Here is a 65,461-nt window from a genome sequence, read left to right on the forward strand (position 1 = left end):
GCTTTTGTGTTTTTAATTTAAATAGTGTAAAATAACCCGGTAACGTATGTTCTTTAAAAAAAAAACAAATTAAAATATATTTCAAGAGATAATTTCTTTCCTTTGAAACACTCGCCAGTTAATAGCAAGAAAGCGGGAGTGAACGTGAGACAGAAACCCCAGTTATGTGTCTTTGTTTATTGTTTTAAAGTCAGCACTTTATTTAACGATGGTTAGATTTGAAACACTGGTTTAACATTATTATTTTAACCTCTGGAATTAAAAAAAACCCCAGCAGAATTAAAGAAGTCTGGTCGATTTATAAATAAATAGATACGACCCTCGTTTTTGCTTTGGTTTTATTTTTGCGCGTTAAATAAAATCGCCTCAAGTAATTTTATTAACCCGCTTAAACCCAGCGAATTTTTATCCTTAATTAATTTCCCTTAATTGTCTACTTTTAAAGCATTATTTTATCGTAAAACGTTAACAAAAAATAAAAAGGGAGTTTCAGCCGTAAGGCACTTGCACGCATACAGGCCTTGGATTTTAAAAAATATATGTTTTAGCTGATTAAATAGCTCCCCTTATCAGAAAAAAATATACCGCGAACGACAATGTAACGGCTCTAAAATTATTTGAACATAATACGTATCAGGTTGGTTTCCAGTTACAGATTTTATTTTTTTTCGTCCCTGGTGTGAAAACGCTTTTGTTTATAATCAGTACAAACCGCGACTACATCAATTAAAACCAAGGGGATTCAAAACGAATAATTTTCTTGTATAGTTTAATGTGTGGCGATAGCTAGGAATGAACGAAGATTTTTTTTACATTAACAAAACCCCACTTTTGTTTTAAATTGGAGAAATTATAAACTTGCTGCTCCGAGTCGCACGTTCCGGAGATTTCCCTTTTTCCGTTGAAGGATGTTTGAGTCTGTTTTGTTTTACACACAAAAAAAAGCGAAGCTTTCATTTAAATTATAAATACGGATTTTTAATTTGATTCTATGTGTTTCTTGCTCAACCGGCTGCTTCCGACGGGCGGAGATCTAAAATCGCAAAACACTACATTTAATGTTCATTCAAATTGAAGCTTAAAAGTAATCCTTTCATTCCTTTTAATGTATTATTTTTTTTTAAATGTGCGGTCCGAGGAGTTGATTTAAAACCCGTTCGAGGTTGGGTTTTAAACCCGTTTGAAGAATTATCAGCGGGCCTCGATTCCTGTGACTACAAAATACAAACGCTTACAAAGTTGTAATTTTCTTGTTTTTTTTAGAAAAAGAGAAAGGCCTTACCGTTGAACTTTTTCCTACTGTTTTTGAGTTTTTTGTATATCTTTTCAAGGTCAAGATTTTAGTTAGACTTTGAAATCGACTTTGGCTCCGGCGTGTGTGTTTGTGTGTGTGTGTGTGCCTGAGTGTTTTAATGGCGCCAGTTCCTGGTTTCATTCGGCTGCCTGGGAATTGTTTGCTAAGATGCGGATCAGAGCGAATGTTGGCGCCCAGAAACAAGATGCAGGTACTTCCCTGAAACTTTAAACCGAAAATTTAAAACAAAAATAACCGGGATTTTATATATATATATATATATATATATTTTGTACGCTCACGTCTTGAGAATCAGAATACATTTAGCAAAAAAAGTATTGCCTCCAATGTTTGTTTATTTCTCGAATAGTGTTTTATAATCAAACGTAGAAATTAATCCCTATTTCCTGGCATGAGTTTATCATTTGCAAAAAAAAAACCAACCCAGCCACAATCGCGGGTGAGTTATTTTCTGTTTTTGGATTAAAACAGCCAGTTTGGCGTTTGAGTCTGAATTATGTAAGGATATATCTCATGGAATGGACCAACTTGTAACATTAAAATTAAACAAGAAACAGCGATTCGATGGCATCCAGTGGCGTTTATTTTTTTCCCCTTTTGTGAGAGTGTTCCACTGTCAAGTTTCTCCGTTTTCTTTGAGTGCCAGTATAATCTTTATTTAAATCTCTCTTTTAAAACATCACTCTGAGTTTGTGCCTCTTTCTCTGTGTGTGTGTGTGTGTGTGTGTGTTTTTGTTCTGTTTTAATTTCCGGCGGGAATTACTCGAACTCAGTTCGAGGGAGGTCACCGCCGGCTAATTTCAAATATTGAAAATTGAGCTGCAGCTGATGGAATGGTTTGCAGGAGAAAAATATATGGGGGGGGGGGGAGAGGGAGAGATTAAAACCTGCAGAGTTACACGGAGGGCGTCATTTTAAATTATGCTCAACGAACAAAAACTGGAAAGAAAGCGTTTCATTTGCACGAGCGAATTTTTTTTAAAAATAGAGTTTAAAGTAAGATTTTTTTTTTAACAGACTGGTATTGCGTCGCACGAACCGAAACCGCCTTTAAATATTATTAAAACGTTGAATTATATACAGAGCTGGCCATTTAAGTGGGTCTGGTTAAATTAAGGGTTTCGGATTTTTTTAAAACTTGACTCTTCAGGTTAACAAAACTTAAAGATCATTCTTTTTTTGGGGGGGGGGGCGGTGTTTGTGCGTGTGTGTCTGAGCGATGGTTTGAAAATGTAATATTCCTTAGTTTAGTCACCTCTTGCACGCATCACGTCACTTGCAAATCTTCGTGCAAATAGAAAGCGGGGTCCCCAATGCCTGGGCAATGGCAACACGTGTGAGCAAAGTTTAGTGACCGCTCTGTGGGACCTGTCCGTTATTTATTTCATTTGTTTTAGCGACTCGTAAATATTACTGCTATAGCCATGAAAACTGGATACTGTAGTGTACCTACATTAGGAGATTTAATGGGTGCATAAAAAGGGAATTATCTGCGGCTGTCGAGTATTTCTGTGTGTGTGTGTGTGTGTTTCTGGAAATCACAGATAATTTAACCGTCCACCCCAGTTATATATCTGTATACCTCTCACTATCTACCCCAGTTATATACCTGTACACCTCTCACTATCTGCCCCAGTTATATATCTGTACAATCTGCCCCAGTTATATATCTGTACACCTCTCACTATCTGCCCCAGTTATATATCTGTACACCTCTCACTATCTACCCCAGTTATATATCTGTACACCTCTCACTATCTACCCCAGTTATATATCTGTACACCTCTCACGATCTGTCCCAGTTATATATCTGTACACCTCTCACGATCTGCCCCAGTTATATATCTGTACACCTCTCACTATCTGCCCCAGTTATATATCTGTACACCTCTCACGATCTGCCCCAGTTATATATCTGTACACCTCTCACTATCTGCCCCAGTTATATATCTGTACACCTCTCACTATCTGCCCCAGTTATATATCTGTACACCACTCACTATCTCCACCAGTTATATATCTGTACACCTCTCACTATCTACCCCAGTTATATATCTGCACACCTCTCACTATCTGCCCCAGTTATATATCTGTACACCTCTCACTATCTACCCCAGTTATATATCTGCACACCTCTCACTATCTCCCCCAGTTATATATCTGTACACCTCTCACTATCTGCTCCAGTTATATATCTGTACACCTCTCACTATCTGCCCCAGTTATATATCTGTACACCTCTCACTATCTGCCCCAGTTATATATCTGTACACCTCTCACTATCTCCCCCAGTTATATATCTGTACACCTCTCACTATCTGCCCCAGTTATATATCTGTACACCTCTCACTATCTGCCCCAGTTATATATCTGTACACCTCTCACTATCGACCCCAGTTATATATCTGTACACCTCTCACTATCTGCCCCAGTTATATATCTGTACACCTCTCACTATCTACCCCAGTTATATATCTGCACACCTCTCACTATCTCCCCCAGTTATATATCTGCACACCTCTCACTATCTGCCCCAGTTATATATCTGTACACCTCTCATTATCTGCCCCAGTTATATATCTGTACACCTCTCACTATCTGCCCCAGTTATATATCTGTACACCTCTCACTATCTGCCCCAGTTATATATCTGTACACCTCTCACTATCTACCCCAGTTATATACCTGTACACCTCTCACTATCTGTCCCAGTTATATATCTGTACAACTCTCACTATCTACCCCAGTTATATATCTGTACACCTCTCACTATCTACCCCAGTTATATATCTGTACACCTCTCACTATCTGCCCCAGTTATATATCTGTGCACCTCTCACTATCTGCCCCAGTTATATATCTGTACACCTCTCACTATCTGCCCCAGTTATATATCTGTACACCTCTCACTATCTACCCCAGTTATATATCTGTACACCTCTCACTATCTACCCCAGTTATATATCTGTACACCTCTCACTATCTGTCCCAGTTATGTATCTGTACACCTCTCACTATCTGTCCCAGTTATATATCTGTACACCTCTCACTATCTACCCCAGTTATATATCTGTACACCTCTCACTATCTGCCCCAGTTATATATCTGTACACCTCTCACTATCTACCCCAGTTATATATCTGTACACCTCCCACTATCTGCCCCAGTTATATATCTGTACACCTCTCTCTATCTACCCCAGTTATATATCTGTACACCTCCCACTATCTACCCCAGTTATATATCTGTACACCTCTCACCATCTGCCACAGTTATATATCTGTACACCTCTCACTATCTGCCCCAGTTATATATCTGTACACCTCTCACTATCTACCCCAGTTATATATCTGTACACCTCCCACTATCTGCCCCAGTTATATATCTGTACACCTCTCTCTATCTACCCCAGTTATATATCTGTACACCTCTCACGATCTACCCCAGTTATATATCTGTACACCTCTCACTATCTGCCCCAGTTATATATCTGTACACCTCTCTCTATCTACCCCAGTTATATATCTGTACACCTCTCACGATCTACCCCAGTTATATATCTCTACACCTCTCACTATCTGCTCCAGTTATATATCTGTACACCTCTCACTATCTACCCCAGTTATATATCTGTACACCTCTCACTATCTACCCCAGTTATATATCTGTACACCTCCCACTATCTGCCCCAGTTATATATCTGTACACCTCTCACTATCTACCCCAGTTATATATCTGTACACCTCTCACTATCTGCCCCAGTTATATATCTGTACACCTCTCACTATCTGCCCCAGTTATATATCTGTTCACCTCTCACTATCTACCCCAGTTATATATCTGTATATCTCTCACTATCTACCCCAGTTATATATCTGTACACCTCTCACTATCTACCCCAGTTATATATCTGTACACCTCTCACTATCTACCCCAGTTATATATCTGTACACCTCTCACTATCTACCCCAGTTATATATCTGTACACCTCCCACTATCTGCCCCAGTTATATATCTGTACACCTCTCACTATCCACCCCAGTTATATATCTGTACACCTCTCACTATCTACCCCAGTTATATATCTGTACACCTCTCACTATCTACCCCAGTTATATATCTGTACACCTCTCACTATCTGCCCCAGTTATGTATCTGTACACCTCTCACTATCTGTCCCAGTTATATATCTGTACACCTCTCACTATCTACCCCAGTTATATATCTGTACACCTCTCACTATCTGTCCCAGTTACATATCTGTACACCTCTCACTATCTACCCCAGTTATATATCTGTACACCTCTCACTATCTACCCCTGTTATATATCTGTACACCTCTCACTATCTACCCCAGTTATATATCTGTACACCTCTCACTATCTACCCCAGTTATATATCTGTACACCTCTCACTATCTGTCCCAGTTATATATCTGTACACCTCTCACTATCTACCCCAGTTATATATCTGTACACCTCTCACTATCTACCCCAGTTATATATCTGTACACCTCTCACTATCTGCCCCAGTTATATATCTGTACACCTCTCACTATCTGCCCCAGTTATATATCTGTATACCTCTCACTATCTGTCCCAGTTATATACCTGTACACCTCTCACTATCTGTCCCAGTTATATATCTGTACACCTCTCACTATCTACCCCAGTTATATATCTGTACACCTCTCACTATCTGTCCCAGTTATATATCTGTACACCTCTCACTATCTGTCCCAGTTATATATCTGTACACCTCTCACTATCTACCCCAGTTATATATCTGTACACCTCTCACTATCTCCCCCAGTTATATATCTGTACACCTCTCACTATCTACCCCAGTTATATATCTGTACACCTCTCACTATCTGTCCCAGTTATATACCTGTACACCTCTCAATATCTGTCCCAGTTATATATCTGTACACCTCTCACTATATGTCCCAGTTATATATCTGTACACCTCTCACTATCTGCCCCAGTTATATATCTGTTCACCTCTCACTATCTGCCCCAGTTATATATCTGTACACCTCTCACTATCTGCCCCAGTTATATATCTGTACACCTCTCACTATCTGTCCCAGTTATATATCTGTACACCTCTCACTATCTACCCCAGTTATATATCTGTACACCTCTCACTATCTGCCCCAGTTATATATCTGTACACCTCTCACCATCTGTCCCAGTTATATATCTGTACACCTCTCACTATCTGTCCCAGTTATATACCTGTACACCTCTCACTATCTGTCCCAGTTATATATCTGTACACCTCTCACTATCTGTCCCAGTTATATATCTGTACACCTCTCACTATCTACCCCAGTTATATATCTGTACACCTCTCACTATCTGCCCCAGTTATATATCTGTACACCTCTCACCATCTGTCCCAGTTATATATCTGTACACCTCTCACTATCGGTCCCAGTTATATACCTGTACACCTCTCACTATCTGTCCCAGTTATATATCTGTACACCTCTCACTATCTGTCCCAGTTATATATCTGTACACCTCTCACTATCTACCCCAGTTATATATCTGTACACCTCTCACTATCTGCCCCAGTTATATATCTGTTCACCTCTCACTATCTGCCCCAGTTATATATCTGTTCACCTCTCACTATCTGCCCCAGTTATATATCTGTACACCTCTCACCATCTGTCCCAGTTATATATCTGTACACCTCTCACTATCTGCCCCAGTTATATATCTGTACACCTCTCACTATCTGCCCCAGTTATATATCTGTACACCTCTCACTATCTGTCCCAGTTATATATCTGTACACCTCTCACTATCTACCCCAGTTATATATCTGTACACCTCTCACTATCTGTCCCAGTTATATATCTGTACACCTCTCACAATCTACCCCAGTTATATATCTGTACACCTCTCACTATCTGTTCCAGTTATATACCTGTACACCTCACACTATCTGTCCCAGTTATATATCTGTACACCTCTCACAATCTACCCCAGTTATATATCTGTACACCTCTCACTATCTACCCCAGTTATATATCTGTACACCTCTCACTATCTACCCCAGTTATATATCTGTACACCTCTCACTATCTGCCCCAGTTATATATCTGTACACCTCTCACTATCTACCCCAGTTATATATCTGTATACCTCTCACTATCTGCCCCAGTTATATATCTGTACACCTCTCACTATCTGTCCCAGTTATATATCTGTACACCTCTCACTATCTACCCCAGTTATATATCTGTTCACCTCTCACTATCTACCCCAGTTATATATCTGTACACCTCTCACTATCTGTCCCAGTTATATATCTGTACACCTCTCACTATCTGTCCCAGTTATATATCTGTACACCTCTCACTATCTACCCCAGTTATATATCTGTACACCTCTCACTATCTACCCCAGTTATATATCTGTACACCTCTCACTATCTACCCCAGTTATATATCTGTACACCTCTCACTATCTGCCCCAGTTATATATCTGTACACCTCTCACTATCTACCCCAGTTATATATCTGTACACCTCTCTCTATCTGCTCCAGTTATATATCTGTACACTTCTCACTTTCTGCCCCAGTTATATATCTGTACACCTCTCTCCATCTGCTCCAGTTATATATCTGTACACCTCTCACAATCTACCCCAGTTATATAGCTGTACACCTCTCTCCATCTGCCCCAGTTATATATCTGTACACCTCTCACTATCTGCTCCAGTTATATATCTGTACACCTCTCACTATCTGCCCCAGTTATATATCTGTACACCTCTCACTATCTACCCCAGTTATATATCTGTACACCTCTCACTATCTACCCCAGTTATATATCTGTACACCTCTCACTATCTGCCCCAGTTATATATCTGTACACCTCTCACTATCTGCCCCAGTTATATATCTGTACACCTCTCACTATCTGCTCCAGTTATATATCTGTACACCTCTCACTATCTGCCCCAGTTATATATCTGTACACCTCTCACTATCTACCCCAGTTATATATCTGTACACCTCTCACTATCTGTCCCAGTTTTTATCTGTACACCTCTCACTATCTGCCCCAGTTATATATCTGTGCACCTCTCACTATCTACCCCAGTTATATATCTGTACACCTCTCACTATCTGCCCCAGTTATATATCTGAACAATTCTCCCTCTATCTGCCTCAGTTATAGATCAGTATGCATCTCTGTATATCTTCCCCGGTTTTATATCTGTACACCTCTTTCTGTATCTGCCCCAGTTGTATATCTGTACATCTCTCTCTATCTGCCCCAGTTATGTATCTGTACACCTCTCCCTCTATCTACTCCAATTATGTGTCTGTAAACCGTGCTCTCTATCTGCCCCAGTTATGTATTTGCACACCTCTCTCTCAATCTGCCCCAGTTATATGTGTCTAAACCTATCTCTCTGTCTGCCCCAGTTATATGTCTGTAAACCTATCTCTCTGTCTGCCCCAGTTATATATCTATAGATCTCTCTCTCTCTACATCTGCCCCAGTTATATATCTGCACATCTATCTATTTGTTCCAGTTTTCCGTCTGTAGCTATGAGGCCCCGCGATACATTTATGCATCTAGCTACCTATGTATCACAGAATCTATAGAAAGTACAACACAGAAGGAGGCCTGTCTTAGTGCTAGGTAGTTCATCTGGAGCATTCCACACTAATCCCATTTTCCCGCCGTTTTTGGTTTCCTTTAATATCCGGTTGCATTTCAGCACCTGTTGTATCCCAGCTGGAAATTTGCACCCCCGTCTGACCTTCGGTCTCGATTTTTTAAAAAGTGCATCGTCCTGTCTATCTATCTCAGGTGCATATCAGTATTCCCATGTAGCCATCTATCCCAGTTATATAACAGGCATCGGGAAACTGCCTCCCAACCTGATCGGGGTTATATGAGGCACCGTTCCCACACCACCGTGGTTGACTCTTTTTTCCCTCAGGACAACTGGGGTTGGGCATTAAATATTGTCCTTGCCAGCGACTTGGGAACAAATAAAAAGATTTTAAAATACATGTGTACCTAGCTTATATTTCTTTACACTTATATATATCTGCTTACCTATATATCTGCCTAGCCCAGTTATACATCTGTACAACTATATACCAGTATAGCTATATAACCTGTCAATCCCAGTTATATATTTTTCATCTATACATCTGTATACCTACGTACCTGTCTATCCCAGTAATATATCAGCACACCTATATATCTGCACACCTATACACCTGTCTATCCCAGTTATATATCTGCACACCTATACACCTGTCTATCGTGGTTATATATCTGCACACCTATACACCTGTCTATCGTGGTTATATATCTGCACACCTATACACCTGTCTATCCCAGTTATATATCTGCACACCTATACTCCTGTCTATCCCAGTTATATATCTGCATACCTATACACCTGTCTATCCCAGTTATATATCTGCACACCTATACACCTGTCTATCGTGGTTATATATCTGCTCACCTATACACCTGTCTATCCAAGTTATATATCTGCACACCTATACATCTGTCTATCCCAGTTATATATCTGCACACCTATACACCTGTCTATCCAAGTTATATATCTACACACCTATACACCTGTCTATCCCAGTTATATATCTGCACACCTATACACCTGTCTATCCAAGTTATATATCTGCACACCTATACACCTGTCTATCGTGGTTATATATCTGCACACCTATACACCTGTCTATCCCAGTTATATATCTGCACACCTATACACCTGTCTATCCAAGTTATATATCTGCACACCTATACACCTGTCTATCGTGGTTATATATCTGCACACCTATACACCTGTCTATCCCAGTTATATATCTGCACACCTATATACCTGTCTATCGTGGTTATATATCTGCACACCTATACACCTGTCTATCCCAGTTATATATCTGCACACCTATACACCTGTCTATCGTGGTTATATATCTGCACAACTCTTCACCTGTCTATCCAAGTTATATATCTGCACACCTATACACCTGTCTATCCAAGTTATATATCTGCACACCTATACACCTGTCTATCGTGGTTATATATCTGCACACCTATACACCTGTCTATCGTGGTTATATATCTGCACACCTATACACCTGTCTATCGTGGTTATATATCTGCACACCTATACACCTGTCTATCCCAGTTATATATCTGCACACCTATACACCTGTCTATCCCAGTTATATATCTGCACACCTATACACCTGTCTATCCCAGTTATATATCTGCACACCTATACACCTGTCTATCGTGGTTATATATCTTTATACATATATCTATACACCTATATACCTGTCTATCCCAATTATAATCTGTACTCCTATATACCTATCTCTCTCTGTTTTATATATATCTACACCTATGTACCTATGCATTTCAGTTATATAAATCGACATCTATATGCCTATCTATCCCTGTTATATATCTGTAAACAATTTTACAACACCAAGTTATAGTCCAGCAATTTTATTTTAAATTCACAAGCTTTCGGAGATTTTCTCCTTCCTCAGGCAAATGTTTCAAGATCTCCTTGAAGCCTACGCATTTATACATATTGAACAATAATAAATGGTGTTTACAGACTGCCTCTGCAACTGCCCGTTGCCAAGGCAATCACCGTGTTCAGACAGAGAGGTGTTACCTGCAGAACCTCCGAATACACATTCAATAAAAAAACAAACAGGGAAAAAAAAACAGAGAAAAAAAAAACACAGAGAGAGGCAGAAACATCCGGAAGGCAGAGAGAGCCAGCAAATGACCCATTATATTAAAAACAGATAACATTTGTTCGCTGGTGGGGTAACGTGTAGCGTGACATGAACCCAAGATCCCGGTTGAGGCCGTCCTCATGGGTGCGGAACTTGGCTATCAATTTCTGCTCGACGATTTTGCGTTGTCGTGTGTCTCGAAGGCCGCCTTGGAGTACGCTTACCCGAAGGTCGGTGGATGAATGTCCATGACTGCTGAAGTGTTCCCCGACTGGGAGGGAACCCTCCTGTTTGGCGATTGTTGCGCGGTGTCCGTTCATCCGTTGTCGCAGCGTCTGCATGGTCTCGCCAATGTACCATGCTTCCCCGGAGCGGAGAAACTACGCCATGTTCTCCGCAGCCTTCAACATGTCATCAATGAGGACAAACACCTCGCTATGGCCATCCCCACACCTCCACTACTCGCCTTTAAACAGCCACCCAACCTCAAACAGACCATCGTTCGCAGCAAACTACCTAGCTTTCAAGAGAACAGCGTCCACGACGCCACACAACCCTGCCACGGTAACCTCTGCAAGACATGCCAGATCATCGACACAGATACCACCATCACACGAGAGGACACCACCCACCAGGTGCATGGTTCATACTCCTGTGACTCAGCCAACGTTGTCTACCTCATACGTTGCAGGAAAGGATGCCCCAGAGCATGGTACATTGGCGAGACCATGCAGACGCTGCGACAACGGATGAACGGACACCGCGCAACAATCGCCAAACAGGAGGGTTCCCTCCCAGTCGGGGAACACTTCAGCAGTCATGGACATTCATCCACCGACCTTCGGGTAAGCGTACTCCAAGGCGGCCTTCGAGACACACGACAACGCAAAATCGTCGAGCAGAAATTGATAGCCAAGTTCCGCACCCATGAGGACGGCCTCAACCGGGATCTTGGGTTCATGTCACGCTACACGTTACCCCACCAGCGAACAAATGTTATCTGTTTTTAATATAATGGGTCATTTGCTGGCTCTCTCTGCCTTCCGGATGTTTCTGCCTCTCTCTGTGTTTTTTTTTTTCTCTGTTTTTTTTTCCCTGTTTGTTTTTTTATTGAATGTGTATTCGGAGGTTCTGCAGGTAACACCTCTCTGTCTGAACACGGTGATTGCCTTGGCAACGGGCAGTTGCAGAGGCAGTCTGTAAACACCATTTATTATTGTTCAATATGTATAAATGCGTAGGCTTCAAGGAGATCTTGAAACATTTGCCTGAGGAAGGAGAAAATCTCCGAAAGCTTGTGAATTTAAAATAAAATTGCTGGACTATAACTTGGTGTTGTAAAATTGTTTACAATTGTCAACCCCAGTCCATCACCGGCATCTCCACATCATGTTATATATCTGTACACCTATGTGCCTGTCTATCCCAGTTATATATCTGTACACCTATCTAAATAGAATTACATAGACTATACAGCACAGAAACAGGCCATTCGGCCCAGCAGGTTCATGCCAGTGTTTATGCTCCACTCGAGCCTCCTCCCTCCCCACTTCATCTCACCCTATCACCATATCCTTCTATTCCTTTCTCCCTCATGTGTCTATCCAGCTTCCCCTTAAATGCCTCTCTGCTATTCGCCTCAACTACTCCTTGTGGTAGCGAATTGCACATTCTCACCACTCTCTGGGTAAAAAATGTTTCTCCTGAATTCTTTATTGGATTTATTAGTGACTATCTCAGCACAGTGACTGTTTCTGTGCTGTACATTCTATGTAATTAATCGATGAAGTAACGGAGAGGGTTGATGAGAGTAGTGTGGTTGATGTTGTGTATATGGACTTTCAAAAGGCATTTGATAAAGTACCACATAAAAGACTTGTTAGCAAAATTAAAGCCCATGGGATTAAAGGAAAAGTGGCAGCGTGGATACAAAATTGGCTCGGGGACAGAAAGCAGAGAGTAGTGGTGAACGGTTGTTTTTCAGACTGGAGGGAAGTTTACAGTGGTGTTCCCCAGAGGTCAGTATTAGGACCACTGCTTTTTTTGATGTATATTAATGACCTGGACTTGGGTATAGGGGATAGAATTTCAAAGTTTGCAGATGACACGAAACTCAGAAATGTAGTAAACAATGTGGAGGATAGTAACAGATTTCAGGAGGACATAGACAGACTGGTGAAATGGGCAGACACATGGCAGATGAAATTTAACACAGTGATGCATTTTGGTAGGAAGAATGAGGAGAGGCAATATAAACTAAATGGTCCAATTTTAAAGGGGGTGCAGGAACAGAGAGGCCTGTTTGGGGGGAGGGGCACGTACACAAATCTTTGAAGGTGGCAGGACAAGTTGAGAAGGCTGTTAAAAAAGCATTTGGGATCCTGGGCTTTATGAATAGAGGCATAGAGTACAAAAGCAAAGAAGTTATGATAAACCTTTATAAATCACTGGTTAGGCCTCACCTGGAGTATTGTGTTCAATTCTGGGCGCCATCCTTTAGGAAGGATGTCAAAGCCTTAGAGAGGGTGCAGAAGAGATTTACCACAATGGTGCCAGGGATGAGGGTCATCAGTTATGCGGAGAGACTGGAGAAGCTGGGGTTGTTCTCCTTGGAGCAGAAAAGATTAAGGAGTGATTTAATAGAGGTGATCAAAATCATGAACGGTTTTGACAGAGTAAATAAGGAGAAACTGTTTCCAATGGTAGACAGGTCGGTAACCAGAGGACACAGATTTAAGGTAATTGGCAAAAGAGCCAGTGGTGACATGAGGAAACATTGTTTTATGCAGCGAGTTGCAATGATCTGGAACGCGCTGCCTGAAAGGGCGGTGGAAGCAGATTCAATAATAACTTTCAAAAGGGAATTGGATAAATACTTGAAGGGAAAAATATTATAGGGGTATGGGGAAAGAGCAGGCGCATGGGACTAATTGGATAGCTCTGTCAAAGAGCCAGCACAGGCATGATGGGCCGAATGGCCTCCTCCTGTTCTGTACCTACTATGACAATATGATACTATGATTTATGGCCCTTAGTCCTGGACTCCCCCGCAAGTTGAAACATCTTCTCCACATCTACCCTATCAAACCCTTTCATAATCATAAAAACCTCTATCAGGTCACCCCTCAGTCTTCTCTTTTCTAGAGAAAAGAGCCCAAGCCTGCTCAGTCTTTCCTGATAGGTATAACCGCTCAGTTCTGGTATCATCCTAGTAAAGCTTTTTTTTTTGCACCTTCTCCAGTGCCCCTATATCCTTTTAATAATATGGAGACCAGAACTGTTCACAATACTTTAAGCATGGTCTAACAAGTTTAACAAAACTTCTCTGCTTTTCAATTCTATCCCTCTAGAAATGAACCCCAGTGCTTGATTTGCCTTTTTTAAAATGTCCTTATTAACCTGTGTCGCTACTTCTGGTGATTTGTGTATCTGTACCCCCAGATCCCTTTGCTCCTCTCCCCCATTTAGACTCTTATGCAAGTAGTATGTGGCCCCTTTATTGTTCTTACCAAACGGTAATACCTCACACTTACCTCTATTGAAATTAATTTGCCAATTACACACCCATTCTGAAAACTTATTAATGTCCTCCTATATTTTGTCGCAGTTCCTCCTCGGTTTTAACTATACCCCCCAATTTGGTGTCGTCCGCAAACCCCAGTTATATTTATTTACACCTATAAACGTGCACACCTAATATACCAATCGATTTCAGTTACACATCTGTACATCTATGTACATACCTATTCCAGTTATATTTCATTACATCTATATATCTGCACACCCACATACCTATCTAGCCCAATTATGTATCTGTACATCTGTCTACCTATCTATCCCTCTTATAAATCTTTACACCTATTGACCTGTCCATCAAGTTGTGTATCTTTACACCTATATACCTGCACACCTATATACCTGTCTGTCCCAATTATATGTATATGCACCTATCTATCTCAGTTGTATATTTTTACATCTTTATACCTGTCTACCCCAGTGATATATGTGTGCACAAATATAACTGCACACCTATGTCTATTGCAGTTATATACCTTTACACCTATGTACCTGTCGACCCCAGCTATATATCTATACACATGTGCACCTATCTATTCCTGTTATAGATCTTTGCACCTGTATACCTGTCTATCCCAGTTATATATCTATACGCTTATATATCAGCACACCTATATAACGATCTATCCCAAATTATATCTGTACACTTATCCCAGTAATTTATCTGCACGCCTATATCACTGTCGAACCCATTTATATGTGTAATCTATATCCATATATACCTGCACACCTATATACCTGACGATCTCAGTTATATATCTATACCCATATATACCTGCACACCTATATACCTGTCTATCCCAGTTATATATCTATACCCATATATATTTGCACACCTACATACCTGACGATCTCAGTTATATATCTATACCCATATATACCTGCACACCTATATACCTGTCTATCTCAGTTATATATCTATACCCATATATACCTGCACACCTATATACCTGACTATCTCAGTTATAAATCTTTACACCTATTTACCTGTTTATCCCAGTTATATATCTATGCCCCTATATACCTGCACACCTTTATACATGTCTATCCCAGTTATATATATATATATATATACACCTGTTTACCTGTCTATCTCAGTTATATATCTATACCCATATATACCTGCACACCTATACATCTGTCTAGCCCAGTTATATGTATGTATACCTATTTATCTGTACGCCTATATACCTGTTCAGTCCAGTCATATGTATGTATATAGCTGTACATCTATACACCTGTATATCCCGGTTATATAACTGCACACCTAAGTACCTATCTATCCATATTATTTATCTGTAGTCCTATACACCTGTCTAGACCAGTTTTATATCTGTACTCCTATATACCTATCTATCTATGCCTATATTCAAGTCAACCACAGTTCTATATCTGTACTCCTATATACCTGCCCTCCTATATACCTGCCTGTCCGAGGTATGTATCTTTACACCTATATATCATCACCTCTATATACATGCCTATCCCAGTTATATATCTATACATCTATATATATGTACACCTATACAACTGTATATCGCAGTTCTATGTATGTACACCTATATATCTGCAACCTATATACCTGTCCAACCCAGTAAAATATGTGTACACCTATATATCTGCACCCCTGTACAGTTGTCAAGACCAGTTTTATATCTGTACTCCTATGTAACTCTCTATCTCAGTCATATATATGTTCACCTATATATCTAACGATCTCAGTTATATATCTACACATAAGTGCATGTCTACCCATAAAAAAATATCCTTACACCTATATACTTGTGTATCCCAGTTATACACCTATCTACCTATTTAACCCAGTTATATATTTTAGACCTATATACCTGTCTATCCCAGTTTTATATCTGTACAGCTATATGGCTGCACACCTATACACTTGTCTATCCCAGTTTATATATCTTTACATCTAAGTACCTATCTATCCAAATTATTTATCTGAACTCCTATACACCTGTCTAGACTAGCTTTATATCTGTACTCCTGTATACCTATCTATCTCTGTTATATATCTGCACACCTATATACCTGTTTATCCCAGTTACATATCTGTACACCTATATACCTACACACCTATATAACTGTCTATCCCCGTTTTATATCTGCACACCTATATATATATACTCCTATATACCCATGTATCCCATTTTATATATCTACACTTATATACTTATCTTTCTCAATTATATATCTACACCTATATACCTATTTATCCAGTTTTAGATCTGTACTCCTAGAACCACGCACACCAATACACTGATCTATCTTCGTTATATATCTTTACACTTATATCAACACGCCTTTATACCTGCCTATCCCAGTTTATATATATATATATACATTTACATCTATATACCTGTCTATCCCAGTTATATACCTTTACACCTATATATCAGCTAATCAATATACCTGTCTATCACAATAATATATTTATGCCTGTATAACTGTTTATCCCAGTTATATGTTCGAATACCTATCTCTCTGAATTATGCATCTGCACTCCTATATGTCTGTCTAGTCAGTCATATATATCTACACCTCTCTATATATTAACACCTGTTTATCCCAGTTACTTACCTGCACATCTATGAACCTGTCTATCCCAGTTATATATATAATTACACCTATAGATCTGAACACCTATATACCTGTCTATACCAGTTAAACACCTGTACACCTGTCTATCCCAGTTATATATCTTTACACCTACATATTTGCACACCTATGTAACCTGCCTATCCCAGTTATATATATGTATACATACACCTGTGTAACCATCTATCCCAACTATATATCTGCACACCTATATATCTGTGCTCCCATATACCTGTCAATCCCAGTTATATATATCTCTACACCTATATTCCTATCTATTTCAGTTATATATATCGACACCTGTATAGCTATCTCTCTCAGTTATATATCTGAACACCTATATAACCCAGTTTTATATCGGTATCCTAATATGCCTATATATCACAGTTATATATATATCTACACCCATATACCTGTCTATCTGAGTTATATATATACCTATATATGTACACCTATACACCTATCCATTTCAGTTATATATATATCTACAGCTATATACCTGTCTATCCCTGTTATATATCTGTGCCCCTATGCACCTGAACACCCCAGGTATCTATCTATCTATCTGTCGATCTATATATATTCCAGTTACATTAGGATAGTGATGACGAAATTAATTTCAAAGCCAATCGCACCCACGGCTTGGAGTCCAAATTGTCCTGCAGAAATCTGATGATTTTAGACGATGGGATTCCTTGGATTTAAATCAAATTCCCGTCTCGGTTGAATGATCCGTCGCTTTCATTTTAATGGCGGGTATTTGTAAACCGATTTTAAACACTTTTAAATGATTGGTTAAAGATTGACTCGGATGCCGCTGGTATCCGAGAGATTTACCAAATATGCAAGATTAGTGTGCAAAAGGAACTTCGCATTTGTTTACCTGTTTCTCTGCAGTAATTAACAGAGTGTCGGTGTAATTGTAAAGAGGTTTTTTTTTTAATTTAAATTTCAGGAATATTCAAAGCGGCAGTGTTCCGTCTTCGGATTCAGTCTAGCAATCAGATTCACTGGCGAAAATGGCGGAGTCCTTCATAATGAATCTCTCTCTCTCTGTCTTTGGTTTTTTCTCTCTCTCAATCTCTCTCTCTTTCTTTCAACCTCTCTGTCTCTGTTTCACTCTCTCTCACTTTCTCTCAGTCTCTCTCACTCTCTCTCGCTCTCTCTCAGTCTCTCTCGCTCTCTCTCAGTCTCTCTCTCTTTGGCTTTCTCTCTCTCTCAGTCTCTCTCTCTTTGGTTTTCTCTCTCTCTCAGTCTCTCTCTCTTTCAGCCTCTCAGTCTCTGTTTCACTCTCTCAGTCTCTCTCACTCTCTCTCGCTCTCTCTTTCTCTCTCAGTCTCTCTTTCACTCTCTCTCTCTTTCTGTGTGTTTCTCTGTCTCCATCTGTCTACAGTTCCCTCTTTCCGTCCCTCTGTTTTTCTCTCTCTCAGTCTCTCTCGCTCTCTCTTTCTCTCTCAGTCTCTCAGTCTCTCTCTCTTTCTGTGTGTTTCTCTGTCTCCATCTGTCTACAGTTCCCTCTTTCCGTCCCTCTGTTTTTCTCTCAATGTGTCCCTCTGTCTCTCTCTCTCTCTCTCTCGCTCTGTCTCTCTGTTTTCTCTCTGTCTCTGTCCCCCTGTGTCTCTCTCTCTGCCTTTCCCTCTCTCTCCGACCTTTTGTCTGTGTTTATCTCTGTCTCTCTGCCTCTTTCTGTCCCTCTGTCTCTGTCTTTCTCTCTCTGTCTCTCTGCCTTTCTCTCTTTCTGTTCCTCTGTCTGGGTTTGTCTCTGTCTCTGCCTCTCTCTCTGTCACTCTGTCTGTCTCTCTCTATCTCTCTCTCTCCATCTCTTTGCCTTTCTCTCTCTCTCTGCCTCTGCCCCTCTCTCTCCATCCCTCTTTCACCCTCTGTCTCTCAGCCCCCCCCCCCACCCCCCGTCTCTCTGACTTTCTCTTTCTCTCTGTCTTTCTCTGTCTTGGTTTCTCTCTCTCTCTCTCTGCCCTCCCCCCACCCCCGTCTCTCTCTCTCTCTCTCTGTTTGGGTTTCTCTCTGCCCCTCCCTCTCTCTCTGCCTCTCCCACTCTCTCTCTCTCTCTCTCTGCCTTTCTCTCTCTCTCTCTGCCTCTCCCACTCTCTCTCTCTGCCTTTCTCTCTCTCTCTCTGCCTCTCCCACTCTCTCTCTCTCTCTGCCTTTCTCTCTCTCTCTGTCTGGGTTTCTCTCTGTCTCTCTGCCCCCCCCCTTCCCTTTCTCTCTCTGACTCTCTGCCTTTCTCTCTCTCTCTGTCTGGGTTTCCCTCTGCCTCTCCCTCTCTCTCTGCCTCTCCCTCTCTCTCTGCCTTTCTCTCTCTGTCTCTCTGTCTGCCTCTCCCTCTCTCTCTGCCTCTCCCTCTCTCTCTCTCTGCCTTTCTCTCTCTGTCTCTCTGTCTGGGTTTCTCTCTGCCTCTCCCTCTCTCTCTCTGTCTCTCTGTCTGGGTTTCTCTCTGCCTCTCCCTCTCTCTCTCTGTCTCTCTGTCTGGGTTTCTCTCTGCCTCTCCCTCTCTCTCTGTCTCTCTGTCTGGGTTTCTCTCTGCCTCTCCCTCTCTCTCTGCCTCTCCCTCTCTCTCTCTCCCTCCCTCTCTGTCGCTCTGTCTGGGTTTCTCTCTGCCTCTCCCTCTCTCTCTCTGTCTCTCTATCTGGGTTTCTCTCTGCCTCTCCCTCTCTCTCTCTCCCTCTCTCTCTGTCGCTCTGTCTGGGTTTCTCTCTGCCTCTCCCTCTCTCTCTCTCTGTCTCTCTATCTGGGTTTCTCTCTGCCTCTCCCTCTCTCTCTCTGTCTCTCTATCTGGGTTTCTCTCTGCCTCTCCCCCTCTCTCTCTGTCTCTCCCTCTCTCTCTCTCCCTCTCTCTCTGTCGCTCTGTCTGGGTTTCTCTCTGCCTCTCCCTCTCTCTCTCTCTGTCTCTCTGTCTGGGTTTCTCTCTGCCTCTCCCCCTCTCTCTCCCCATCTCTGTCCCTCTGCCTCTCGCCCGCTGTCGCTCTGTTTGAAGAGTGAATCGTTTGGGAGAGTGAACCGAACCGGCTTCTACGTTGAATCTTGTCTAGTTGTGGCATTGACGGCTGGAGGGCCGATTCCGCTTTTAGTGGGAAGTAATTATTACGAAAAGGAAATGAGAAAGACAGGTCGAACTTCGCCTAATTAAAGCTCATGGTTAACAGGCAGTGGTACCTCGCCATTTGTGCCTCTCACACACTGTGCGGTTTCAAGAAACAAGACAAAGTCTCACCGCATACACATCGAGCAGTGATTAATCGCCTCCCCCCTTTGTTTTTGGTAATTAACGTGCAATTTAACTTGAAATATCCAACTATAGACCCACTGCGGTATTTATCCAACAAATTCTAACGACAGTTCAATAATAATTTATTGATTACACGGGTCTTTTTCCCCCCAGATTTCTTACCCCCCACCGCTCTCTCTCTCTTTCTCTCTCTCTCTCTCTTTCTTTCTCTTCCTCTCTCTCTTTCTCTCTCTCTAGTCGCTCGCCAATTCCAAGCTTAGGCCTCAGTTTACAAATTGGGCCTAAGATCGTTAGTCCCCAAAGCCAGCCGCCCGCCCCCCCCTCCTCTAAACTCCCTGAAGCATTTGGCCTTGGCGGAGGCCCAGTTGAAGCCTGTGGGATTTAATTATTGCTGTGAACAAATTTCTTATTTTTTTTCTCTCCCTCCCTCCCTCTCTCTCTCTCTCTCGGTGTCACATCGCGCTTTTGATTTATAGCCAAAAATAACTATTACATTGTAATAACTGTCAATAGAACACAGCTGCGATAGGATGTAATCATTTGAGTTGTGAGATGCTTTTCTTGTTTAAAAAAACTGTTGCATTCAGAACTTATGACACTGGTGTGTGTCTGTGTGGGGAGGCTGGTGAGTTTATTGGGAGGGGTGTGTAGGATAAGGGGGGAGAGAGGGAGCACAGATTTCATTTAACCCCGTCTGTCTAGCCCCGTTCCCATATCTAGTGCAAAAATATATTTTCTATCAAGCGCCCTCCCCTTCAACCAACCCCACCCCCTTCAAAAAATGCACCCAGCCTCTACCGACACCCCCTGAGCAGATAATTCGAGGCCAGATACCGAGCCAGCGGCGACGAAAGTCGTGTTTATATTTGATTAAAACGAATCACAGACATGTTAAATGCCCCATTCGAGGCCTTGGGACCGCATGTGTTTGGGGAGAGGGGGGGTAGATTTAATTTGAATAGTGTTTATGAAAATTTAGAGAGGAATAATAAATAAATAAATGTCATTTATCGATTTGGGGGCGGGGGAAGGGTTGGGATTTAATTACCAGAAACATTTATTTTTGAAAATGTGTAACTATTTTTTAAATTAGGATTTGAATGCTCCCAGATTTCGATTTTTTTTTCACGAGTGGATTTCGACTAGTGAGAGAGAATTTTAAAACGTGTCGGCCTCCACCGCCTCCTCACCTCCTCCCTCTCCCCCCTCCAAACAAGCAAAAGCGGGAAGGAGAGAACTAACAGATGAGGGAATTAATCTGAAATGGTTCAAAATAATCTCAGCTCGGTTCGGTCCCACGGCTGAATTCGATTTCTGGTGAAGACGGGCTGTTGGGTCTGTGCACAAAACCTTGAGCAAAGCTTTTGTCCTGAGTGATCTCACTCCCCCCGCTTTATAAATAAAACGAGCACATCTCGTACGGGTCTCCCAACCCTGAACCGTGAAGTGAGCGAGCTCAGCGCCTGGAGGCAGGAGTTTAATTAATTTCTCACCGAAATAGAGAGAGAGAGAGAAAAAAATAACCAGTCGAAAATATTTAATGCTAATCCAACGCGGAGAATGTTTCTTTCCCCCTCTCTCTCTCTCTCTCTCACCTTCTGTCTGCCTCTTTTTCTCTCTATCCCTGTTCACCGCACACCGAGCCAGCGAACTAAATCAATAAATAGAACAAGGCCGCCAAAAAAAATGAACATAAACGGAACGAACGTTCAGAAACGATGTTGGAAAAAGCATAATTCTGTTTTTAAATAAAATACAGCTGAATTAATCGCAGCACCAGTGCAAACTGGACAAGTATAATCAAATGACTGAGATAGACGCACTGTATCCAGAGCCTATGTGTATATTATAGAAATTATATATATATACACACATACATATAGATATTTATATATAAATAAAATAGCGAGAGAGAATACTACAAGTATATACATTGCACATAATGTGTGTGTGTATTCTCTCTCACACACACAAACCCAGCCCGATCTTAAGGTTTTAATCTAGAATTCTCTTGCTCTGTTTTCTGTGTTGTTGTTGGGGTTTTTTTTTGGGGGGTGTCCTTTATTTGCAAAACTGCAGCTGAATCGGACACCCACCAGCCTGATTCCAAACTCTAGCCTGTTCCGAGTGTTTGACTCAATTTGTAAAAATTAAATTTCTCAACCAGCTGACAGAGGTCACGGAAATAAAGTGGAAAACAGAGAGAGAGAGAGGGAGAGTGTGATGGTGAGCGATATACGGGGAATGAGATTAGATTTTAAAAATGCCTCACACGAGATTAATTTTACCCAAAAATCCATAATTCTGTTTTATGACTGATTGTTTTGCACTCAATTTTATGATCTCCTGGTTGTGCTTGTGGTTAGTCTGTTGCTAACTTTTGTTATACTTCTAAAATCATCGCTTCTCTCTCTCTCGTCTCCTCTTCCTCTCTCTCTCTTTCTCTCTTTCTCACACGTTCCGCCTCTCTCCCTCTCACTCGCTCCCTCCCTCTATCCCGTTCCTCTCTCTCTCCCTCTCACACGCTCCATCCCTCTATCCCGTTCCCCTCTCTCTCCCTCTCACACGTTCCCTCTCTCTCTCGTTCCCCCCTCTCCCTCTCACTCTCATTCCCCCTCTCTCTCCCTCTCACACGTTCTCTCTCTCTCTCGTTCCCCCTCTCTCTTGTTCTCCCCTCTCCCACTTTCCCTCTCTCTCTCGTTCCCCCCTCTCCCTCTCACTCTCATTCCCCCTCTCTCTCCCTCTCACGCGTTCCCTCTCTCTCTCGTTCCTCCTCTCCCTCTCTCTCTCGTTCCCCCTCTCCCTCCCTCTCACACGTTCCCTCTCTCTCTCGTTCCTCCTCTCCCTCTCTCTCTCGTTCCCCCTCTCTCTCCCTCTCACACGTTCCCTCTCTCTCTCTCGTTCCCCCCTCTCCCTCTCACTCTCATTCCCCCTCTCTCTCCCTCTCACACGTTCCCTCTTTCTCTCGTTCCCCCTCTCCCTCCCTCTCACACGTTCCCTCTCTCTCTCGTTCCCCCTCCCTCTCACTCGCTCCCTCCCTCTCTCCCGTTCCCCCTCTCTCTCGTTCCCTCTCCCTCTCACTCGCTCCCTCCCTCTGTCCCGTCCCCCTCTCTCCCTCTCACACCTTCCCCCTCTCTCTCTCGTTCCCCCTCCCCCTCTCACTCGCTCCCTCCCTCTATCCCGTTCCTCTCTCTCTCCCTCTCACACGTTCCCTCTCTCTCTCGCGTTCCCCCCTCCCTCTCACTCTCATTCCCCCTCTCTCTCCCTCTCACACCTTCCCCCTCTCTCTCTCGTTCCCCCTCCCCCTCTCACTCGCTCCCTCCCTCTATCCCGTCCCCCTCTCTCCCTCTCACACGTTACCCCTCTCTCTCTCTCGTTCTCCCTCCCTCTCACTCGCTCCCTCCCTCTCTCCTGTTCCCCTTCTCTCTCCCTCTCACACCTTCTCCCTCTCTCTCTCGTTCCCCCTCCCTCTCACTCGCTCCCTCCCTCTCTCCCGTTCCCCTCTCTCCCTCTCACACCTTCCCCCTCTCTCTCTCGTCCCCCCTCCCCCTCTCACTCGCTCCCTCCCTCTATCCAGTTCCCCCTCTCTCTCCCTCTCACACCTTCCCTCCCTCTCTCCCGTTCCCCTCTCTCTCCCTCTCACACCTTCCCCCCCTTTCTCTCGTTCCCCCTCTCACTCTCTCCCTCGCTCTCCCCGTCCCCCTTCTCTCCCTCTCACACATTCCCTCTCTCTCTCTCTCTCCCTCTCACATTCCCTCCCTCTCTCTCTCTCTCTGTCTCCACTTCCCCTCCCTCACCCCTCTCACACGTCCCCTTCCTCTCCCTCCCTCTGGCGCGCTCTCTCCCTCTCACACCTTCGTTCCCCCTCCCTCTTCCCTCTCTTCTTCCCTCCGCTGCACTAATTTCCGTTTGACAGAAGTTAACTACGAATCCAAGGTTCAAAATTAAGCATTAAACCGCTCGCAGCTCGTTCGTTCGTGTGTGTTAGGACCACCGCGAAGGAGCCTGTCAGACTTTAAACGCCAAACCAGGTCGGCGCCATGTTGTGACCGGTATTGGTAACGCTCTGTTAACATAACTCAGCCCGCCACACTGAGCCAGCCTCACAGGCCTCACAACCCCAACAGGACGATGGGCGAGGTGGGTTTGGACAAACGCTGCTGAGATTTTCAATTTAAAAAAAATAAAGCAAATCCAGGAGATATAAGAGAATTAACCCGGTTGTTTAAATTTTCACGGCATTATACATTATATACTGCATATACATGTACAGGTGTACCTTCCAACTTGTTGAGTGAGCTGTATTACGCTTCGTTTTTTGCTTAATGTACAAATTAGTGAGTTGCACAATTTAAGTTCAACCGAGTTACGCGCTCATAAACCAACCAGCGAAAAGTGCAGCGGGGAGGAGAGGGAGGAGGGGGTGTGGGGAGGGAGGGGGGCGAGGAGGGAGTGGGTGGGTGGGAAAGGAGGAGGAGGGGGGGCAGGGAGGAGAGGGAAGGTCACCAAATGGCTCTTCAGAGACGCGGCCGGCGATACAAAGATTCTCAAGTACACTCACCAATGCCATTGCCGTTTTTTTTTTCAGGAATTCCAATCTCACGACAATCACATTCCAGACTTCCTCCCCTCTCTCCCTCCCTCTCTCCCTCCCTCTATCTCTCCATCCCCCTCCCTCCCTCCCTCTCTCCCTCCCTCTCTCTCTCCATCCCCCTCCCTCGCTCTCTCCGTCTTCCTCCCTCTCTCTCTCAGTTCCTCTGCCTTTCTCCCTCCCCCTCTCTCTCTCCCTCCCCCTCTCTCTCTCCCCCTCCCTCTCTCTCACTCCTTCCCCCTCCCTCCCTCGCTCTCTCCATCTTTCTCCCTCTCTCTCTCAGTTCCTCTGCCTCTCTCTCTCTCTGCTTCTCTCTCTCACTCCTTCCCCCTCCCTCCCTCCCTCTCCCTCCCTCCCTCTCTCCGTCTTCCTCCTTCTCTCCCTCAGTTCCTCTGCCTCTCTCTCTCTCCCTCCCCCTCTCTCTCTCCCTGCTTCTCTCTCTCACTCCCTCCCCCTCCCTCCCTCTCTCCGTCTTCCTCCCTCTCTCTCAGTTCCTCTGCCTTCCTCCCTCCCCTTCTCTCTCTCACTCCCTCCCCCTCCCTCCCTCTCTCCGTCTTCCTCCCTCTCTCTCTCAGTTCCTCTGCCTTCCTTCCTCCCCCCCTCTCTCTCTCCCTGCTTCTCTCTCTCTCACTCCCTCCCCCTCCCTCCCTCCCTCTCCCCGTCTTCCTCCCTCTCTCTCTCAATTCCTCTGCCTCCCTCCCTCCCCCTCTCCCCCTCTCTCTTTCCCTGTTTCTCTCTCTCACTCCCTCTCTCTGTCTCCCTCCCTCTCTCAGTCTCTGTCTCCCCCCTCCTCCCATACATCACCCGCACACCCCCCTCCCCGACTTCCGCCGCCTCCCGCCACCAACACACCAACAGACACCCGACTCCACACTGTCCCACCCTGGAGAAAGAGAAAAAAAAAGACCCAAGCAAAAACAAAACGGAGGAGCAGCCGAGGGTATCGGTTACAGATCAAGAATTCACCCTTAAAACCAGGCAGCTCTCTCTCTCTCTCTTCCTGCACTTTAAACTGATTACGTCAGGAGAGTGTCCGTACTGGTTTTGTTACGTTCAGCTCTGTGTCTGTGTCTGTGTCTGTATCTCTCTCTCTGTCTGTGTCTGCCTCTCTGTCTGTGTCTGTGTCTCTCCTTCTCTGTCTGTACCTCCCCCTCTCTGTGTGTTTCTGTCTCTCTTTTTGCCTCTGTCCTTCTTTCGATCTTTCCCTTTCTCTCTCTCTCTCCCTCTTTATGTCTATATATCTCTATTTTCCTCTATTACTCTCTTTCTCTTTTGCTATCCATCCTTCTGCCCATCTTCTTGTCTCTGTCTCTCTATTTCGACTTCTCTCTCCCATTTTGTCTCCACTCCCTCTTTTTTTAATCTCTACCTCTCTCCCGCTCTCTCAGTCTATTCCTCACTGCCTGCATCCCCCTCTCCTGTCTTTCTCTCTGTCTGCCTCCTCTCTCTCTCTCTTTCTTCCAGTCTGTCTCCTCTCTCACCCTGTCTGTCTCCTCTCTCTCTCTCTCCCCCTCTCTTTCTTGCTGTTTGTCTCCCCTCTCTCCCTGCCTCTCTCCCTGTCTGCCCCTATCTCTCCGTGTTTCTTTCCCCTGACCTCTTTCTCCCTGCCTGTTACCCTCCCTCTCTCCGCGCTGTTCCTGTCTCTCCTTGCCTCTCTTTCTTTCTCTCTCTCTCTCTCTCCTTCTCGATGTTTCTTCTTTAATTGTAAATATTTCAAAAAGCAAAATGTTAAGAGCTTTAATATCAATAAAAATTATGCAAAAGTTCTCTTTCATTGGCCAGTAGTATCTTTGGTTAAAAAAGAACACGTTTCAATGGAAGAAGTGTATGTGTGCGTTTATATGTCTGTGTGTATACATGTGTGTGTGTATATGTGTGTGTATATATGTGTGCATGTGTGTATATGTCTTTGTATATATAGATATATATGTGATTGTATGCATGTGTGTGTATGTGTGTACATATCTGTGTGCATATATGTGTGTGTGTATATGTATATGTGTGTCTGTGCATGTGTGTGCATGCGTGTGCATATATATGTGTGTGCATATACACACGTGTGTATGTATATGTGTGTGCATGTGTTTATGTATATGTGTGTGCATGTGTATGTATATATATATATATGCGTATACGTGTGTAAGTATATATGTGTCTGTGTATATATGTCATTTTATATATCTGTGTATATATGTGTTTGTACGTATGTATGTGTGTATGTGCGCATATATGTGAGTGTGTATATGTGTGTATGTGTCTGTATATGTGTGAATATATATGTGCGTATGTATATGTGTGTCTACATATGTCTGTGTGTATGCATGTGCATATATGTGTGTGGATATATGTGTGCATGTATATAAACATGTATGAGTGTGTCTATGTATGCGTGCATATATGTTTATGTGTATGCATGTATATGTGTGTGTTGATGTATGTGTGTATGTATATAAGTATTTGCATATATGTGTGTATTTTTGTGTTTGTATGTTTGTGCGTATATATGTGTGCGTGTTTATATGTGTGTGCACATTTTTAGGTATATGTAGGTGTGTATATGAGTGTGTGCATAAATGTGTGTATGTATGTACGTCCGAGTGCAGATGCGTGTATATATGCGCCTATGTGTAACTACATATGTGTGGGTTTGTATGTATGCATGTGTGCATATAGGTGTGGGTTTACATACGTGTGTGTCTGTCTCACCCACCCCCCCCGCCCCACCCCCCTCACCCGGGACCCAACCCCCCCCCCCCCATTCCCGCCTGACTTGTAAGTGTCAAAGTCCAAAATCTAATGCGACTATTCGATTGCAGCAAAAGCAGACCCCCCTGGAGGGTCCAGACATACAGAAGCCGAGCAGAGCCGAGCATTCCGCCCGCAGCACCGCCGGCCTGTGCGGAATCAGGCCAGTCTGTTAAAGAGAGAGAGAGAAAAAAAACCGTCTCGCCCATTCCAGTATCAACACATTCGTAATAAAACGGATTTACAAGACATCTTAAAGACTCCCAGGCCTCGTAGAGCGACCGCGACTGGTTTTTAAGTTGTATATAAGGAACATCACTTATGTCGTAATATTTCATTTATATAGATATATATAATGTGTGTATGTACATAGATTTTTTTTTAAAGTTTACCAGCGGATGAGTTTTATTATCCGGCAGGAGGTTGGGTTATAAAAGTAAGCGCCGATTCGACTCTGCTCTCTTGCAAACAGGGGTTAAGACGTCCACCTCCGGCGTATTGAAGTTCAAAGTCGGCGCCCATTTTACGCATTTTATACGGATTTTTTTTTCCTTTCTGGGTTTCTGTTTCCATCTCTGGACTCCCATGACGGAGGTTTGCACGTGGGTGAAAACCTAGGCTTTTTTTTAAAAGCCTCACAGGGATATACAGTTTGCAATTCACAAATCGTTTCGCTGCAGGAATAATTCTCGCTATCTCGTTTTTTTAAAAAAAATAACCCCTCCGCTCTTCCCCGCAGTCACAGACACACGTTCACAGAGAGACACACAGACGCATACATAGACACACATATATACAGGGACGAACACACAGGCAGACACATACACATGGACACACACAGACACACAGATGCAATGCATAGGCAGACACACACAGAGACACACGTGCACAAAGACACACACAGACACAAATACACAGCCACACACATAGGCGCACACACAGACACACATACACAGACACACACATAGACTCACACACATACACAAGCATAGACTCACACACATACACAGACACACAGACAGACACACACATGCATATACATAGACTCCCACACAGAGACTCACACACACACAGACACACACATATATAGACTCACACACACACAGACACACACATACATAGCCTCACACACACACAGACACATGCATACATAGACACACACAGACACACACACAGACACACGTGCATATACAGAGACTCACACACACACAGACACACACATATATAGACTCACACACACAGTCACACACATACATAGCCTCTCACACACACAGACACATGCATACATAGACACACACAGACACACACACAGACACACGTGCATATACATAGACTCACACACACACAGACACACACATACATAGCCTCACACACACACAGACACACGCATACATAGACACAGACACACACACATATATAGACTCACACACACAGACACACACATACATAGACTCACACACACACAGACACACACATACATAGCCTCACACACACACAGACACACGCATACATAGACACACACAGACACACACACAGACACACGTGCATATACATAGACTCACACACACACAGACACACACATATATAGACTCACACACACACAGTCACACACATACATAGCCTCACACACACACAGACACACGCATACATAGCCTCACACACACAGACACACACATACATAGACACAAACATACATAGACTCACACACGGTCTATGTATGTGTATGTGTGTGGCTGTCTGTGTGCCTGTGACACACACATGCACAGACACACACGTATACATAGATACACACACACACACACACACAGTTACGCACACAGAGACACAAACACACAGACCTAAACAACAGCTTTAAAGTTACAAAGTTTTAAAGTTCCGAATGGCCTGTAAATGGGTCTCTCCCTCTCCCCTTCCCCCCTCTAGCAGACACCAATTTAAGACGGGGAGGAGGGGTGGGTGGGGGGTTTTGAACTTGTTTCTTTTGGAGGAGGGGTGGAGATGTAGCAGAGTAAAGTAGTAAAACAGGGTGATATGAGGGGGTCGTGTAGAATTCAATGCCGGCAGCATCAAACCTTATTTGTTTTGCCGGAAGTCCGAGTTACTGAGCAGACTCTTCAATTGAGAAAAATTAAGCTGTTATAGTTGCGGGGTCCTCTTTTTTATAATGTTGTCTAGACTGAGCACGTTCCTCATTGAACAATGGCTGTCACGGAGCATTAACTGAAAGAAATGAGCAACATCCAGACAGTACCTTGTTCCCACCTCCTTACCTTCAAAACAGAGACAAGAGAAACAGGCTTGGTGGAAGGATCTCCGGTAATTTTTATTTTGTGAGCGCTATACACCGGGTTTTATATGTCCTGAAACTGCTCAGGGGGTCCAACTGTTCTACGATAGCTCTTGTATCCGTCAGAAGCATGTGAAAGTTTCGTTTTTATACATACATAAGGCTGTGCTAGGGCATAGTTAGGAGTTATCACCAAATCTTTAACCCTACACACACTCACTCACACACTCACTCACACTCACACTCACACACACACTCACACACTCACTCACACACTCGCTCACACTCGCTCACACTCACACACACACTCAACACACACACACTCGCTCACACTCACACACACACTCAACACACACACTCACACACACACACAATCAACACACACACTCACACACTCACACACACACTCAACACACACACACACTCAACATACACACACACTCAACACACACACTCACGCACTCACACACACACTCAACACACACACACACACTCAACACACACACGACACACACTTTCTCTCAAACACACACTCACTCACAACACACACACTCATTCACAACACACACACACTCAACACACACACACACACTCAACACACACACACACACTCAACACACACACACACTCAACACACACGACACACACTATCTCTCAAACACACTCACTCACAACACACACACTCTCTCAAACACACACTCATTCACAACACACACACACTCTCTCTCAAACACACACTCACTCACAACACACACACACTCAACACACACACACGACACACTCTCTCTCACAAGTGCACCCCCCCGAACATGTACACACTCACACACAAACACAGACTCTCTCTCAAGCATACACAACACCCACACCCACCCAACACATTCACACTTTTACACACTCTCTCTCTCACACACACACACACACAAACACCTTTGATACAGTTAACTATCTTTTCTTTTGCTCCAAAACGCTGACCCGTGTCCTTGAATTCAGATAACGTCACACAGCTTTAAAAAGAATTTCTAATTTTGGCGTTAGGTGTTGAGGTTATAATTTTGGCAGTTCCTCTATTACACACTTTCGATGGGGGAAAAAATGCTCTTTGCGATTCACCCAAACCGCTTCCATCTCAATTGTACACAACCCAATCTTTCTGTCCTGACACACGCACAAAAAATACAGAATGGTTATTTTTTAGTGGCTTAAACTCACAGTATTTTTTTTTGGAGGGGTGTGGGTGGTTATTAATCAATTAAACAAACTCACTGATCAGTTTATAACCTCTTAATTCGATTTTCAGCCTGTGAGATACCACGCAGGTTTTCCCTCGGTCCCACCGCCATGATTTAGAGTTTGTTTTTTTTAAAAGTCCAAAGTTTCTTTTCGGCAGTGAAAGAAACGCCAGGCACAGCGTCAGTCCTGCAACTTAAAAAAGTTTCAATGATTAACCGATATTCAGAAACACAAACTCCACCGCCAGCTCCACTCAGAAGCGGATGAAATATTAAATTGCAGTATTTCGTAACATTTTATTTGTAAATGTAATGACAACTTAAGATTCACAGTGGACTATAAGAAAGAATTCCCTGTATTTCTTCATTAAATGCCGTGCCCCGTGCGGCGCCTGAACAGAACCAACTCTTAAATAAATTATAAACGAGCAGAAAAAAAAATAAAATTAATTAAAAAAAAACACACACACACACACACAAATAAATGAACCAAAAAAATAATACCATAAGACAGGGAAAAAGAAAGTTAGTCAAGGAATTTCTTAAATGTTCAACTTAAGCATGTGTCGTGCCAATGGCAATATGTGTTATCTCCTCGACACGATTACTCCCGCCTAATTAATTTATACCCCGACAAGTTGTGTTTGCAGGAGTCAACCGGCGAGACACTTCTAAGTGTCACTATCAGTGGACAGGACGGAATGAACAAAACTCTCATCATCGTACGCTGTTGTTATTATTATTATTTTTGGAACGGTCCGAATAAATCAAGAACAGCACTAAATATCAAAGTATCTCCACATGTTCAGTCAGTGTCAAATAAAAAATACACATTCTTTTTTTCCCCCTCCGAAAATCCTCTCCACTTTTTCCTTTCTGTTACTAAACACTGAAAATATTAGACACGGGTCTCCCGTTCTGGGGAGGAGAGAGAGAAAGAGAGAGAGAGAGAAAAAAAAACGCGTGTCCCCTCTTTTTTTTCTTGTTTTTTTAAATCGACTGATTCTTTTATATATATTTACATAATTATAAATTTCACAAGAGCGGGTTCCCAGAGAAATACTGCAGCCGGTCTCTGTTCAATTTTTTTTCTTTCATCCTCCTGTTCTGAAACCAAATCTTGACTTGTCGATCGGTTAGGTTCAGCATCCGAGATAACTGCAGGCGCTTCTCTTTGTTAATGTACACATTGAAGAAAAACTCCCTCTCCAGTTCTCTAATCTGAAATTTCGTGTAAGGACATCGCTTCTTCCGTGTACGGGGGCCGACTGAGAAAAAAAAGACAGAGAGAGACAAAAAAAAATACAAAAAGTAGATATTTTAAAAGCACAAACACACAAGGAAAAAAAAAAATTGCGCCACAGTTCCATCGCGTCAAAAAAAAATCACAATCTCTAATTTGTGTTCTTTTACCAACAAACAAAAGAAACGAAGCTCGTGATTAATAATTAAAGCATCGTTTTATAAATTCGCTCGCTCTTTCTCGCCAACTGTTTTGGGGGGGATTTTTAATTTCCCCTCCGCTGTTGTCTTTTAACGCAAGTATTTTAAGATTTAAAAGGAGAATCGAGTGAAGAGTTGAATTCGACGTTATGCTCAATTGAGCTCGACATTGAAAGAGAGAGAGAGGGAGATAGAGAGAGTGTGTGTGAGGGAGAAAGAGAGAGAGAGAGAGAGAGAAAGGGGGGGGAAAAAAAGTCTTTTTAACAATGTTTTTCGCTCCCATCAAAGATGGTTGAAAGCGCTCTTTAAATTTCACAGACTCTTTATGCACTGTGCGGCTGGCTAGAATGTTCACTCACACACACTCTCTCTCTCTTTCAAACCCTCCTTTTCAAAGCAGTTTCCCATCGTAAAAATTTTTCGGATTGGAAGCAAAGGACTTTGTAGCTTTCAATAAAAATCTCTCCAACGCTTATAAAATTTCACATAAAACTTGATCGACAAAAGCATCTCGCGTCAGTCCTTCCATTTTTACACACACACACACACACACACTCACACTCTCTCTCTACCTACTAGAATTACTGCTGGCTTTTTCTGTGGTGTTGCCGGAAGCCGCAGTGCCTGCCGCCGTCTCCACCGCGGCCGCTCTCTCCTCGTTCGCGCCCGGTGACAGCGCGCTTGGCTCGGAGACGGACCCCGGCTTTCCCTTTTGGGGGCAACTCTCGCCGGCGGCCGCCTGGTGCTCGGCCGCGCCGCCACAGTAAGCGGTGTCGAAAAAGCGATCGAAGCCCTGCGGTAAGACACTGTTTTTGCCATAGAGAGCGGAGGACGCGTGGTGATTGGCGCTGTGGTGGTGGTGGTGGTGATGGTGATGATGGTAAGGGCTGTCGGTTTTCAGGAGCAAATCGCTGACGGTCGGCGGCGGAGGCGGCGCGATGGACTCCCTGTGCATCAGGTCTTCGGCCGAATAAGTGTAACTGCCCCGGCGATGCCACTTGCTCGGCGGCTCCAGACCGTAAGGGACGTCTCTCACCGTCTGGACCTGGGATATGTTTGTCGAGTAAGGGTAGGTGATTTGCCGAGTCGGGGCCTGGGGCAGGAACGATGACACGGTACCGAATTCGGGGACATAATATGTGCAACTGGGAAGATACACATTAGACCCGCAGCTGGACCGTTCTGCGAAATCGACCGCCCTCTCCTTGCGAGCTTGCGAGCAAAGGTTACCAATATTGATAGAGTTAAACATCGTCCCCCTCACCCTGCACTGAAGGTTTTAGGATTCAGACAAGCAGGAGAGGCAAAAAAAAAAAAAATTTTGGTAAGGCAAGATGACGTACCATCCGTCTTAACCGGTCCGGGACACGTGATGCAAAGTAGATATTGTCATATATCAGAACCAGTGTACTTAAGATTGATTTAAAGACAGATAAGATCTCGGGGTTCAAATAGAGGGAAACAGAAAAAAAAAACACAATCTCTACCGACAGCAGTATCATTAAAATCAATCGCTGCTCTTTCTCCTCCCTCCCCCTCCCGAAAAACTTTCTTCCTTCTCTCTCTCTCTCCCTCGTCACTTTAAACACATTATTCACTCTAACTAATTTCAAATACACTTATTTACAAGTTAAACCAAAAACGTGTTACTTTCGAATAGGTCAGCACTGCTTGGGATATATATATATATATTAAAATATAAATTATTTTATATATATATCATATATAAAATATAATATAATCGTATATAACTGGGATTAAAAAGTAAATTTAGCTAACGGGCGTTTTGACTTTGTAATATTTCTGTGTGTGTATTCATGGACAGAACTCAAATGATTTTCTTCAGTCGATAAGTTAATAAATATTCATCAACTTTGTTCCAAGCTTGTTAAATATTCATTATATGAGCAATAGTATTGAATTCTTAAATGCACAGGAATGCATTCGATAAATGAATTTCTGACCAATATTTTGACAACGGTTCCCAAACTATTTCCTACTTTTAGCAGCAATACAATCCTGCTTGTTTGTCCATTTTACATCGGCTCCGGTATCGAGCCCACTTAATCTAATTTGTGTGTGTGTGTGTGTTTCCTCTTAATATTTTCCATTTCAGACCCAAAGCGAAAGTTTAATTGATTATTTCTGCTGTTCTTATTTTAAATTGATCCTCAAAATGTTAATTCAGCACAAGCTGCGTTTTAACATTTTCGACGGAGTGGAATTCACTTCAATCTCGCTTGTGTGATTAATGTTTAAAATATCAAACTGGGAAACAGCGATTTTAAAAAAAAACCTGTGAGTATTTTATACTGTTTCATAAGTATTATGTTTTATTTTAAATCACATCCTCGAAGGAATTTACAATAATATTGAAAGTTTTTTGACCGCAGTGTGAATTTATGCAATTGTTCGGGTGTTCTGTACATATATTATATCAATATAAATGATATATAAAACTGAATAAAGTTACCTAAAATCTGTCATTGTAATCATGTATTTATTGATAAATTTTCTCCCTACCTCCACTAGTTGAGCCCAGGGTTGTTACAGCGTCTGGTTAGAAGGCGGATTTCAGCAACCTGTACGCCGAAATTAGCAACGCACGAAAGTTTAGCAGCAGTTATTGTATGGGTCCGGGGAATGAAAATCGAAGTATATTTTCTGTAATAGACTGACGGATTCGTGTCTATATTTTTTTGGGGAGCGGTGAGGAGTGAAGGAGTGAATAATATATTCTAACATTTCCCCCAACCTCTCCCAACCCCCTGTTCACCAACAAAATAACACATTAACTGCTCTTGGTAGTACAATAAATTGGTCATATTTTATCAAAGAAACTACCCCAAGATTCCTTTAAACCAAAATCTTACAACAGAAAAGTGACAGATTGAAAAACGTTTGATAAAAGCGATGACAGATGATAGAGTTCGCCCCCCACCGAAGCAATCTTTATTTGACGAATTAAATAATTTTTAATGTTTCTGTATACAAAATCAAATGAAGAAAAAAAAGATGTCTCGCCGAGACAAGAGATGAATTTAAAACCTAGATGGATTCTGAGAACTGCAGATATGCTGAGAGATAAATTACTGGTGGGATTAAGAGCTGGAGGGGGGGGCATTAAATTGATCATTTGACATGCGATTTTTACAGGATATGGGTTATGACTGATCGGGGTCTGAATCTATAACCGATTCCGTCTCTCACACGGAATGCGCACTTCGATTTCTTTAAAAACTCCCCCACCCTAAAAAAAACACAAGGAAAATGAACAGGAAAAAAAGAATTGGCGTTTGTCCATTTGAACCGTTAAAAAGGAAAAAAAAATGTGGGCCGTTTAATTAAGACTGAAAAAGGCGAAGAACCACCCCGAATGTGAAAAGAAATGACTGGAACTGAAATACTGGAGGATTCAACTCCAGGGCAGTCCCTGTAAAAAAAAAGTTTTTTATTAAAAAAAACAACTATCACTTTTTCTAAAGCAAAAAACAAAGTATTGGTCCGTGTTTCTGGTGGAAGTCAGATTATGATGCAGCATTCCAGGTCTCCCTCGTTAAAAAAAATATAATTAATAATAAAAAAACTCCGACAAGTTAGTGTTTTAATAGCGTTTTAGGATCAAGGCTTGTTTTGAAGGGGAGCGCGGGTGGGTTGGCCGCATTTTCGATCGAGTACAAAGGAGACTAAGGAACAGCTGGCGGGAACAACACTTGGATTTGACTTTATAATTCCACTGTGAGACTGGGATATCACAACCCTTCCCCTGCTGGGGTTACAAATAAAATAAAAGAGGGGACCAAAAAAAATGGGAGGGGGGCAGGAGGGATTTAAAGCCATAAAACACCATCTAATGTCAACAGTTTACATTAAAAAAAACGAAATCGAGAGATTTTTCACCCATTGTTCTTTAATTTTATTTTAAGATGTATCATATAAATATGATGCATTCATTAAATGCTGTCAATTTTATCCTGTACAAAATAAAATTTCGGTTTAAATCGAAACGGGAATAAACAATTTTTTTTTAAAAAAACGATTGGTTTCGTTTTTGTTTAGTACTTTTGTGAAGTATTAATTCTAGAACAATCTGCATGGATGGAAGGGTTACCGATTTATGGAGCTCAGTGGTTTAGTATTTGCATCGACCTGGCACTGCTGCGTTTGTGTATATATAGAATCAGGGGGAGGGAGACAGAGACAGAGAGAGCGAGAGAGACAGCGAGAGAGAGCGAGAGAGACAGAGAGAGAGGCAGAGACAGAGAGACAGAGAGAGAGAGACAGAGAGAGAGAGAGACAGAGAGACAGAGACAGAGAGAGACAGAGAGAGACAGAGACAGAGAGAGACAGAGACAGAGAGAGACAGAGACAGATAGAGACAGAGACAGATAGAGACAGAGAGAGATAGAGACAGATAGAGACAGAGAGACAGAGACAGGGAGAGATAAAGACAGAGAGAGAGGCAGAGAGAGAGACAGAGACAGAGAGAGACAGACAGAGAGAGCGAGCGAGAGAGACAGGCACACACAGAAAGAGAGACAGACAGAGACAGAGAGGGGAGAAAAAGGAGAGAGAACGGGAGTTGTGTGTCGCTCTCCGTGTATCTCGCTCTGTGTCCATCTCTCATTCTGCGTGTGTGTGTGTCTCTCTGTCTCTCACTGTGTCTGTCCCTCATTCTGTGAATGTGTGTGTCTCTCTCTGTCTCTCACTCTGTGTCCCTCATTCTGTGTGCGTTTGTTCTTTGCGCGTGTATGCCCCTCTCTATCTATGTCTCTCACTCCTTGTCTGTCTTTCATTCTGTGTGTGTGCCTCTCTGTCTCTCACTCTGTGTCTGTCTTTCATTCTGTGTGTGTGCCTCTCTGTCTCTCACTCTGTGTCTGTCTCTCATTCTGTGTGTGTGTGTCTCGCACTCTGTGTCTGTCTCTCATTCTGTGTATGCCCCTCTCTATCTATGTCTCCCACTCTGTGTCTGTCTCTCATTCTCTGTGTGTGTGTGTGTGTGTGTGTGCCTCTCTCTCACTCTGTGTCTCTCGCTCAGTGTCTGTCTCCCATTCTGTGTATGTCTCTCTCTCTCTGTGTCTCTCACTCTGTGTCTGACTCTCATTTTGTGTGCGTGTCTCTCTCTGTGTCTCTTACTCTGTGTCTGTGTCTCATTCTGTGTGTGTACCTCTCTCTCACTCTGTGTCTCTCACTCTGTGTTTGTCTTTCATTCTGTGTGTATGTGTGTATCTCTCTCTCTCTCACTGTCTCTCCCTCTGTGTCTGTCTCTCATTCTGTGTGGATTGGTGTTTCTTTTTTTTTTCTTTTTGTGAAGAATCAGTTGATTTAGAAAGTTTAAATTAATTCTAAACTCTTATTAAACAGAGGGTACCTAACGGGCGGAACAGTCCAACCTGAGAGTTTCGGCTCACGGAGTTTGTGTTATTATCTTGGCCACCGCCACCGAACCAATGACTGGAATGGCCTTTTCCACCTTTATATATATCTACTACTGACAGCTCTACAATACACTAAATCGGATCTAAAACACTGTCTGGCGCGTCCGAGGGGCTTTGTTTTATTGTTAATTCATCCAAATACCAAAAAGAGACCTAATGATATTTAAATATATATATATATTTAGTTTTTCTCTTTTAAATAAAATTATATATATATGTATATATTTATTTAAAAGCGAAAAACTGAAAATAAAACGAAAGCCAGAGTTACGCGGGGGAAATATTCCAGAATGAAAACACACGCGAAAATTGGACGGTCGGTTTCCGCCGCAAGGATTGGACCGTTTCCAGTCTTTAGACTTGCATCAAGTTCAGATTCACGTGAAAGTGCAGCAAGGATCAACGGAAAAGAGTTTGCCCCCGTCCCGAGCCAGGCTGGGTCAATGTCGCCGAAAACTCAGGCTCAATAATTTAGGATTGGTGGCGAGAAAGGGGGGGTGGGGGGAAAGGCGTGTTTTTTTTGGAAGAGAAAGAATAGTTTTTAAAAAAATTTATATATATATAAACTATTTGAATTCCGCGGGTTTGAGTTGATTCCATTTTGAACTTTAAACAAGAACAAGAACAAAAAATTGTTAGTTGTGGATTAATTGGGATTACAAACTCTCCCTGACCGAGGTGGGAGAGAGAAAATAAATTAATATTGGGTATTTTACCTGCGGGTAGATAAAGGAAGCATTGTCGGAATTTTACACAGCATTTTGCAAAATAAAGCATTGGAGTGGCCGTTCAAAGAAGGGATTTGTTGGAGAGGATTTTGAGGTCGATAAAGTTAAGAAAAAAAAAACAAATCATCGAAAGTTGGGGGGGTCTTTTGTGTAGGAAAAGTTATTTTTTCCCCAATTTACTGACGGCCGAACTTGGCCTAAGGCAGCAAGAAAGCGGGATAATGTCACCGAATCCTCAACACACAACACACTGACAACATAATATAGCTGCATGAATACCCCGCCCTCCTCCCCACCGTTTCACCAGCAACCCCCACCCCCCTCGCCCTCCCTCCCCCCGTTATAATGAAAGACCCTCGTTGTGCAAATAAAGAAAATACAGGTTATAAATTTAGGAAGCGGGAGTAAAAAAAAAACAGAAATCCAACACATGGGCACGGAGAGGGAGGGAGCGGGGAGACTTTGCACGAGTATTTTGCAGGGACATTAGAGAGGAGGGGGGTGTGAAATCCCCCCCGCAGCCCCCAGCGCACAGAAAGATCGAGTGTTCAGAAAGATTAATATGCGGAGCGTAATAAAAAATAAATAAAATCAAAACTAATTTCCACTCAAGCGAGAGTAGCCTCCGGCGGTGTCATCTGATTAAAAAATAAAGAGAAACGAACAGTTTGAACTTGTGTGAGGTTTAGATTGTTAAGGTTTAGATTGCAGGTTAGAGTCCCCTGTTTTTCTTTCTCTCTCTCTCACTTTCTCTCTACATTGAATCAATTTTCCCCGCTGCTCAAGACTCCGAGATTCAATTCGCTTTTTAAGACTCCTTTGATTCAGTCGCATGCTCTTGTTACCTCGCACGCCGCGGCTACCACAACACCACTCCCACCCGCCTCCCCGCCATCCCTAAATCCCCTATTCTCGCCCAGTGCGGGAGAAAAGGCAACGCGGAGAGGGGATTAGGGCCGCTGTGCACCAAACACGACCCCCAAACGCAATCGGACACACGGGAAAAAAAAAACGAGGCACACACATCCGAAACTAGAACAGACACAAATATATAGGACCAAAAAAAAATACCAGACTCACACAACCGCACGTATAAGGTAAAAAAAGCTAATCTAGACAGACGGCTAATTACAAAACTAAATACACTAAACGACACAAACTAGACACTGGTCAAAAAAATTAAGACGCGGAAAAAACATTAGCACAAAATGCTGACGCATTCAATACCAGACACTCAAAAACCTAGACACACAAAATAGTAAACACACAAGAAACTAAATAAACAAAAAACTAGACGCACAAAAAACTAAAACACATGCAAAACTGAAAGCAAAAAACTAGATACACAAGAAACTACAGACACAAGACTAGACACACACAAGACTAGACACACACACACAAAAAGCTACACATACAAAACTAAACACACACAAAACTAGACAAGCACAAGACTAGCTTTAAACAAAACTAGACACACACAGAAAACCAGGCACACACAAAAATCTATACATACAAAGCTAAACATATACAAAATTAGACACACACAAAAAAACTAGGCACACACGAAACACTACACATACAACACTAAACACACAAAAAACTACACATACAAGAAACTACACATACAAAACTAAACACACACAAAACTGCACATACAAGAAACTACACGTACAAAACTAAACACACACAAAATTAGACACACACAATAAACAGACACACACACAAAAAACTACACACACACAAAACTACACATACAATACTAAACACACACACAACTGCACATACAAAACTAAACACACACAAAACTACACATACGAAACTACACATACAAAACTAAATACACACAAAACTGCACATACAGAACTAAACACACACACAACTGCACATACAGAACTAAACACACACAAAACTGCACATACAAAACTAAACACACAAAACTGCACATACAAAACTAAACACACACAAAACTACACATACGAAACTACACATACAAAACTAAATACACACAAAACTGCACATACAGAACTAAACACACACACAACTGCACATACAGAACTAAACACACACAAAACTGCACATACAAAACTAAACACACACAAAACTACACATACGAAACTACACATACAAAACTAAACACACACAAAACTGCACATACAAAAACTAAGCATTCAAAAAGACCACATGTACAAACTAATCACATACAAAACTAGACACATACAAAATTGGTCATACATACTAATCATGAACAAAACTGGACACACACAAAACTATATAGATATATATAAAACTATACACAGATGTAAAACTAGGCACCTGCCTAGTCACAAAAAATAGATATACAAATGCTAAACTAAACACTACAAAAATACAAAATTAGACACATGCAAATGAAAAACTAGACACGCACAAAAAATAAGAAAATAGCAAATTAGATATGCCCATGTGCAAAATTAGAAACACACATATACAAACGTCAACACACATGCATAAAAAACTGGACACACACATATACAAAAGTCAACACACATACATGAAAAACTGGACTCACGTGTACAAAAGTCAACACACACATGAAAAACTGGATGCACACATATACAAAAGTCAACACACATACATGAAAAACTGGACACACATGTATACAAAAGTCAACACACATACATGAAAAACTAGACACACATGTATACAAAAGTCAACACACATGCACGAAAAAATGGACACACATGTATACAAAAGTCAACACACATACATGAAAAACTGGACACACACATATACAAAAGTCACCACGCATACATGAAAAACTGGACACACACATATACAAAAGTCAACACACATACATGAAAAACTAGACACACATGTATACAAAAGTCAACACACATGCACGAAAAAATGGACACACATGTATACAAAAGTCAACACACATACATGAAAAACTGGACACGCACATATACAAAAGTCACCACGCATACATGAAAAACTGGACACACACATGTACAAAAGTCAACACTCATACATGAAAAACTGGACACACATGTATACAAAAGTCAACACTCATACATGAAAAACTGGACACACATGTATACAAAAGTCAACACTCATACATGAAAACCTGGACACACATGTATACAAAAGTCAACACATGTACATGAAAAACTGGACGCATACATATACAAAAGTCAACAAACATACATGAAAAACTGGACACACTTATATACAAAAGTCAACACTCATACATGAAAAACTGGACACATATATATACAAATGTCAACAAACATACACGAAAAAATGGACACACATGTATACAAAAGTCAACACACATACATGAGAAACTAGATACACACATATATAGAAAACACACCTCCACAAATAAACTAGACACACACAAAACAAGAGGCACACACACAAAATTAGACATACACAAAAATTTGACTCACAGAAAATTAGACACACGTGTAGGAAACCAGACACGCGTGTATACGAAACCAGACACACAAAATAGACACACAGACGAAGACATACACATGTACAAAACTAGAAACACGAAAAATAGACACACGCTGCAAAACTAGAACACACAGACACAAAACTAGACACACCACGTGCACATACAAAGAGCGTGGCAGTAAAGGGTTTTTAATTATCCTTTTAGAATATAAATATTCCCCAATTGCCATTTTTAAGGAGAACCTGTGGATGATCCCACTTGGAGATATGGAAATCTGCGGCCAAGCGGGAAATTCCCAACTATAAAGTTGCATTTTTTTTTTACTTTTCCGCCGAGTTTTTATATTGTGTAGACAGAAACTAATAATTAGTGGAACAAAATCAGTTGATGAAAGAATCCGAAACAGAGAGAGAGAGAGAGATAGAGGGGGCGGGAAATCGGACGCAGTTATGCTCCCTTGGATTCCTCGTTCTCCGCCCAAACAGAATGTGCTGGTTAGTGTCTTTACAACAACGCACATTTCCGCAACAAACACGCCAATCCGTTCACAAGCGACGTGTCGGGAACTCTACGCATCACCGGCTAAACATTGTCTCGGCAAAGCCACCAGCCAAACGTGCGCTCATAAGATACTTCAAATTTAGGATTCTAGCCGTCAGCGCCGTTCATTCAATGTATGCGTCCAGCAACCAAATTAAATTCCCTTACAACTCAAAATGAATAGTGTGCAGCGCAGTCGTGTAATTACGTCTGAACTCACATAAATACCAATGTTTGGAATCAGTGATACAACAAATCCATTAATAATTATAATTGATGGACGGGCACTGTAGCATCCATCAGATTTAGTTGCATTAATCATGCATAGTACACACACGTGCCATATATTTGTACTATATATAATATGCGATATTTATAATATATTTTATAGAATATGTATATTTATTATCATAGAGCTCATATATACCTTACATACAACTGAATCTGACTAACCTACGTTATCCACCTATCAATTTATATATATATATATCCATCACTTGAAACCATATAACTACATCTGATCACTTCAATTACTTATTTCTATATATTTATATCAAATCTGATATAGATGGATGGAAAGAGAGATAGATAAACAGAGAGATAGATATACAGAGAGATAGATAGATAGATAGGTGATAGATGAAAAAGATAGATAGAAAGATAGATAGATAGATAGAGAGATAGATAGATGACAGGTGATACAGATAGAGATAGATAGATAGATTAATAGAGATAGATAGATAGATAGATAGATAGATAGATATACATAGATGAGAGAGAGAGAAATGATAGAGATACATAGATGATAGAGAGAGAGATGATAGGTAGATAGATAAATAGATAGATAGATAGGTGATACAGATAGAGATAGATAGATAGATGATAGATAGAGATACATAGATGAGAGAGAGAGAAATGATAGATAGAGATACATAGATGATAGAGAGAGAGATGATAGATAGATAGATAGATAAATAGATAGATAGATAGATAGATAGATAGATAGACAGATAGATGATAGAGAGAGAGAGAGATAGATAGATAGATGATAGATAGATAGATAGATAGATAGATAGATAGATGATAGAGAGATAGATAGAGATAGATAGATAGATAGATAGATAGATAGATAGATAGATAGATGATAGATAGATAGATAGATAGATGGAGAGATAGATAGATAGATAGATGATAGAGAGATAGATAGAGAGATAGATAGAGATAGATAGATAGATAGATAGATAGATAGATAGATAGATAGATAGATAGATAGAAAGATAGATGATAGATAGATAGAAAGATAGATGATAGAGAGATAGAGAGATAGATGATAGATAGGTGATAGATAGATAGATAGATAGATGATAGAGAGACAGAGAGATAGGTGATAGAGAGATAGATGATAGATAGGTGATAGATAGATAGATAGATAGATAGATAGATAGATGATAGAGAGACGCAGATAGATAGATAGATAGATAGAGAGCTAGATGATAGAGAGATAGATGATAGATAGATAGATGATAGATAGATAGATAGATAGATAGATAGATAGATAGATGATAGATGAAAAAGATAGATATATAGATATATAGATATAGATAGACAGACAGATAGATAGGTGATAGGCGATATAGATAGATAGGGAGACAGATGATAGATAGATTATACATAGATAGAGAGATAAAGAAAGATGGACAGAGATTGATAAAGAATTCCTACTGTGTTGCGCAGATGTAACACTCCCACACGGGTTATATTAAATAGATTACAGTGTGTATTTATGTTCAGATGGCCACGCGCAGCACACCACCGTCCGCCTCTGTACGTCTCACTCAGTAAAACATACCATCGCAAGACCACAATACCTCCACCACCGCAATCGCCTTTTTACCCACCAAAGATTATTTAAATGTTCTGACAGCTCCCATTGACTCGTTATCATCACCCGAATTATTCGCTTCTCTTAAACAATCACACCAGAGAAATTTTAATTGTTTTTCTTCGTATATATATATATATATTTATGCGTAAAAACAAAATTGATATACATTGCCCCGATCGTTCTATAACCCACTGAATTGTCCGGACCTTTTGATGACGGTTTTCGCCTGGTTTCTCGAAGATCTGCAGCGAAACAGCCGTGAACCTTGAGGATTGAGCCGAGTTTGGGCTCGCTGACACGCCAGCGGGCCACAGATGCCTCGATCGCCTACGCATCCGAGTGTCAGTTTCTTTAGCATCTTTTTAACAAAATCACTCATCTCTCTCTCTCTCTCTCTCTCTTTCCCCTCTCTGTCTCTCTCGCCGTCTCTCTGCTCCTCCTCTCCCCTCCCATTCTGTCCCTCTCTCTCTGTCTCGCTTTCTCTCTCTCTCTCTGTCACTAACCCTGTCCCTCGCTCTCTCTATCTCCCTCCCCTTCTCTCTGCCCCCTTCCCTCTCTCTCTGACCCTTTCTCTCTCTCTCTCTCTTTCCCCTCTCTGTCTCTCTCGCCGTCTCTCTGCCCCTCCTCTCCCCTTCTCTCTGCCCCCTCTCTCTCTGACCCTCTTTCTCTCTCTCTCTCTCTGTCACTAACCCTGTCCCTCGCTCTCTCTATCTCCCTCCCCTTCTGTCTGCCCCCTTCCCTCTCTCTCTGACCCTTTCTCTCTCTCTCTCTCTTTCCCCTCTCTGTCTCTCTCGCCGTCTCTCTGCCCCTCCTCTCCCCTCCCATTCTGTCCCTCTCTCTCTCTCGCTGTGTCTCTGATTTTCTCTCTCTCTCTGTCTCTCTTTCTCTCTCTCTCTCTCTGTCACTAACCCTGTCCCTCGCTCTCTCTATCTCCCTCCCCTTCTCTCTGCCCCCTTCCCTCTCTCTCTGACCCTCTCTCTGTCTCTCTCTCTCTCTTTCCCCTCTCTGTCTCTCTCGCCGTCTCTCTGCCCCTCCTCTCCCCTCCCATTCTGTCCCTCTCTCTCTCTCGCTGTGTCTCTGTTTTTCTCTCTTTCTGTCTCTCTTTCTCTCTCTCTCTGTCTGTCACTAACTCTGTCCCTCCCTTTCTCCATCTCCCTCCCTTCTCTCTGCCCCCTCCCTCTCTCTCTCTGTCTCTCTTTCTCTCTCTCTCTCTCTGCCTCTGTCTCTAATTCTGTCCCTCGCTCTCTCTATCTCCCTCTCCTTCTCTCCTTCTCTCTCTCTTTCTCCCTGTGTGTCTCAGTCTCTGTCGCTCTGTCTATCTTTGTCTCTCACTCTCTCTGTCACTATGTCTGTCTGTCTCTCTCCCTGCGTCTCTCTGTCCCCTCCCCTACCTCTCTCTCTCTCTGCCCACCTCTCTGTCTCTCCCTATCTCACATTCTTTGTCTCTGTCTCTCTCTTTCTCTGTTCCTCTTTCTGTCCCTCTTTCTGTCTCTCTGTCCCTCTCTGTGTTCCTTTCTCTGTCTCTCTCTCTCTCTGTCTTTCTCTCTTTCTGTTTCTCTTTATGTGTGTCTCTCTCTGTCACTCTGTCTGTCTCTCAATCTACGTCTCTCTGTCCCCCTCCCCTACCTGTCTGTGTCTCTCTATCTTGCTGTCTCTCTCTTTCTTCTCCCTTTCTGACTGCCTCTCTCTCTCGGACTCTCTGTCCCCGTCTCCGCTATCTCTCTGTCTCTCTCTCTCTGTCCCCTCTCTGTGGGTCTCTCTCTCTGTCTCTATATCCTCCTCTCCCTTACCTCTCTGTCTCTATCTCTGTCTCTCTCTCTCTGTCTCTCTGATCTCTTTCCCCTCCCATTGTGTCTTTCTCTCTCTCTGTCTCCCTTTCACTCTCTTTCTGTCCCTCTCTCTCCCTCCCCTTGTGTTCCTTTCTCTGCCTCTCTCTATAATTCTGTTCCCCTCTCTCTATCTCGCTCGCTCTCTTTCTCTCTGTGTGTCTCAGACTATGTCGCTGTCTCTCTCACTCTCTCCCCCTCTCCCCTTCTCTACATCTCTCTGTCCCCCTCCCCTACCTCTGTCTCTCTCTATCTCGCTTTCTCTGTCTTTGTCTCTCTCTCTCTGCTTCTCTCTGTGTGTCAGTCTCTGTCCCACTGTCTCTCTTTGTCTCTCTCTCTCTCTCTCTGTCCCCCTCCTCTCTCTGTCCCCCTCCCCTACCTCTCGCTCTCTTTCTCTCTCTCTGTTTCTCTTTGTGTGTCTCAGTCTCTGTCGCCCTGTCTCTCTCTATTTCGCCCTCTCTCTGTCTCTCTCTCTCTCTGTCCACCTCTCTAACTCACTCTCCATCCCCTCCTATTCTGTCCCTCTCTCTTTCCCTCTCTCTATGTCCCTCTCTGTCTCTCTCTGTGTGGTCCTTCCTCTGTCTCTGTCTCGAACTCTGCCAACCCCCCCCCCCTCTCCATCTCCCTCTTTCTCTCTAGGTGTTTCTCTCTATCTCAGTCCCTGTCGCTCTGTCCCTCTCTCTCTGTCTCTCCCTCTCTCTCTGTCTCTCCCTCTCTCTCTGTCCCTCTCCCTCTCTCTCTATTTCTCTCTGTTCCTCTCTCTCTGCCTCTCCCTCTCTGTCTCTCTCTGTCCCTCCCTCTCTCTCTCTGTCTCTCCCTCTCTCTTTGTCTCTCTCTGTCCCCTCTCCCCTTGCTCTCTGACCCTCTCCGTCCCTTCTCTGTCTCCCTCTCTCTCGATCCCCCTCCCCCCTCTCTCTCTGCCTCTGTCTCTCTCTTTGTCTCTGCCCCCTCACTATCTCTATCTCTCTCTCTCTCTGTCCTTCTCTCCCTCCCTCTCTATAAATTTCACACTCCCTTCCTCCCCAGAAAACAAAACATTTGTACTTTATGATCAGACATCGACTTGATAAAGACCCGAGTGAAACACCTCCCTGTCCTACCCAGGTATTCGAGTATCGTCAGGCGCAGACAGCGGAGATCTTAAACCGGCGGCTCCGATCCTAAACAGACTTTAACCATCAAAAACGGGATCGCAGAAAGCAAACCTTCGCTCAAGAAGAAAAAAAACAAACTCAGAAATTGCAAAACTCAAAGGCTCCCTTTGGTTTGTTAAGTGATTTGTGGATGTGAGTGTGTGTGTGTGTTTTTTTTTTAAAAGAAAGGATCCAGAACATCTAATGGAGCGTTTCCCGACGCCACGTGATGTTTAATCGTCCTCCCAGATACTGTCAGTCCGTCCCGCGTTTGGCTGCGGGTGTCTAGCGGGACGCTTTCTTTTCCCTGACCATCCGACTCTGTCCCACGGCCTGGCCCGCCGGAAAAGTTTGGACAGGGCGTCGGGGTGGGTGCGGGAAGAGACCGGGGCGGTCGCCATCTCTCTAAACGCCGATAATTATTTTATATCTAAATATATGTATATGTATATATTAAGATGTAGTGAGAAAGCCGTGCCTGGATGAACAATGGAAAGCGCAGAGTTCACTCCAATAAAACCGGAGACAATGAGAAGTCTGTTCACTAGCACCGCCTTATAAGGAAAACGTCCAACTTGACCTTAACATTCCTACTTAACACCACGCCCACCTCCAGACTCACAGTTGTAAACAGCAGGACACAGACACACAGACACACACAGACACACAGACACACACACACAGACACACACACACATACAGACACACACAGACACACAGACACACACAGACACACACACACACAGACACACACACACAGACACACACACACAGACACACACAGAGACACACAGACACACACAGAGACACACACACAGACACACACAGAGACACACACACAGACACACACACTCACGCAGAGACACACACACAGACACACACACACACACTTACACACACAGAGACACACACAAACACTCAGACACACACACACGCACTCATACACACACAGACACACACTCACATACACACAGAGAGACACAGAGACACACAGAGACAGACACACACACAGACACACACACTCTCACACACACATATACAGACACACGCTCACACAGATACAGACACAGACACACACATACAGGCCCACACTCACACAGACACACACACATACAAAACGGGGGCCTGTAATAAAGTCAATGCACACCTCGCTTCCAATTCTCTAGGCTACGTCCTGATTTTGTTTCTCTCTCCCTCCGTCTCTCCCTCCCTCTTCCCCTTTCCCTCTTTCCCTCTCCCTCCCTCCCTCCCAAACATAACTTGCACGCCACTTCGCCACAATCAATTTAATTCCAAATGGCCCTATTCAGGAAGACTCGCACAGAAGTAAGTATCAGACACGCATTCCTCTCCCGCCTTCCACTCCCACCCACGCACAGACACTCCATCCATAGTAATAAATACAGGATTGGATTCAGAAACACCAGTTAATTGGCTGCTATACGGGGGAGGGGGGGGGGAAATCTTGGAGACGGTTCATGGGGGACAGTTTCACAGGTTCCTCGCTTCCTCCCGCATCATTTGAATAAAGACACAAGTTTAAAAGTGAGGGCTGTAAAGTTGTCTGGAACACATTAGTTCCTGTGTTGTTCGAAAAAAACAAACGGCTGCCGGACCTGCATAATTTTAACTAGAAATAAACAATTAACGACGCAGGACACGCTGAGAGTACAATTTTTAAAAGCTATTTTCTTTCTGAAAATAAAAATTTCGTTTTTAACAGGTCGGGAAAAGTCTGTAACATATAATAGTGATTAAAGCTAACGCTTGTCAAATAATGGTGAAGACCAGGGGATGTTTGTAGTGGTGCTGATGGTTGGGGGGATTCATTTACAGACAAACGAGGGCAATCGGGATTTTTTTTTTCTTTTGGACGTGGAAAATTCACCAAAGCAAAAATAAAGCTGGCTTTTAATGAGTTGTGCATGCATCCTGTGCAATGGCGAGAGGGAGTGGTGCTTTGTCTGCTGCTGGTCTGCTCTTCTCTCGCTCTCACCTCATAAAATGTCTTCTTTGAACGTGAATTTAGGGCAAAGACCTCAGTGAGTGAAGGAGAAACTTTGTGCGCGTCTGTCTGTGTTTAAATACAAATATATATATAGATATATACACACATATTAAAATGAGACTAATACCATCTAGGTTTATACTCGGTTGAGTTCAGATTTAAAAACTAACCCTATTTGGAATTCTGTAAAGTTGAGACGACCGTGGAAACTTCACCTTGACTCTTACATTTCCAGCTCATTAATGCGGTAACACAAACAAAATGTTTTTTTCCCCCTGTTTCTCTTTGTTTTCTCTGCGTATACGTGTGTGTCGGAATCTGGGTGCAATTCTCTCGCTCACTCCCTGTGTTTCTTATCTGCCTTCATCTGTGTCTCTGTGTCTGCCCAAATACACGTGCGCGCCTCTCTCTGTCTCTCTTTCCCTTTCCCTTCTCTCACTCTCTGTCTCTCCCCCTCTCTTTCTCGTCTCTCTCTCTCTCTCCTTGTCTTCTTTCTCTCTCTTTTCCCTCTCTCTCCCTGTCTCTTTCTCTCTCTCTCTTTCCCCTCTCTGTCTCCCTGTCTCTTTCTCTCTCTGTCTCCTTCTCTCTCTCTATCCCGTCTCTCTTTGTCTCTGTCTCTGCCTCATTCCCTCTGTCTCTGCCTCACACACTCTCTCTCTCTCATTGTATGTGTATCCGTTTCTCTCTGCCTCTCTTTCTGTGTCTGTATGCATCTGTTTATCTGTTTCTCGGTATCTGTTTTCATGTGTATGTACCAATGTGTGTCTGTGTGTGTTTGTGTCTCTGTCTGTGTGTGTCTTTGTGTGTGTCCATGTTTTTGCGTGTGTGTGTTTGTGTGTGTGTCTGTGTGTGTGTTTGTCTGTGTGTATGTCCGTGTCTTTGTGTGTGTGTATCTGTGTGTTTGTGTGTGTATATGTGCACGTGTGTATGTGTATGTGTGTCTGTGTGTTTGTGTGTCTGTCTGTGTGTGGGAAAAATAACCCAGGTTAACACGCAGTTCCGTTCAAACTTAAATCTAACTGAAGTTCTATAAAGTTGAGAGACTAGGGGTGACGGAGAGAATCTTTGACCTTGACTCTCAGATTAGCGTCTCATTAACGTTGATAACGGTCTCACACACACACACATACACACACTAAGAATGAGCTAATCTCAGTTAGGCAGGCGTTTGGGTTCACGGTTTATACCAAAAAAAAATGCACCGCCTATGCTTTTTTTTCTTCGACGACTGCCTGCGTTGTGGAATCGACATCGATTTAATTCGAAATTAAACACGTGTCTGGCTGCATATAAAACACAATAAAAAACAATAAATTTATAACGCGAGCTAAGTCTCCCGCCAACTGTCTGAAGGACTGCAGATAGTTAAAACACGAAGACTGCAGGGTGAACGATTTGTAAAAAAGGGTTGCAGTTTGCAGCGGGAACACTGCCTCCCGTCTGTATACCTCCGTTTCCCCTGTTTTATTTGCATAATCCGTGGCTTTTATTGTGCATTAAAACCTAATTTTCCTATTACAAATTCTCACTGTGCTGGATATGATTGGGCTATTAAATGTTTACAGTTTTTGTTTTGACAATATGAAGCCGGGAATGAAATATTCTCGAAAAGACAATCGGAGTTTTTCGCCCAGTCTGTCTGTCCGTCTGTCTCTCTCTCTCCCCACTCCCCCTCCCCATCTTACCCGCCGCGTAATGATGCTCCTTGGACGCAGTTTGTGATCTTTGATAATCCCTGAGGTCAACATACCGTGCGTAACCCGCGATGCAAACATTTTAAAAAAAACATATCTCTTAATTACGAATTGGTTGGAGTTTAATTGAATTCGGCGCAGAGCTGAATCATTCATTGAAGAGCGGTTTGTGGGAGAAGGAACTCGTCTCTCAGATTGAGAAATTACGCCCTTTGCATCATAACAATGAATGATTTTCATTCACTGCCTTGGCAAAGTTTAAATAAAGCCCTGAAGTTAATGTCCAGTCACATCTCGCTGCGTTTTAAAACTCAATTTAAAACACACACAAACGCAGTCGAATTTCTCAAAGGCAATTGGCGATTTTTAAATGAACACGGTAATGTAAAAATATATTTTACTCGGAGCAAACGTGTTTGGGGGGTGGGGGATATTTAATTTTAAATTGCATATTTTTAAAGAATGCTCAATCGCCGTTAAACATTGTAGCGGTGTTGGGAGGGCGGAAAAGACGAGTTTTCTATCTCTGAATCATCAGATTTACGCACGAAATGTATTAATATTAATTCAGAACATCAAGCAAGCTGTTATGAACAGAACCGACCGACTTGGTAAAATGAGAAACCGGCCAATAACGATTGCAGAACGAAATGCATTCTCTCACTTTTCCTTCTCTGTTCGAACAGGACTCGCACAGGACGAGGCAAACACGACTTACCAAAAATTACTAAACCCCATTATATCCTGGCACGCAACAAAAAAAAAATATTGCGAGGGAGAAGGGAAGGAATTGTGATTGAGGGTGACAGGGGGTCCCAGAACACGCCAGGATGGCGGTTCCACTATCAAAGACACGACGTGAATCCAGAGGCTATTAAAAAAACATGGGCAGCCGCCAACCTCTCCCCTGCTAGAAGCCCGAACGCGCCGAGATAAAACCTAGACACGGGCTGGCGCGTTATCATTCATCTTTAATTTAACGTAATTTAATTTAATTTAACAGTTCGTACATAATCATTAAACAAACATCGCATTTTATTAGGATTTAAAAGAATCAGGAGTCACGTTGCAGAGGGCGAGGTGCCCTCGAGCTGAGCATAATCCGGGTTTAAGTGACTTTTCTATCCTGCGTTTAGCCGGAATCATTTTATCCCGTTCAATCGTCAAAAAAAAAAATCGGCTTTTAAAAAAAACGCGGAGGGCAGCATAATCAATCAGCCGTCCGTTCCCTTATTGTCCTATAATAACTGGTCAAGTCGCCTCTCCAAAACATTCCCCTCCCCACGCCCCCGTCTTCCTCCCACACACAACAAAAATCCCAACCGCAATATAACAATATTCCAATTGAGGGTTACATGAACCTCAGACTGCAACAATTTCCCCCCTTTCTGCTGCCTCGCAGTCCACCCATTTGCGCTTAAATATATAATTTCAGCGGGATTTAATGATCTGAAAATTAAAAGGAATTTTCCCCAGAAGAAATCAGCGTCTTTACAGCGCGGCGAGTGGAGAATATTAACACTGCTGGTGTTCTAAAATATATATATATATACACATACGTATATATAGGAATATAGTCACACATATATACATAAAAACAAACATACACTCATATATATATAATATAGTCACACATATATACATACAAACAAACATACACTCATATATATATAACATAGTCACACATATATACATACAAACAAACATACACCCATATATATATAATATAGTCACACATATATACATACAAACAAACATACACCCATATATATATAATATAGTCACACATATATACATACAAACAAACATACACCCATATATATATAATATAGTCACACATATATACATACAAACAAACATACACCCATATATATATAATATAGTCACACATATATACATACAAACAAACATACACCCATATATATAATATAGTCACACATATATACATACAAACAAACATACACTCATATAAATATAATATAGTCACACATATATACATAAAACCAAACATACACTCATATATATATATAATATAGTCACACATATATACATAAAAACAAACATACACTCATATATATACAATATAGTCACACACATATACATACAAACAAACATACACTCATATATGTATAATACAGTCACACATATATACATACATCCAAACACACACGCATATATATAATACTGTCACACATATATACATACATACAAGCATACACTCATGTATAAATACAGGCAAAAATACATACATACAAACATATACTCATATATACATAAATATAGTCGCATATATACACACATGCAAACATACATTCATATATATACTCACACATATACACATGCATACAAACATACACTCAATTATATATTTATATATAAAAATATAGTCACGTATATATACAAAGATGCACTCATATATATAAATACAGTCACACACCTATATATACAAAGAAACACTCATGTATCTGCAGTCACATATATATATGTATACATACACACACACACATATATATACATATAGTCACAATCACACACTCATATACATATATATATATATATACGCATCTATCTACACATACTCATATATACGCTTACACACATATACACACACATACACACACTCACACACACATATATACATATACACACACACACAAACTTACTCAGCCCGCTGCCCTGTTTATCGAATGTCTGTTTTCTTTGGGTTGTTCACTGATTTTTGTTTCGAGACGAGTCCGCTGGTTGGCCGCACTGCAGTGTCAGTTTCTCCTGGCGGTTATATCCTCTCTCTCTCTCTCTCTCTTTCTCTTTCTCTCAGGCTCTCCCTGTCTCTCTCTCTCTGTCTCCCTCTCATTCTCTTTCTCTCTGTCTCTCTCTCACACTCTTTCTCTTTCCCTCTCTGTCTCTTTCCCTCTCTTTCTCTCTCTCTCTCTGTGTCTCTCTCTCACACTCTATTTCTCTGTCTCTCTCTCACACACTTTCTCTTTCCCTCTCTCTCTCTTTCTCTCAGTCTTTCTCTGTGTCTCTCTCACACTCTATTTCCCTCTGTCTCTCTCTCACACTCTTTTTCCCTTCCTATCTCTCTCTCCCTGTCTCTTTCTCTCTCTCTTTCCCTCCCTGTCTATTTCTCCCTCTCTCTCTATCACTTTTTCTCTGTGTGCCTCTCTCTGTCTCTTTCTCCCTCTCTCTGTCTCTTTCTCCCTCTCTCTGTCTCTTTCTCCCTCTTTCTGTCTTTGTTTCTCTCTGTCTCTTTCTCTCACGCTGTCTCTTTCTCTCTCCATCTCTCTCTCTGTCTGTCTGTATCTCTCTCGCTCTCTGTGTCTCCTTCTCTCTCCGTCTCTTTCTCTCTGTCTGTCTGTATCTCTCTCTCTCTCTGTATTTCTTTCTCTCTCCCTGTCTCTGTCTCTCTTTGGGTCGGTATCACTCTCTCTCTCTCTCTCTTACTCCCTCATTATTCCGCCCTTTACCGGACCCCGGTCACAGCAACTTACTCACACTGTACCCCGATATTATGATAGTGGGGATGGACTGGGAGAGCTATTTGCACCTCCCTCTACTTCAAGATCCACCGGCTGCATGCACCCTTCCTCCCGGCCTCGGACCTCTACATGTGCTGTATCTCGGATCCGCAATCTGTCCACCTACTCCCCCAATACTTACCTTCACGGAACGGAGCAGTAATTCTTTACATTTCGCGAGAAAAAAATACATTTACACACAGAACGGCAGTCCCAGTAGCAAAACTACAAACTCTCCACTTGGACCCCGTGCCCAATGACACAAGAGTAATATCGTCCCTTTTTAATTTAAAAATAAACTGCAGCCGAAAACGAATGCAAGTTTTAAAACAGAAAGCGGAATAATTGCAACCAAGAGTAAAAACCTCGTCTGCAATTATTTCTGTGCGTCTGTCTCTTTTTTTTTTCAATTTGTTTTAAAAGAAATTCTCTGCGGAGCAGACCCGGGTTCTCAAAACTGTGAGTAAAATACCTGATTGGATATTTAATGTGATCCGGAATCACGTAGAAAAAAAGATATATCGGATTCTACACTCAACCGTTCATTGTTTCCCCCCGTCCCGCACCCCCGTTTCATGTCATTTTCTTATGAATGCATTTTGCTAATGATTTATTTATATTCAAATAATTTCGAGCGAGGCAAACCGCGCTGCACGCTGATCCCACACTGGTGTTAACCGGGTAAATAAATAATATCCATATAAAATTACACAGAACCCTCACAATTATCCTCAGTTTTAATTGGAACGGCAGCATGGTCGAGAGAGGTGTGGAGTGAGAGGCATCTTTACCCATCCATCCACAGAATAAAAAGTTGATAGAGAGATCGATAAATATTGGATTAAATATAGATTAATTATCAGATAAGTAAATAGATTAGAGAGACAGAGTGATGGATATAGATAAATAGACAGACAGATAGATATAAATAGATAGATAGAATAGATGAATTATCAGTAATCAATAAGCGGACTGATACTGTATATTTTTTTTTTTGGGGGGGGGGAGAGACTTTATCACCTTCCAATCGTGCTGCGCGGGAGAAAGTGAATTGGTAGGAGCCAGCATCGACTGCAACCAAACAGTTCAAACCAGCAATAATTCAGAACTCCGACTACACTAATCGGCAGTAACCGAGGTTTCTCTGCACCAGGACTAACTATCGGTACCAGCATGGACTGAAAAGGAGGGGGGCCGTGCAAAGCAGAAAGGGGCAAGTCGAAATACACTGTTTATTTCGACCTCCTACGTATGTATATATTTATAATACATGCATATATATTATACATATAAACATAGAAAACATGCGTATATATTATACATATAACACATTTGACACATGCATATATATTGCATATAATACACACACATATATATAATACATATAACACATGCATATATATTATACACATAACACATGCACATATATGTACATATAACACGTGCACAAATATAATACATACATATATAATACATACAACGAGTGCATGTATATTATACATAGAATACATGTAACATATGCATATATATTATGCACATAATATACACACACATAATACATGTAACACATGCATATATATTATACGCATAAAACATGCACACATTGCGCATGCATGTATGTTATACATAGAATATACACACGTATATAATATATATAATACATGCATATATAATATATGTGACATGTGCATATATATAATACATGCATATATATAATATATGTGATCCATGCATATATATAATACATGCATATGTACATATATATATATATAACGGGTTCAGAAAATAACTCAATGACCTGCCAGACTTTTTAACAGTTTTGTTTTATTGTCAGAAATCGTACACATATTACATTAATTTATCTGTAAACGAATTAAATTTACAAGACATTCCTTGGCTAACAATGATGTCACGTACACTCCTGTCGGCATTTGGGCGCAGGTCATCTCGCTACAAGATTCTGTTATTTTTTTTTTGCAAGAAAAAAAACAACTCACATGAAGGCTAAAATTAAAAAATAAACTTTTTTTTATATAAAATTTAAAAAAAAAACCCTCACTAAACCAAAAAAAAACAAGGGTGTACACCGGACCAATAGCGGAAAGAGACAGAACGCTGGACAGGCTGAACGCTTTGCCACACACCAATGGAAATGAATCACACATTTTTGTCCATGTAGTTTGTGAAAAAAGGCTTTTGGCATCTATAACACGAACCAGGGGTCTTGTGAGAGTCTTTCTCTCTCTCTCTCTCTCTTTCCTGGGGAGGGGGAGATGGCATTGGGGGGAGAGGGGGCGGGGGTGTGTGAATACCCCAGAATTCGTGCTAGAATTCACTTTAAAAGTCTATCAATGATGTTAAGTTCGCTCACCCGATTCATGGACAAAGCACAGTTCAAGATATTATTTGCCGTATATACACACACACACACATACACACAAAGAATACACAAGGAAGCAAGTTTTAAATAACATTTACACTGTCGAGGTGAGAACACTGGTTCTCTTTACGGAATTTCCCCTGAAGAAATTAATTGCATATATTTTAACAATTATTCACGACTCTTTGCTATTCTGATGAGATTATCACCCGCTGTACCTATCTATCTATCTATCTATCTATCTATCTATCTATGTGTATATATATATATATATATATATATATTTGCCTTGTTTTCTCGACTCAATACTCACGGACCTTTTACCCACAGTTCACACACACCCCAAGCTAATATTTTTTTAAAGCCCCTCCGTCTTTTGCGTGGAAAAACACGGCGAGCAGGCAACGAGTTCCCTCGGCAGATTAAAATAACTTCCCGGGGGGGGGGGGATGTTTGTGTGTTTGTTGGTTAAGAGGGAGGGAGGAGAAGAGAGAGAGAGAGTGAGAAGGGTGCTCTCAAGATCACAGAGAGAAAGAAAACAAGATGGGAGCGACATGTGTAAACATTGTCGGGGACTCATTTCTGGGGAGGGGGAGTGAGGAGGGGGGGGTTTATTCGCATTTTGCATGTCTCCCCGGTTATAACCGTGAGCACTACGCTTAAAGTTACGCCACTCTTCAACCACAACTATCTCCAACCCCCCTCACTCACCCCCCACCCCCCCAAATCAGGTAGATCACAGGTACATTTTGTTTAAAGAACAGGCATCTTTACAGCCTTGTGTGTGTGTTAAAAAAAACATTCACAATTTTTAAGAGACAGCATCCCGTCATTAGACTGTAAAAATGACCGCGTATTTTCAACGCACGTCAGATTTACAATGTGCGTTCCACTCTTTATATATATATTTATATATATAAAAACAAAAAAAAAATACACAAACCGACAAAGAAAAATTGAATGACTGTGAGCAAAAAAACAAGGCGCCCCACGTTTACACACTGGAGGTACGAGGGTCGAACGTTATACACGGGGAGGGGTGGGGATTTACAAAATGATGCTGAAGGTTGGGAGAGAGAGGGGGGAGAGAGAGAGAGAGAGAATTGTTTTCTCTCTCTCTCTCTCTCCCTCTCCCCGCTTCTGCGAGGTGAATTTGAGGAGATAAACTTTTTTTCTGCTTATTAAATGTTCACCCCATCTTAGCCGTCCGAATCGGTTCCCTTAACTTTCTGAATTTTTATTTTTAAAAAACCGTACATTATGTTTTAATGTTTTACGCACACACACACACACACACACACACTTTCTCACACACACACACACAATCACACCACACTAAACCTCGTCTCTTCCCAAACACGGGATCTCCGCGTTCGTTTGTCGCAGACTTAATGAAACGGGTTTAAATACATTCGCCTAAATCAATAGGAAACCAGTTCCGTATTGGGTAGGGATTTTTTTGGATTAACTTGGGGTGTGTGGCTTGGTGTGTGTGTGTGTGTGTGTGTGGCGGTGTGGTATTTGTGTGTGTGCATGCGTGTGTGGCTTTGTGTGTGCGACCGGGGCGCCTGTTCTCGCAATTTAAAAAAAAAACCCCAACTCATGTCAAGAAAAATCAAAGAAGGAATGTCTCTCGCCACTAAAAAAAGGTCAGGGCCTGTTCTCGCATGAGCAATCTTTTCTTTTTCATCCGCCGGTTCTGGAACCAGATTTTCACCTGCTGATCGCTGAGATTGAGCCGGTCGGAGAGCTCCCGTCTCCTCTGGCGGGTGATAAACTCGTTCATCATGAACTCCCCTTCCAATTCGGCGATCTGAACTTTGGAGTAAGGTTTGCGCTTTTTCCGTGTCCGGGAGTGGAGCGGATACCAGGGCGTACCTTCGAGGGGAGGAGAGAGGGAGAGAGAGAACACAACGCAAATCAGACTTCATAATTAATTTAAGACAACAGCAAAAAAAAAATTAATCCGATTCTAAATTCAACCGCGATTGCAACAAAAAAAAAAGCATGACAAATATTTACAATTTCACCAGCCAATAAATCCCGTCCTGTCTCGGGGCACAGTTACCTGATTCATTATAATTCCCACTCAACTAGTCATTATAATCTCATAAAATATGCCAATCAATTTTCAGCCCACATAGAGAAAGCTAGCAACCATCACAACCCTTGCTGAGAAAATTCCTTGTTGGCAAAAAAAGTCACTGTTGAGCAATGTAAGGAGAGCTGCACAGATAAAAAATAAAAGTTACTTTAACATACTGATGACACCTGCTGCCCGTTACACTGTTAACGGGGAGATGGGGGATATGAGTCCTGTTTTTTTTTAGAAAGAGACTCTCTCCATTCCCCCCAACTCGCCTCCTAACCCTCCCAAAGTCCCTGTCTGTTTTTTTTTGCCGGCTGATTTGATTGAATCTGGTCAGAATAGCCAACAGAAATGCGCCTACCCCCGCCAGGTAAACCGTTCACTTGGGCGACCGGAGAGGCGATCGTGGAGCTGCTGCCGGAATTCCTGCCCCCGTCCGTCAACAGAGGCGAACCGGAATCCGATTCCAGCGGTTGGCACCCGCCGTGATCCCGAGGCGCCGCCGCCGCCGCCGCCGCCTCCGCCCCGGGGAAGCCCCCGTACTTGGCGAACGCGTTGGAGAGCCCCGAGTCGTGCGGCGCCGAAGGCGCGGCGTCCCGGCTCCGCTCCTCCCGCTTGGCGCTCTCCGAGACGGCCTCCCGGTAGTAGCTCTTTCCCTGCTCTTCCGCCCGGCCGATATCGCAGGTCCGGTTGAAGGGAGGGTTGATGGAGACGGCGCCGCCGAGGTAGGACTGCGGGTACCCATTGCACGGCGGGTCGGCGCTGGTCCAAGGTAAGGAGCAGACGTTGTCCCGTCGGGGGTATGAGAGAGACGGGAGACCCGCCAATTGGCCCCCGGACGCTCGGAAATTGGGAAAGTAGAAAGCGTCTCCCGTGTGGATGTTCACCAAGGGTCCAACGAAACCCGGGTTCAGGAGATTGTGATCGCCCATTTCCGTGGGCCTCGCTAACACCGTCTACTTTATTACAAACCGACATTAAACATAGTTAAACCGAGAGGTCGCCCTGATTGGGCGCGGGCTATCACGTGGAAGCCATCTGGGGTTTGGGAGAGCGACGCCCCCCCTCCCAGAGTGGCAAAAAAAAATACACCAACTATCCCCCCACCCTATACACACATCCCATATAACAGCGGATTACGGGTATGTGCCCTCTCCTCTCTGTCTGTCTCTCTCTCTCTCTGTCTTTCTGTCTCTCTCTGTGTCATAGTCCCTTTTCTCTCACGCACTGTCCCCTCTCTCTTTCTCTGACTCTCCCTCTGTCACTCTGCCCCTCTCGCACTCTCTTTCACTCCCTCTGTCTATCTCCCCTCTCCCTCTCTCGCTCTCACTCTGCCTGCCCGTCTCTGTCTCTCTCCCCTCTCCCTCTCTCTCCGAGTCTCTGTCTCTCCCAGTCTTCCCCTCTCTGAGTCTCAGTCTCTCTCAGTCTCTCCCTCTCTGAGTCTCAGTCTCTCAGTCTCAGTCTCTCTCAGTCTCTGTTTCTCTCAGTCTCTGTCTCTCTCTCTGAGTCTCTGTCTCTTTCAGTCTCTGTCTCTCTCTCTCTCTGCGTCTCTGTCTCTCTCTCTCCTCTCCCTCTATCTCTGAGTCTCTGTCTCTGTCTCTGCCTCTCTGTCTCTCTCTGCCTCCCCCTCTCTGTCTGCCCCTTTCCTCTCTCACGCTGTCTCTGTATTCTTCGCTCTCTCTGTCCCCAGGTGTTTCTCTCTCTTTTCCCTTTCCATTCCTCCCTGTCCCTCTGTTTTCTCTCTCCCCTCTCTGTCTCACTCTCTTTCAATGTTTCCCCCCTCTCTTTTCCCTTTCTGTATCTCTTTCTGCGTCTCTGACACTCTTTCGTTCTCTCCCTTCTCTCATTCTGTTTGCCTCTCTTTTTAACTAAAACTCTATGCGAAGATTACCTTCCCTACCTCTGCCTCTCTGCCTGTCTCTCTCTTTCTGTCTCTCTCTCTCTTTCTCTCTCTCAACCCTAACCCTAATCCCCTCTCTGTCTCTCTGTCTCCCTCTCTCTTTCTCTGTCACTCTTTCTCTCTATCTCTCTCTTCTCTCTGTCGCTCTCTCTTTTCTCTATGTGTCTCTTTTTTTCTCTCTCTTTTCTCTCTCTCTCTCTGTCTCTCTCCCTCTCTCTCTAATTCTGCCCGCCTAAGCGAGTGCTCCCCACCTCCCCGTTTAAAAAAGAAACAATTAATAATCGGTTGCAACTTTAAGTCGATTCGCGTTCAAACGCTCACGCCACTTAATTATACAAATGTGAGGAAGGTGGAGATAATATAATCGTTTTTAATCAAACGTCTTTCAGCCAATTAATGTACAACGTAGTTCACTTAATTAACGCGAGTTTGTCAGAATTGTGATGTACACACATTCGCTGTTAAATTTCCAATTCCACCCTCCTCAAATCATCTACATCTATATATACAGAGATATTCATAAATAATTCAAATATAAACAACAGTTAAAAAGATAGAAACCTCCCGATAAAGTGTACGGCGATATCTAATTTAAAATAAAACTAACTTCCCGCTATTGTTGCAACATTTATTATTTATTTTTTTTAACGTGTGTTCAGGCTGAGCGTCACCTCTCGTACATTGCACATCACCCGCTGTGTTCAGTCCAGTGCCCGGGAGCGGTGGGCGAACACAGGGGGTCCTCCCTCCCCAACCATCCGCTGATTTCAAGACAAGTCAAGCGCTGCTCCTCGACCGGGGGCGAGGGGGCGGGGGCGGGAGTGGGAAAAGAAGACGGGAGCCGAGGAAGGGGAGCGAGAGGAGGAAAGAAAGCGTCTCTCATAATTTTGGTCCTCAACCGGAGAGGATGAGGGTGAGGTGGCGCGGGAAAGGTTCAGGGAGAAACACCAGACAGGGGCGAGTACACGGGCCCCAAACACAATGCGCTATGTTTGCTCAGAGTTAATTACTGATATTCGCGTTCTGGTAACGATTTCCTTATTCCTTAATTCTTGTGTAAAATTTTACTATATATATATATATTCTACTATATATTTTTTACTATATATCTTCTACTATATATTACTATATATATTATACTGTATATCTTCTATTATAAATATATGTTACTATATATATTGTACTATATATTACTATATATCGTCTACTATAAATATATTCTACTATATATTTTACTATATATATATTCTACTATAAATATTACAATATATCTTCTACCATAAATATATTCTACTATATATATTCTATGATAAATATATATTACTATATATTATACTATATATTCTATTATAAATATTCTATATATCTTCTACTATATATTCGACTGTATATATTATATGTATCATCTACTATATATGTTCTACTATAAATATATTACAATATTATTCTACTGTATATAATCTATATGCATTCCGCTATAGATATTCTATATATCTTCAACTATATATATCCTACTATAAATATGTTATTATATATATTCTACTATATATCTTCTACTATATACATTCTACTATAAATATATTACAGTATATATTTTTACTATACATATTCTACTATATATATTCTGCGGTATATATTCTACTATAAATATATTACTATATATATTCTATTATATATATCCTACTATATATACTCGACTATAGATAATTCGACTATATACGACTATATATATATTCTACTCTCTATATAGTAGAATTTAACACAATAATATATATATAGTATTTTGAAATACAGAGAGGTATTACAATTAGTTTAAAATGGACAATCTTATAATCACTTTGTCTGTGTGTGAACTACGGAGGTTGCATATTTTCTGAGCTCCATAGGTCTGGGCGTTTTGGAACTTGTATCATGTGTTATACGCTCATATACATATATAATATTGTTTGAGGAAGACTCACAAATCTGTGGTCAGCGCATAGTTATTAAGGGCTGCTTTCCTTCAGAACAAAAATAATGATTTTGTTTTTTTAAAAAATGTTTCTTTCCGACTGCTTTTTTTAAAAAAGAATTAATTTCCCTTCGTGATAAAGTCGCACGCGTCCCCTTTCGCAACATGATGGTCAGTTTTAAATATCGATTATATTCTCAAACAAGATTCGCTTTATTGATCGATAGTTCCGAACGAAATTCCCAAAACTTGCATCACAAAAAAAGTGTTTTTATTTTCATCGCGACTGCTGAATCTGAACGCGTTCCGGGGTCACAAAAGTGGAGAGATAGAGGATGTGGTATTTTTTTGTTGTTTGATGATGTTTTTCTTTAAATCTCATGGTTTAATTCGCACAATGCCCCTCCCGGCAAAAAAAAACCCAACACTTTCTTAAACCAGGCGCAAGGTGTACGGCGGCTAGTTCTTTGGAAGACTGGTGAAACATTTCAAAATACGGAACTCTCTTTTTCCCGCCCCTACTTTAAAAGCTCATTTTTTGAAAAAAAAAGTAGGGAAGAGATCCAAACTCTTAAAGGCTGACACATCTGTTTTCAGAAACACAAATATGCACGTTGCCTCCGCTAAAGTGTAACTTGCCAATTGTTTATTTTGGCAGGAAAAGAAAGTCCTTAAAATTTATGAATTGCCAAAACTTTTAATTGTCTTTTTAGCTTCTTTAGCATTTGTCTCTCTTTATTAAAAAAATCGGATTTGCATTTTTAGATAATTTTTTAAACTTTAGATGCATTGTGCAATATTTATAGCTGCAATTACAAATATCTTTTTCATTCGCATCTTGGTAAAAGACCCATATCGAATTTCAAAGAGCAATTTTTGTTCATTGTATGTTTTTAATTATATAAATCCTGGGGTTTTTAAATAGCTCGGCCTTGTAGCTTAATTTGACAGTATTTTATTTTTCGTTTTAACCAGACTTAGACCAGTACATCTAACACACGCAAGAGAGAGAGAGAGAGAGAGTCTCACACTTCTGGTACATTGGCAGGCATGCCTTGTAATATTTCTGTCTGTTTCCTGTTTTCTCGCAAGTCCCCGTGTCGGTAACGATGGGATTTGAAAAAAAAAGCTCCCTTCAACTCGTGCTCGCTAGTACCAAAAATTGACGGGGAAAACAACAAGACTTTACTTTCAAAACTGCTTCGTCAGTGAATTGAGGAGAGAGGGGGTGAGATCTAATCTTTGTGCAGTTAACTTACTGTAAGCTCTACCGCTCAGAATGTACACCTGTTACACACTCATCGTTTCTCTCTATTTTCTCTCTCTCTCTCTCACACTTTCTCCCTCTCACACACACACACACACATCCGCAGTCTCTCTTTCTCACACAGACTCTCACACATAGTCTGCCTAACGCTTTCTACCATGTACCTCTCGTCTCACACACACAGTCTCTGTAAAGTTCCTAACAAACACATTTTATCACACACACACACACACAGATAAACTTTCTCCCTCTTTCTCTGCCTTTCTCTCTAATCTCTCTCTATCTTTCGCACGCCGCACAGTATCAATCTCCTGGGTTAATTTTAAATCGCTCACCGTGAATATTTTACAGTATCGAAGCCGCATCTTGAATTAAAATTTATTTCTACTTCTGCGTTTCACAAGCATTGGTACATATATTTCTTTCTCTCTCTTTCTCTCTCTCTCTCCCCAGTTGCTTTTGTTCTTACCTGAGGTTCTGTAATTCACCCTCAGGATTGAGAGCTGACTGGGACGAGGTCCCGTTTGAAAGCTCGGCGGAAGCGAACACAGGCCCAGAGTAACTGCACAAACGCACCCGATACACTCATCCTTTTTGTTTTGGGAGAGGGGGGAGCACCAAGCAAAAAGCATCAATGGGATGGATCAGAAACACAGCGCAAGTTGGCGGGAGGTGGGTGGGAGGGGGGTGGGAGAGAGAGATAAACTTGGGGGCACGGGGGTGGGAGCGAAACACAAGAAAGCGCGGCGGATAAAACGGAAAAGGGATAAAGTTTTTTTTGTGGGGGATGGGATTTGAGCGTTTTCTTGCGGTGATTCCGTTCAAGGTCACTGCCGATTCTAATGGCTAGGA

The 65,461-nt window shown here is 42.2% G+C and overlaps 3 protein-coding genes across 4 annotated transcripts in view; all 3 read right to left on the bottom strand.

The window, feature by feature from the left end:
- LOC137307051 (homeobox protein Hox-C10-like) overlaps window positions 1-25,239 on the bottom strand; it is a 30,249-nt gene extending 5,010 nt beyond the window's left edge. Inside the window, exons 1-2 of one of the 2 annotated variants that reach the window (XM_067976398.1) lie at window positions 25,077-25,239; window positions 13,542-13,687 (exon numbers count right to left, since the gene is read on the bottom strand). In XM_067976398.1, the coding sequence (XP_067832499.1) occupies window positions 13,542-13,572 (31 nt within the window). In that variant the 5' untranslated portion in view covers window positions 13,573-13,687; window positions 25,077-25,239. Of the gene's footprint in view, window positions 280-13,541; window positions 13,688-25,076 lie in introns of those variants that run through there. The other variant, XM_067976397.1, reaches the window with a different exon arrangement.
- A 4,910-nt stretch (window positions 25,240-30,149) lies between these two features.
- On the bottom strand, window positions 30,150-34,075 carry hoxc11a (homeobox C11a). Its single transcript, XM_067976301.1, has 2 exons — window positions 33,387-34,075; window positions 30,150-32,635 (listed from the first exon to the last, which is right to left on the bottom strand). The coding sequence occupies exons 1-2, from the start codon at window positions 34,060-34,062 to the stop codon at window positions 32,403-32,405; spliced, it is 909 nt and encodes a 302-aa protein (XP_067832402.1). The 5' UTR covers window positions 34,063-34,075; the 3' UTR covers window positions 30,150-32,402.
- Window positions 34,076-59,041: 24,966 nt separating this feature from the next.
- hoxc12a (homeobox C12a) lies at window positions 59,042-60,423 on the bottom strand. The gene is made up of 2 exons (XM_067976302.1): window positions 59,853-60,423; window positions 59,042-59,280 (listed from the first exon to the last, which is right to left on the bottom strand). The coding sequence occupies exons 1-2, from the start codon at window positions 60,421-60,423 to the stop codon at window positions 59,042-59,044; spliced, it is 810 nt and encodes a 269-aa protein (XP_067832403.1).
- Window positions 60,424-65,461: the final 5,038 nt, after the last annotated feature.

This window comes from Heptranchias perlo, chromosome X (assembly GCF_035084215.1).
Source record: "Heptranchias perlo isolate sHepPer1 chromosome X, sHepPer1.hap1, whole genome shotgun sequence".
NCBI lineage: Eukaryota > Metazoa > Chordata > Chondrichthyes > Hexanchiformes > Hexanchidae > Heptranchias > Heptranchias perlo.

Bases quoted from the DNA above. Each gene is read 5' to 3' on its own strand.
- hoxc11a (XM_067976301.1), bottom strand. From the start codon at position 34,062: ATGTTTAACTCTATCAATATTGGTAACCTTTGCTCGCAAGCTCGCAAG. The intron at 32,636-33,386 runs GTAGGTAGAGAG...TTTTTTTCTCAG, and splicing joins AAAAGCCAGCAGTAATTCTA to TCGGCCCCCGTACACGGAAG.
- hoxc12a (XM_067976302.1), bottom strand. From the start codon at position 60,423: ATGGGCGATCACAATCTCCTGAACCCGGGTTTCGTTGGACCCTTGGTG. The intron at 59,281-59,852 runs GTAGGCGCATTT...CTCCCCTCGAAG, and splicing joins GAACGGTTTACCTGGCGGGG to GTACGCCCTGGTATCCGCTC.